This window comes from Chenopodium album, chromosome 8 (assembly GCF_948465745.1).
Source record: "Chenopodium album chromosome 8, dcCheAlbu1.1, whole genome shotgun sequence".
In the NCBI taxonomy this organism is placed as follows: domain Eukaryota; kingdom Viridiplantae; phylum Streptophyta; class Magnoliopsida; order Caryophyllales; family Amaranthaceae; genus Chenopodium; species Chenopodium album.
In genome coordinates, this window is record NC_137841.1 from 33,388,186 (window position 1) to 33,460,274 (window position 72,089).

Below are 72,089 nucleotides of genomic sequence, written 5' to 3' on the forward strand. Positions count from 1 at the left end.
CGTTCAATGGAGCTGGAGTGGGTGGTCGATCCAGATCGCCTGCACCAACCCGTAGCATACTTCCTCTTTCGCTGCAATCGAACGTTTGGTTGCATAATTTCTTTCCAAAGAGACATCTTGCTACCTTTGATTTGGAGAGAAGGGATGATGATAGGGTTCAGCTCATCCAGCCCTCTTCTTTCCCTGATTGATGACTTTCTGGAGTATAAAGATGGATTTGCCCTATTTTTAAAACAGGGAGGGCTTGCGTTTTCCTCTGTTTTTGTCTCTTGGGAATACCTTTGTCAAACTAAACACCACTGATGTCATCTGAAGGGACACTAGCTACTCTTTTCCGTTCTCTATTGCTTGGCCCTGGGTTACCAGAGGAAGGAGGACTACCAGATGAGGACGAGGAAGGGTCTTGTTGGTCTCTGCCCGGGGAGTGGTGGCGACTTCCTGAGATGCCTCCTCTATGGGTAGAGTGGTGGGGGGTATGTTCAGAAGAGGCCGAGGTTCGGGATGGGTGCGGGTACACCCTAAGATTGATTCTCGCTGTCCTGAATCTATCTAGATCCTGCAATCCCATGACATTCTTTGAGTAGAGCGGGGTAAGCGGCCTGGAAAGCAGCAGATCATACTGCATTCCACATAAACCTTTAATTCTGTAAATCACTTCCCTGTGAGCCATATGAGTTGACAATTTGCAGTGGGGTTGTCTATGACCAATTTTCCCACATCCATGGCAGAACAAGAACACTCCTTCGTATCTTAAGAAGACCCACAACACTTTCTTCAGAGTTATCTCATAGTAGAACCCTGGAATGAGAGGCTTTTGGACATTCACCACCACTTTAGCTCGCATTAAGCAATGAGGCCTGTCATCTAACGAAGGTTGATCAAATATGATAATACGGCCCACTCTCTCGAGGATTCTTCTAGCTACCTGACAAGGGAATAAACGCGTCGTCAATTGTCTATCCCTAGATCAAATACAATTTATACAACCTAAACAAACCTAATACGAGTATAAGGCAAGCATAGGGGTCGAACCACAGAGAACGATTAAACACCACCAAATGTTACCGACAATTAAGCTAGTCCGGAATAGGAGATAAATAAACTAAAGTCTAAAAATGCTAAAACAAGAAATAAAACATTAAGGGAAATGGTTTAGGTATAGCATTCACTTGAACATAAACAAAGGCATAGAAATTGAATTAATTATGAACTAAACATGCTCGAATATCGAAATAAAGGATCCAATCTAGCCGCCTTCCGGGGTCAATTGGCTTCTCCTAACATAGCCTCTATGTTTCCACATTAGAACCATATACTAGGAGGTACTATTAAATAACAATCGATAGTAATGAACCTTAACTAAGTCAACTTCCGTTTCTTGTTAGCAAAGATTCACCTTTAATCAACCAACAATGTGCACTTGCAAGAAGATTAAAGAATATCAAGCATATAAAGACTTTAATCACAAATAAATCAATTCTAAACCCTAGAACATGCTCAAGGTCCACTACACCACAACCATCCCCTTAATGGGGAAATTACTCACTAATCATGTTAATAACAAGATTAATTAACAAACAATCAAGGATAAACATGATTAACAAGAAATACCAAAAACTAAAATAATAATCACAATAAAACAAATAAAAATAGAGGAGAGAGAGTAAGAAATTGCTCATTAATAGAAGATGAAGGTCTACAAAGGATTGAACAAGCTCCTTCTTCAAAATCCAAGTTCATTAATGAAGAAAACCTCACTTTCTCTCTCTACCAAAGAAGACTAATCCTAACCTAACCTAAAACTAATTAGAGAGAAGAATAGATAGTTATTCCATGTTCTAATTACCCCAAAAATTGGGTATTTATACTAACTTAATAAAACTAGGGAAAAATAGAAAAAAAGAAAATAAAATAAATTAAAAGGGAAAGTAAAAATAAGAAACTAAAATAAAAATAAAAATAAAAGAAAGAAAATAAGAAAAAGGGAAAAGAAAACAAAGAAATAAAAATAAAAGAAAAAGAAAATAAAAATCGAATAAACCCACAAATCCCCACCAAACCATCAGCTACCCCATTCCCCTTTCTTCTTCGAAATTGGCTGCTTCAATAATGGGAGATGATCCCCTACTTTGAGCCTAACCAAAATCCATCATCAAGCTTCCATATGAAATCGCCACCGTTCATCTTCAACAGCACTCATCGAGCATCAATTCAAGTCGTTCGATCTTCATTAAAAACCATGCGCGAGTCTCGTGAAATGGTTCGATCGAACCGATGTCTGGTTCGACCGAACTACGGGGTTGGTTCGGTCGAACCAAGGGTATGTTCGACCAATCCTCTTCGAATAACAAAACCCCCAAAGTCTCTGACTCAAAGTTCGGTCGAACCACCAACGGTATGCTCGAACTTGATTGATTTTCTATTTGTTCTGATTTGGGGCTGTTGCTGTGCGAATTGGTGACGATGTGGCGCAATTGTTGCTGTAATTGATGCTGGTGGTGGCTGCTCTGTTGCGCGGTGGTGTTGCGCGGTGATTGCGTGGCTGCTCTGATTTGGGGCGCTGCAGTGTCGGCTTTAATTGGTGGTTGCGGTGGTCGGGTGCGTGGTTATTGTTGATGTTGTATTCGTTGCTGTTGCTGTTGTTGGTGGTTGAGAACGGTGGCGCGGCTGGTGGTAATTGGGTTGATTGGAGGTGGTGGTTATTACGGGGATGATTGGTGGTGTATTGGTTGGTTTGGTTGATGTGGCTGCACGGATTGGTACGGGGGTGATTGGTGGTGTTGGTTGGTGGCAGTAGGTGAGTACGACTGTGGTTGGTGCTGGTGTGTGTGGTTGTCACGGTTACTGTGTGGTGGTGGTGGTGGCAGCAGCTGGTGGGCTGTGGTGGTGTTTGATTGGTGGCAGCAGGGGAGAAGCAGAGGAAGTTGGCTGAGGGGCTGCTGTGGTGGAGGATAAGGAAGGGTGCGGTTATGGATAAGGGGCAGCAGGTTTGTTTGGCGTTTGACTCAATTTGGAACCCGAACCCACTTGACATAAAACCCGAACCCCTACACACAAAACCGAGGAGAAATCAAGACAAATAAGAATGAAATAAATAAATTAGGAATAAAATAAAGTAAAATAGGAAAAGAGAAATAACACTAAACTAATAAAAGTTAAATAAAACTATACAAGTAAATAAAATCAAATAAATAACAAAATAAACTTAAAACTAATAAAAAACTAAACAGAAACTATACAAGCGAAGAAAGTGAAATAAAATAGACTCAAAACCAATTAAAATAAATAAAAGTAAATTAGAAAACTTTCAAGGAAAAATAAAGAACGAAATATAACAAATCAAAAACAAATAAAGTAAAATAAAATACGAAAATAAACTAAAGCTAATAAAATAAAGAAAATAAACTAAAACGCTCCAAAATTACCAAATAAACAAGAAACTTTATTAAAGAGAAAACAAGAGAAAGAAAGGGAAAATAAGATAAAATAAACACGAAAAAGACTCTAAAACTACTCCTTAGGAGTGACATAAATGTCACTCATCACTACCTGAGGCTGACATTCTTCGGTGGGTAGGCCTTCAAATTTGATCCAGATAGTTGATTCTGAGAAATCCATACCAAGAATGTTGGAGCCCATCTGCCAAGCCTTGAAAACGACCAATGCACCTTTGTCAGGAGCAAATCTTAAGGACATTAGATTGTCCCTGTCCTCGCATGAAGTGCAAAAGAAGAAGAAAATATCTTTGGAATGACTGGCTTTTTGGACAATGATGGCAGTATTTGTCTTCCAGAACAAGTCTACCCAATTTTGGATTTGAGTTTCGGAAAAGATTCTATCATCCAAAACTTTTCCTATAACCGCAAGACTAAATTTGTCCACATCATCTGGGTAGTCATAGGGTTGTTTTGGGATACCAATTCCCATTCTATTGAGAAATGAAGATCAACATTGGTGATCCATGGTTGATGCTTAGAAGGACTATGAGCTTGGAGTTGATCTCTGTTTTTTTTTTTTTTTAGAAGGGCTTCTGTAGTTCGTTATGGCTAGAGAGGAAAACACTTTCAATTTCTACTGAGAGAAGTTAGGACTATCTATTAACAAAGATTGTTAATACTACCTCCGTTACATGTTAAGTGCAACAAAGGAGGTTGCACATTTCCCAAGAAAAAAAAATGAAAAAGCTAATTAGCAAAAGTATGGGCATGTGATTATGGGGTTAATTAATTAAATAAGATGTTCCACCCACCATCACTTTCACCCCCTGCACCACCACCTACGTACACCACCAGCAACAACAACCACCACACCATACCAACCACCAAAACCACTGAAATCACCCTACCAACCACCGAAACCACCATACGAACCACCAAAACCACCGAAATCACCCTACCAACCATCGACACCACCATACCAACCCACTGAAAACACCAAAATCACCATACCATCCCACTGAAACCACCCATACCAACCCACCAAAACCACCAAGTAGATCAAAAAAACCCACTTCTTTCCTACCCAAATCCTACTATAACCATCCTCTCACCATCACCAAGATTCGAAACCGACTCCACCTAACTCGCGTCCACACCACGAAGCTACCCCACACCCACCCCGTAACCACCACCGCACCTTTCCTTCGGATTTGTCTCATCTTTCACCATTGTTGCTTTAGATCTGAGTTTTTAAGCTCAATCTCAAATTCTACTTTTTTAGGGTTTCAATTTATGGTGACAGCTTAAACATGTGAACAGAAGGTTGCGGCGACAATAACGAGGGGAGGAGAAGTGTCGGCGACTCAGACGAGGAGGGGCGGCGACTAGATCTGGATGGCGGTGGTGGTGCGGTGGTTGTTAGAGAAGAGATAAAAGAGAAGTGAGAGAAAAGTGGTGGTGGCTGAGAGGGAGGATAGAGAAAATGTGGTGGTGTTGGTGCCTTGGTGGTGGATGTGGATGTGAGTAAGGAGAGAGAAGGTGGGTTAGGACTTTAATAATTGATTAATTAATTTTTGTTAATTAGTTGATCACATATAATTTAATGTGTTTATTAAAGTTAAGTAAGGATAGGATGGTAATTTCATACAATAAAATTTACTAAAAGAAGAAAGTTTTTATTTGTTGCACATAATGTGTAGCATCCCTTTTTGGAAAATGTTGCACATAATGTGTAACGGAGGTAGTATGATTTATTAACCGGGGCTGGCTCTAGAATTTGCGACCTAAGCTACCTCGTATTACAAGAGTTATCGATCATTATAACTAGATGAAGCCCGTGCGATGCACGGTTTGTTTGATTTTTTTTAAATAATGTTTTTTTTTTTTTTTTTTTTTTTTTTTTTTTTTTTTTTTGTATTTATGAGCCTAAAATTTGTTATATATTTAGATAAAATTCCTAATATTAAAAGATAATTTATAATATTTAATTAATTTAAACTTAAAAATCTCATTCGCCAATTTTGCTTACATGACATTTAAATTATTTAATTCTAAAAGAAATTAATAATCTCTTATTTAATTGGCTACTACTAAGATTTATAATCTTACATGACGCGCTGAGAAAATTAGATCCTACGTGGCTCTCTAAAAACTCGGGAAAAAACTCCCCTTTATATATATACTAGTTTTGTCCCCGTGCGATGCCCGGGTTGTTCATTGAAGATAAAATTTTAATCTATATGTCAAATTTTTAAATATATCATTGATACAAAATTAGTTAAAAATTGATGTGCTTTTATGACGATTTGTTATATTTTATCAAAAAAAATTTAACAAAATTATAATTTCAATTTGTACCTCTTGGTATTTTATTGAAAATAAAACTCTAAACTAACAATTTTATCCTAAAATTATATCCAAATGAAAATTAAATTAACTTTTTAATTGTCTATTAAAATCCAACCAACTTGGCGCGACACTTGGCGAAAAGTTGAAACGCCAAGTGTCGATACCTCGTGAACTGGTTAAAAGTTTAGCTTTATATTATTATTATTATATGATACTAGATTTATTCACCTTCAAACTCAAACGTAGAAGCTTTGACCCTTGCATCATTTTGCTGTCTCTTCTTCATCTGTAGTTTCTACCTCGCTTCTAGACTGCCTGAGTCTGGAAAGAGGTGGCTGCCTACCCATTCAACCTAATGACTTTTCAAAGTCAAAATTTCTCAGAGGTTATTTGTAATATACTACGTAATTTAGATTTCCCGGACTCAAGAATTTCTCCCTTCTTAACCTAAACCCTCAATCCATCTTTTCCCATTTCTTTGATTTTCTTCTAATTTTTCTGGGGTTCTTTTGATTTTGACCAAAACTATTGATATTTCTGGTTGAAGGGTTTGAATTTATTTTTTGTGGGTATTTAATAATTGAAGTCGTCCGCTATGAGTTCGAACCCTACATCGAGTTCTGGTGCTGGATCAACAGATCCTTCAGCAGCTAGAAGAAATTCCAAGCGACCCAAGTGTAATTTCATGTTCCTTAGGCTTCAATTAATTTATATTTCTTGGGTTTCTTTGTAGATTATGATTTTGATGTCGATTTCGTGTCCTGGGTACATTGTTTATTTCTAAATGTCATTGTGTTGATTTAATTTGATTTATATTTTAGTTTTTTGTAAATTAGCTGATGATTGGATCTGTTCTGGGTTGTTTTAATTGTTGATACATGTTAAGATTCTTGTTTGTTGGGGTGGTTTTGTTAAAATTATTGTTGATTAGTTATTCTTGTTCATAGCATATTTGCAATTATCGTGATTTGTTTGCAAATAGTTAATTTGGTGCATGATTATTGGTATCTTGGACTTGTGTAGTCTGTGGTGTTGGTGCCATCTAGTTTATGTTATATTTTCGGTGTCTTTTGTGTTTTATTATAATTGTAAGTTTATAAAATTTTTGAAGATTTAGGCTGTTTTTAGTGCGGACAAGGATCTTATTCTCCTTGTTTATCTTCTTTGCTTAATTGGTACTCCCTCCGTTCCAAAACTTCGACCCTTTTCGCCTATTTTTAGTCCCAAAATGATCGACCCATTTGCATTAAAATACCCACCAATTTACAACAATATTTGTGCAAAATTAGTTTCCCCATATAAAATTTTATTTTTTCATGTATTTTGAATACTTTATCTCTTTACTTTTGTACAAACCCTAATTTATCTTTCCAATATGTTTTTATTTCTTTTTATTTAAGTTTGTTAATAACCGCGAAATCAACCCAAAAGGGTTCAAGTTTTGGGGACGGAGGGAGTAGTAACTAGTAAAAAAGTTCGGAATTTGCTTTTTATTTTTTATTTTTTTTTGTGAAGTATAATTTTCCATATGAGAGTAGCAATTTGTGCATACCCACAATAGCAAATGAATGTAGTGCTAACTCTACTGTGCATACGTTTTGGCTAGCCACAATACCTGATCTGTGCCAGTGTGCCCAAATACCCACTGTTCTGGCGCTGATCAATCCTCCAAATTATATATAGCTTTAAAATCAGATAAGGTGGATGGAAATTTAGGTTTCGTTCTAGGTCAAAAAAAATGGGTCTCTTAATTAGTTCAAATTCCATGGTTATCCTAATAGCCAAATATATATTTTGATTTCAACTGTACACTATGTGGAGAATCATCCCTTAGCGTGGCTGATGAGCCTAGTTTTATAGGATTGTAGTGTCGGAGTACTGTGCTATACCCACCTATGGCTGACCCTCTATCCTTCACTTCCTATTGTATGTCCTACTTTATTAGCTATAAATTTCTAAAATCGCCCACCCTTTGTTTTAGTTGGTATTATGGGTTTAAACTGAATACAATTCTCTTTTTATTGTCTACACATGGCCAGTGTAGACTAAGTACATGCAAAGGCTGTAGGTATGCTAGATTTCTTTTTCGTCACAAATTCTATGGGGTCAATGATTTTGCAAACTAATGTTGGTACATGTACAGCTGCATAATTAGAACACCAATAAACCATTTGTTTCTAAATTTTTATCAGCATAAACCCACACCTTAGCTTGTGGATTGCAATTTTTCATCCTTGTCTTAAATATCTGTTGGTGGCTGCAAGCTATAAAAAAAATCTGCTTCTCTGTTCATAATCCTATCTTAGTCAGCTGGATCTTGACATGCATGATTCTAAAATGTATTTTCAAACACATCTTTTAAATTCTCACCCCCACCTGGTGTTCATATATGACATATATACTAGGTTAGATCCCGTGCCATGCACGGTAACCTATAATTATATGTAGTTATATATTATTGATTGATAAGAATTATAATCATATATTAGTCGAGAAATAATAAAAGTATCTGATAGGTTGATTTGTATTTGCATGAGTTTCTAATACACAACTAAAACAAAAGTAGGCAAAAAATCCAAGCAATCTTTTTTCTTGTTGAAAAATACCTTATAAATTATTTTAAGAATATATTTTTGGGTTTGTAGTTGCCAAAACTTTTTTAAAAAGATTTTTGAAATCTATTTTTATTCATAATAATAGATACTACATTAATATGGAATATGTATACAAAAATTACTACATTGATATGGAATATGTATACAAAAATAAATTATTTTTATAAATGATTTGTTTCCTTAATAAGTAGTTTTTTTAAATAAAAAAAAAATAACTAAGGACACACCAAGAAATGACACGTGTCATTGATGGTGTGTCTTTTAGTATATAGTATAGATAGATACCGTCTCTCTTGCTACATACATTGTGTACTCTGTTACATTCAGCTCAGATAAAATAAAGAGTTGGGGGAAAGCCAATGAATTAAGATTGTTTATAGCTAATTTATGAGTAGAATTTTATATGGTTAATTTTTTTATTTATCGCCTGATAACTACTCGAGATTATTGTCATACATGGAATGAACACATATCAATCAATCAATCAATCAATCAAAGCCTTAATCCCAAAAGTGGGGTCGGCTAACATGAACCAAATTTGATTTTTCCGTGTAGTCATCAACATAAATCTTTCTCCTCCATCCCTTACGATCCAAAACTTCATCCTCACGTAAATCCATGCACTTCATATCCTTCCTCACTCCTTCCAACCAAGTCATCATGGAATGAACACATGATGAGCTAAATTAAAGCTAGAGCCTATCAAATATATAGTTGACTTGATCTTTGAATACCGGAGGCCAGGATTACCCTAATTTTGACATTCCCTAAATTCATGCATTTTGATATACTCAAATTCATTGAAGCAGATGTTGAATAAAAATGCAGATTTAAGAATTGACTAGAAATGAGATTTGAGATAGCAGAGTTGAGAGCAATGTAAGATACATTCAGATAATTTCACAGATTTAATAGTTATGCTAAAATGGATGTTGAAGTTCAAGAGGACAAGTCCAACTAGCAAAAAAAGCTTATATTGGCTCCTTACTTTTGTGAAGTGTGTAACAAAGACTTTTTTTTTTTTTTTTTTGGGTGATAGACTATGTGCAAGCATTTGTATAGAGAAAGAGATAAAATAAAAGTGAGTGGGTTATGAAGGTGTAAATTTGTGGCGTAAATGGAGTTAGATGGTAAGATGTGTTTGCTTTAAATCGAATAAAGTAGAAGGGTACATTTAAAACACCTCAAAATGATAAGTGGGTACACCGAACAAAATTATAGGGAGTATGTCTAATTAGAGATGTGTGTCATAAGCTCCTGTACATATTCGTGACCATGTTTGTCGTATCTTTCCATGTGCATGATTATGCTTGTTTTGATCACATGATGCAGCATTAGACATGTCGTGTGAAAATCTATTAGTCTGAAATAAGAATGAGAGAGCAGGCATACTTCTATGAGAGCTATTTATACGGGACATTTATGTTGTTGGTCTTCTTTTATTGATTTTTTTAGCTATTCGTAACAAGGCCTTTTCAGTATTTGGAAATAACTGTTCCAAGGATAATATCTCATGTTTAATTTTGTTTTTTTTTAAAGATTCAAGGTTCACCCAACAGGAGCTTCCAGCTTGCAAACCAATCTTAACTCCTCGTTGGGTATGAAAGAACTAATGCTGCTCCCTTGTACTTTGTATCATCAGTTATGGTTTTCAATTATTTTAAGTTATCTCATGCTTTTTAAAATTCTGTGCAGGTGATTTCTGCTTTCATGGTTGTCAGCATTGTGTTTATTCCAATTGGAGTTTCTTCACTATTTGCTTCTCGTGATGTATGTTTTAACTTCAACTCTATCCTCCCCTCCCCTCTCTATGTGCATACTCCTCATACTATGCGCAATCACATATATAATGTAAAACAACTCTATAGAATTCAGTTTGAAAATGGTTGCAAATGTCCAATCCTCTATGAAAGCTTTTAATCATAAAGAACAACGAAAATATATATTCCCTCAACGTGGTCAGCCATGTGTTCACATTCCTATCCCCACCTAACCTGCCAATATCCCTCACGGAAAATTTAGCCTAAAACCAATTCAATGAATACTAGCAATGATTCTGTCGTTAGCCAATTTCGTCTTCCTAACCTCCTCACCTTTTCCCTTCAAATAACCCACCTTGATCCTCTACCAATATTAGGGCTTCCATATGCTTAATGTCCAACCATTGACTCCTCCTATATAATCCTCTATTCCTCATTTTCTCTCCTTATCCTTTGGCCTCTAATGGGTATAACATCATTCCTATAAAACTAAGAATTTCTCCCTGCATGTTTCTGTTCTAGTTAAACATCCATAATTAATTGACAATGAAGGAGGGGGGGGGGGGGGGGGGGGGGGGACTGGTTCTGGGAGTTGGGGTTGGGGGGGTGGGGACTGGTTCTTTTTGGGGATGTGGTGGATTGTCCACCAGCAATGGGGATAAAACGAAGGAAAGAAAAGAGAACCCACTATGTTGGTGTTGGTGTTTTTGTTTTGGTTTTGTACAAAAGAACCTCTCTCTCTTTCTCGGGAGTAAGGGGGTGACTGAGGTTACACTTCACTTCTTCATTAAAGCCTCATAGGGATGTTCTCTTCTTTTTATTTTTATTTTTATTTATTATTGGTGGGGGAGGGAATGTTTGATAGCTTCTGTCCATTAACAGAGTAGAAGTGTACTGCAGCAGTACAGAGCTCTGGTTGATTATGCATGTTATTTCGTTCTACTCTTTAAAGAGACTGTAAATTTGAATTGAGATTGTTAATGAGATAGATATTTAGATTTTGGTGATCTAATTGATAATTTGATAGCTCTCTCTAATAGTTTTAGTTGAACAATGAGACGGGCCTCAAATTTATGGCTTTATGTGCACTTGATTATGACATTTCTATGTATATGCATATAGGTCATATGCCTACAATTTATTTCTGTAAGTAATATCATTTTTCTGCCTAATTATTACGTGTTCATTATTTATTGATATTCTTTTGGCTACAAGGTTGTTGAAATTGTAGACCGTTATGATGATGACTGTATACCTGGGTCTAAAAGTGCAAAGATCAGCTACATCAAAGGACCAAGTGATAAAACCTGCATTAGGACGCTAAATGTAAGTGTTTCTTACACCTGTCTTATGTGCTTTGATTAATGCATATAGCTATTTCAGTCTTTCAGCAAAAATACCTTGTCAATTTATGCCAGCTGCTTTTGCTGCTATTGGTTTTTTTTTTTTTTTCTTCCATCTAATTTGGTGTTATCTGTCTCCCAATTATTTTTATCCATGTAGGTTTCCAAGCATATGAAAGCACCTATTTATATTTACTACCAGCTTGATAACTTTTATCAGAACCATCGCAGGTACACTCCTTTTTTCTTTTTTACAAAATCAACATTGGTGTCTGGAGTTCATTCTACACTTAGTGCTATATCGTTTCAATTAAATGACCTGGTGATTTCTCTGAGTGTATGAATCAATCTGGATGTGTAGGGACTCCATAGCAAATTTTTGTTGGGTTTTAGCTCCATAATGCATTCATTTATTTTATTTTCCCTCAAAAGCAGCTATCATTTGTTGTAATGAAAATGCTTCTAAATTCTCTTAATGATTGTCACATAATATAGTACTTGTGCTTTTTTTATATAGACAGGGGATGGTGGGATGGGTTACTTCCAGTATAGGAGGGGGGAGAATTTCTGAGATATGCTGTTTTTCGAGATTATGCTATGGTTTCCATGAACAGATTAGGCTAGTAGGAATTATAATTACATAGAACAGGATATAAGTGCTCTTGGTAAAATGGGCACTGGATTCTACTGTTATGTTCTGATGTTTCGAGTTTGTTGTCTTGAACTTTCTTTTTGTATACAAGAAACCGTGCACTCCCAAGTACGTTCTTCATACTCAGTAACTCAAAGAAAAATGTTATAACAAAATTATTATTTAACAATATGGTGTAATGCAGGTATGTGAAAAGTCGAAGTGATCAGCAATTGAGGCATAACAGCAGTGCTAATGAAGTAAGCGCTTGCAAACCAGAGGATACTGCAAACGGGAAGCCAATTGTGCCTTGTGGTTTAATAGCTTGGAGTTTGTTCAATGATACTTATAGTTTTTCTATAAGTAACAGGAACCTAACTGTCAACAAGAATGGAATTGCATGGAAAAGTGATAGAGATCACAAATTTGGGAAAGATGTCTTCCCAAGTAATTTTCAGAAGGGAGGACTTATTGGGGGTGCTAGTTTAAATGAATCTGTTCCAGTAAGTAGCTTCTTCTGAACAAATGTCTTACCTTTTCATCATAGAGAACAAGTTTTTATAATTCTATTTTTTGCTGTACAGTGCTCACTTTTCACTGGCAAGAATTATGACTCATATTTTTCAAGTTTTTATAATTCTATTGTTTGCTGTACAGTGCTCACTTTTCACTGGCAAGAATTATGACTCATTTTTCTATTACAGCTTAGTGATCAAGAGGATCTCATAGTATGGATGCGAACTGCGGCTCTTCCTACTTTCCGGAAATTATATGGCAAAATACATCAGGACCTGCAAGCTGGAGACGTCATTAATGTCACTCTCAAGAACAACTACAATACCTATAGCTTCAATGGGAAGAAGATGCTGGTACTTTCCACAACTAGTTGGCTCGGTGGGAAAAATGACTTCCTTGGCATTGCCTATCTTACTGTCGGTGGCTTGTGTTTCTTTTTGGCAATGTTATTCACTCTCATTTATCTTGTGAAGCCAAGGTAAACTTCTGCAATTGCTGATTTGCATATTTCATTTTGCTTTGCATTAATTTACTTGGTAATAAGGTTTGAGGTTCCAACCATTAAGGCATCAATCTTATCAATATTTGTTTTTCCTTTCAAATTCTCTTATACTTCTTTTGTCATGCGTCTGTTGTCTCAACAGTTTTTAGATATCATTGTTCTCATCCTGATATTATCTTTACAGGCGACTTGGGGATCCTTCTTACTTGTCATGGAACAGAAATCCAGGAGGAAGATAATCAGTTGTTGTGCTTGTGTTTGTATCTGGAAGAGATTTTGTAAATTGAAAAAAAAAAAAAAAACTTGATTAGTAGTGTAATTGAATGTTAATGGAAAATGTACACTTCAGAAAAAAAAAATGTTTGGTTCTTGGGATTTGAATGCTACGAGGCAAAAGTGTTAATGTTAATTATATGAATACAAGTTTTTACATCATTCCTTGCCGAATTTATTGCCTACAATACACTTCTTATAGAACTCTTAGCATGATGTTGGAAAGATATGCTCCTTCTGGGTAGGATGGGTCAATAGGGTGATCACATGCTGCTCCTGCTTGCCGGAGTACGGTCACCTTTTTGCCTGCCATTGCTGCTGCACCCTGTAGAATAACATGCAACTTAGAAACAATGCGACTTAGAAACAATCAAAATCACTTTGCATATTGAAATGAATAATGCTACATTTTTTTGTACAAATTTTTACCTAGACTCTAGTCTAGGATGAAATCCCTGCACCCCCTTGCAAACGACGCTGTATCACTATTGTTTTTAATTTCTTTCACCTTCAAACTACAGGACAATCTAACTTGATCTCCATCTTACATCTTTGTTGATCTCTCTGCCATTTCTACTTCTCCGTCGATCACAAAATAACTTTTGGTAGAATCGCTACATTTGCATGCTTTAAATATATTTATGAATTGCAGAGATTATTGTGTATTGATTTGATCAAAAATTGATTGTCGTAACTTACGATCCATTAGTTCAACAAGCAAATAACTAGTTTAATCAAACAGCCAAGCCATATCAAGAAACTAACACAAAAATTATAAAAATAATTTGATCCAATATTTCCTAATTTTTTTGTGGGATGAAGATATGGAATTATATATGCTAGTTTACTGTTGTGGTGGAGGCGATGACGACGCAACTAAAGTTGTCGATTACTTATTGTTCCAATTTTTAATTTACTTTGTAGTTGATGCCAAATATGAAAGTAATAGAGAAGGAGAAGAAAAAGATGAAGAATGAAGCTTAGAGGATTGTAGAGTATTAAGAAAGAGAGAAAATTATGAAGACTAAAGCTCAAGAAAAGATACCAGAAACACCGTACCGTACTGTATAATGAATTTGTTCATGAATGAAAGACAAACATAAATGAACATACAATATTTTGTAATTGAACATTTAATTATGGTTTGATAGAACATTTACTTATTTTCATAGATGATAAAAAATTTATAAAAGTTATCTTTTTTGTATTATTAAAGGAATTTGAGGATAATTATTGAGGCTTATGTGAAAAATAAACATATATTAAAATTTTGTGGAGTATATAAAGTATATAATATTTATTCATATGAAAATGAACATAAAATAATATATAAATGAGCATTTTTTTTTTTTTTATCATTTTCATGTAAAGCTATAGAAAATCAAATTGTTTTTGAAATTCCTTATTAAATATGTAGAAAATATATAAAGATCGAAGATGAAAAAAGTGTGGACATTTATCAGAAATCTAATGATCGTCTATTAATATGCGAATAACGATCATATACTAATATATAAATAAACATTTATCAAAATGAAAATGAACATTCAACAAAAAGAATGTATTGTAGTTCATCAAGTAAACACTATAGGTTGTGCAATATGAGTTTGTTCTCCTGTAGCTATTGATTTAACTATATTGTCAATATATCCATAACTTGATGTACGTGTATAAATATGACAATGAACATGCATCCATTTCTAGATGAGCATATTTCAATACAAGAATGAACATTTATTAAAATATCCTGAATTTAAAAAGAAAATTAACAAATGTCTTAACCGTGCATTTAAATTATGGGATTGAACAATTGCAATACTATATGTATAAACATCTACTAAAAAATCGAAATATACATCTATTAATATCCTGGCTATGCATCTACATGAGAATGAGCAAAAGGCTTTGATAAGAACATCAAATTTATTTATAAGTAGTTTAAATATAATAAATATGAACATTAGACGCTATATATACATAAAAATGAACCTAAAAGAGTATAGAAACTGACGTGATCAACATAATATGTAAATGAGCATCTACTCACATATAAATGAACTTATAATGGAATGATAATGAACATGGCATAAAATTAATGAGCATTAAAAAATATATGTGGTTAAACATATAAAGCTCAACTCAATGTTTTTAGTATCTTACTGCTTGCATAAAATATACTTTTATCTTAGGTGTGACATACAAATGATACATGCAGGCTAAGTAGTAAGTACTACATATACTTAATTACCTACTACTCCATACTGTACATAAAAAAGAGTACGTATTTATAACAATCAATACACATTATTTACAAAACGTGAATGAATGTCTATCAAAATTGAAATAATAAACTTATCAAAATAAAAATGAACATTTATCAATATGAAAATGAACATTTATCAATATGAAAATGAACATTTATTAATACGAAAACAAACATACACCATGTATATATCAATATCGCAATAAATATATATAAAATAAAGTGATCTTGTATCAATATGGAAATGAACATTTATCAATATGAAAATGAACATTAATAAAGTTAAAATAAAAATAAAACTACTTTAATAATTTTTTTTGATTTGGGAAAGAAAAAGAAAGCAACTATGCTTATGATAACTGTCAATTAGAAAGAGAAAGCAGAATTAGAGACTAAAAAATTTAAGAGGGACAAATATTGATGGGAAATTTAATCAATGAAATTTTTGTTGATTGAATTTCCATGAAAATTACTAGTAGAAGAACAAATCACGCACTTCTAAGTCACATAGACGATTAATCGATTATTCATCTCCGCCATCGCCGCCGACGACGACTTTAGTGTTGGAGGTTTTGGAATGCAGAACCATGGAGGTAGTTTGGGGAGTGTTCAATAGTTAGATCATTACTTGCTAGAAATCTCATTGTCGACGAGCGATCTTGATGGTTTTATGAAGCGTGTCATTTTGATGCGTTTAGATACTGGGTTAATAAGGAGGCTAAACACATCGTTTCAGAGGGAGTGTAGGTAGAGCTACATACACTAGAGTCTAGGGATATATAATTAATTTTTTTATAGGGGTGTCCATTCGGTTTTCGGTTTGGATTTAGCCCAAATCCAATCCAATCCAATCCGAAATATAATTCGATTTTCAAATTTTCAATCCGATCCGAATTACTCTCCTAAACCAATCCAATCCAATCCAATCCGAATTAAAATTCGGTTATTTGGATCCGATCCGAAAATCCGAATTAAAACTTTTATTTTTAGCATCTAATGGACTCATACAATAATGAAAATAAATACAAACACAATTATAAAAATCACATTTGTCCAAGCCTTAATATTAATACAAATCTTTAAAATAGACATGATTATATAAAATAAATTGTTCAATAGTAACTAATACTAGTACACCACTACACCTATAAGGAAACACCATTACAATAATAACATCAAGTACCAAATAGGCAAACATCAACTAGCAAGTAAACTTTCACCATGTTAGAGCCACTAACTTTCAACAGTAGGTAGCTAGCAGTAGCAACTCAAGACAGCAAGCAGTCCATATTTGAGTCATATTCATACATGCTTAATTTTATAATTCGGTTTTCGGTTTAGTTTGGATCCGATTAGGGTCAATCCGATCCGATCCGAAAATCCGATTTTTCAAAAAATCTCAATCCGATCCGATTCGATTTAAAGTTCAGATCCAATCCGAATTAATAATTCGGTTTGGATTGAATTGGATTTCGGTTTTAATCCGAATTATGGACACCCCTATTTTTTTGTATTGATAGTTTAGTCTGTGAGAGAAAATGGTTTTTTTTTTTGAAGGAGAAAATGTACTTTACATACTACCTCATGTTTTTTTAGTTGACACCTTTCTATTATTATGTTTGCCACAGCATGGGCTAAGGGGGGGATAGATGTCCCCTCCACTTTACCAAAAACATATTAGGTCAAATACATTATTTTGTGATATATTGAACCCTACAAGGTAAGGTGGAGCAGTGGTGAGTGTGGTAAGCTTTTATGCACGAGGTTTGGAGATTGAAACTTGGTGCATGCTTTACTTTACAATCAAGCTAGTCAAAATGTATTTTGTGAATAATGTAAAAATCAAATGGTATTAACTAAAAAAACGAAGTATAATACTTTCTTTGAATCTTTATAGTTGCAAGTTGCAACACTTTTCTAAAATGGAAATGTTATAATAGTTGTAACACACTATAAAAAAAAGGTTTTTATGATGAAAATTGTATTATTACCTTTATATAAAACACATGACCCACTTGATTTTACTCTTAACATGCTTTAACCCCATTTTTAGTGTATTATATCATGTGCGGTCCACTTTTCTTAAATATCGTGATAAAGCGTGTGTTACAAATATAAAGAAACGAAGGAAGTATCAAACAAATGCAAACCCACTTGAAAAATATACTACCCCCGTTAACGGTTATTTGCAACATATACTATAAATGGATGCTAACTATTATGTGCAACAAATGTTTTTTTTTTTTTTTAGGTAATCATTTCGCTCTATCTCTCTCCTCATCACATGCACTCAACTTTTTCTCTCTCCATTTTACTCTCACAAACAAATTTTGCCTAAGAGTCCGCAAACACCCCTTCTTGCAAATAATAGTTAACGGAGAAAGTACAAGTAAAAGTTATATGACTCACTATCAATCAAAACACAACCCAACTTTCATTGTCACTTATTTAATTTAATTATTTATTTATACATTTGGTATAGTGCAAATAGTTTATTAAATTTCTTAAATATGCAACCCACTTTGTTGATCCACCACAACAAACTTCTGACCCAAAGAAGTTATCCTTTTCTTTTCATACAAGTAGACCAAAAAGAAAAACACAAGATAGCTAGTAAAACAGATAAATTCCTACCGGTGCATTCAGTAACCTAATACTACATACATAGATATATAAACTAAACTTCAGTAGACACATGACATATCATAAATTACCTAGAAAGAATTAATATTTAAATAGAATTGAGACGTCTCATATAAGAATTTGTGAAATGTACCACTGTATTAGTTCATATAGAAAATAAATAATCAAAATTACAGAGGTTGCATCTGTGCAAGGATTGGCACTGTAATATTTCCTCTTTTGTTCATCTTTTGAAACAGCCTCTTTAATCTCTACCATCACAACTCATCATCTTTTAAAATGGTATTAAGTTTGTTTTCCAACAATGTAAAAGAAGCAACTTTTAAAAGTATAAATTCCTCCAAATGCTTATTCTACTCTGTATCCCTATTGTGACAGTAGAACTGAGAAAATGTGCTGAAATGCTTTTAGAGGAAAGAGGTTAGTACTTACCTGAATAACACGCATGAACAACCCACTCTGTGTCATAGCACCAGAACACGAGCAAGTCATTAAGATACCACCCTTTCTTGTCAATCTCATAGCTAAAGCATTTAGATTCCTGTACATTCCAGATGCATTGTGTAGAACCTGTAATATACAACTAACAATATAACCAAAGAGGATGCAGTAATTGACACAGTTTAAGATAAGATACATTCGTTTCAAAGAAAGACCTACTTAAAGGGCAGAAATTCTAATAAGCACCATGACATCTGACAAATTTTGAAATGGGCTAAAGATAATACCATTCCTCACAATATACAGCTCATATGTCAATTGTTTTAGGTCCTCAACCTGACTTTAACATAAGTCATAATGGAAAAGGAAAACTAATTTCAGATACTCAAAGCTCAGCAAATTAGTATCAATCAAATATCTTCTTGATTACAAGTGTTATTCTATAAAATAAATGGAGGTTTCACCATGCAAGTATTCCTCAGTACCATTGACGCAAATATGACAAAGGAGTTAAAACTGGATCCCAAGAATGTCCTGGGAAGGGGACCATTTTTGTCAGTTCTTCCTTAGCTTTATTAATTCTCTGCTCCACAATGCTCTTGTTTAAATTTCTGTTACGAAATCTTAAACTCTAGAAATTTCCAATTCCTAAGTGTTAAGTAGTTTTTATGTGACTCAATTTACCCCTGATTGTCATCTTCTCGCATCTTTATTCCCTTTTCTTGTAGTTTTTGTCTATTTTCCTAATCTCCTTCCTTATCTTGTTCTTTGGCAATAATCACATGATTTTGTACCTCTATCTTACTCCCATCTCTTATATGCTAACTGTCACGGACCCAAGTAGTCCACATCTCAATGCGGGTCAACCTCCGATAAAGGTCTATGCAAGAAGGAGGAAAGTCAAACAAGAACAAGGAAGGGCTGCACCAGAGAACAAAGAACAATCCCAAGCTTTGACAATTCCAAATTAGAAGGAGACAAAAGTAATTAAGGAGCAGGGAAGGGAAAGAAGGCAATTAACTTTAGCTTTGTTATTTAAATGTTTTTCCATATTAGTGTAATATTATCACATGTTCTCCCGACCACTAGTAATCCTTAGTATAAGAATTGTACTAGGAGTAGAAGGAGGATATCCAGAAATTAAGTAAGAACCCCTTTGAGAGTTGCAACCTCAAATTGCTAGAGAGATTGGCAGCCTAAAGTTGTTTGTATCCCCTGTTTACGAATTAATCAATCAAATTGCCAACCTTCCATTAATATTTGCTTCATTAACTTACAGTAGAATTCAGTCTATTACACTAACAATTGCGTATGAGTTCTTGACCTAGGATACTCGAGGATGTCACTTTCATGGCCCCGAAGCTTTTGCTTGGAGCCCGGAATGCGTTAAAGTAGAGGAAGGATTCCAGTTGGAGCAAAACACCACTTCATCAGAGGGAGCGGCCGAGCGCCCGCGTCATTCATGTACTTTTCAAGCAACAAGGATCAGGAGAGAGGAGTGGCCACTCCACCTAGCGACTCCTCAAAAGCGCTCGTTCCACCTTAAAGGAGTGGCCGCTCTCCACCATCGTAGGATTTTGGTAAAACCCTTGGGAGCGTCTCTGTGCATTTCAATTGGCTTTTTAGGCGTAAGTTGGGAGATTAGAGAAGGGGTATATCTATATACCTAATAGTCATGTAATTAGCCTTTTAACTAGATTTTAGACCAAAAATAGAGAGCTAGCTTAGATTTCTACGGAGAGAAAGTGTAGCAAGATTAAAAACTTCATTGTTCAAGCACTTTGTTTAGTAATCTCTTCTTCTCTATTTTCTTTTATTGGTTTTGTTCATCTTATTGTCATACGTTTTGCTTGATTTTCTTTTTTTGATTGCTTTGTTAATACTTGTTTGTGTTTCTCCCTTTTGTTAATCATGTCTAGCTTTGTGTTGATTGTGATTAGTTCTTTCATGTCTTCCATGTATTCTCTCTCCTTTCCAGGCTAAATTTTTAGCTAAGGGAGGGGGAGAAGAGCTCGTGATGATTGATTTCAAATGAGAATGGTTGATTATTCATTATCTACACCTTGTGATGCTTGGGAATGTTTTTTATGTCCTGTCCTTGGGGTTAATTTAGCGCTACTTAATCTCATGAATAGTATTGTTCTAATTTAGTTGCACAAAAGTGAACTATAATAGAACGTGATTGCCCAACTTTTCCTAACTAGTTGCTAGGGAGTGAGCTAGTTAGCTAGGAATTGCAAGTTTCATGTTTCCCTTGGTATTATGATCATAATTATCATTGTTGTTTGAAGGATTGGTTTAATATGCTAGAATCCCCCATTTCCCCTAGCACTTTTATTTGTCTTGAATCCGTATTTTTTTTTTTTTTAGTTTGTTCGTTTTAATTTGTGCTAGTTCGCTTTCAATATCAATCCCAAAATTACAAAAAACATTCACCCTTGTTACTCTTTTATCTTGGGACTTGATTGTTTTTCTTCCTGCCGAGTTTCAACCCTACTTACCATTTACTCATTTAATTCGTAGATACCAGTATCTCTAATCATGTAACAAATGATTTGTCGATTATGAGAACATTAAAACAATTCAAAATTGCCCAGTGGGATTACCGGATGGTCAAACAGTGAACGCGAATCAATTGGGTTCAGTTACACTAGAGGGTGGTCTTGCCATTGATAATGTGTTGTTTGTACCACAATTAAATTGTAATTTAAAATCTGTCACTCAACTCAGTGATGAATCTAGATGTACAATATAATCTACTAACAAAATTTGTGTTATTCAGGACTAGTTGACAAGGACGTTGATTGGCGTGGGTGAACGAGACAATGGACTTTATTTTTTCCGAGGTGTGCCGCAAGTGAAGGTGCTAGCAGTGGAGTGTGTGGTGGATCTTTGGCATCAACGCATGGGTCATCCGTCGAAGAAAGTCTTGAAGTTACTTCCGCCGCCTATAAGTAACAAAATTAGGAAGAATGATAATGTGTGTGATGCATGCCCTCGGCAAAACAATCTAGAGATAGGTTTCCTATTAGCGAAAATAAAGCCAGTAATTTGTTTGATCTAGTTCATATTGACTTGTGGGGGCCTTATAAGGTTGCCTCGTCGTGTGGTGCAAAATATTTTTTTTGACAATAATAGATGATTGAATCTAAGAGTGTTTGGATTTATTTGCTTAGCAATAAAACTGAAGTTGAATTTCATTTTATAAATTTTATTGCTTTGATAAAACGCCAATTTAATAGAGAAATAAAGGTGGTTCGAAGTGATAATGGTACCGAGTTTAATCATCTTAGGGGATATTTTGTCAAAAATGAGATTATTTTTTAGTCTTTTTGTGTTGGTACTCCTCAAAATAGTGGGAGAGTGGAGAGAAAAAACTTCAGGCACGAGCTTTACGATTTCAAGGTCGATTACCTATTATTTTATTTTTTTTATTGGGGGGGGGGGGTTGTGCTTTGACAGATTGTTATTTGATTAATCGTACTCCGAGTCCTTTACTTGAAAATAAAACTCCTTATGAAATGTTGTTTGGCAAAGTTCCTTCTTAGGAGTCAATTCGTGTGTTCGGATGTTTGTGTTATGCACATAATCAGAGAAGTAAAGGAGATAAATTTGAGTCTCGGGGTTGGAAGTGCATTTTTCTTGGTTACCTTTTGGAAAGAAGGGGTGGAAATTGTTTGATTTGGAATCAAGGGAGTACTTTGTGTCTAGGGACATGAAATTTCATGAGCACATTTTTCCTTATGTTGAGCACATGAATGAGACTTTGGTGTTCCAAGTAGAAGTGGAGATGTTGAGTGAAGACAGTGGTGACGAGTTTGAGCAATAGAACATTGGAGGTTTACAATATAATGAAGTTAGGGAGGAAATAAGGGGTGAGTTTGCTGGATTTGAGGAAGCCGAAGGGGATGGAGCATCCATCGGGGGTCCATCGACCGATGGCAGTACTCGGCCCCAGCAGCAGCACCCAACTGGCTAGCCTGTTGGTTTGTCATCGGCAGCTGACCAGAACCAGCAACAGAGCAGTCCATCTGGTGCCGCGAGAGAGCAGAGGCCGGCAGGGCACCCCACCATTGAGTGCTGGGCGTGATCAGAGCCCGTAGCAGCTCGATGGAGGGGCAGAGCATGCTCAAGCAGACTAGTCCGTAACCCAATTGCGGGGAGGTGAGGACAACCGCAACTTAGGTGCGGAGTGCACTGATGTGCATCAAAGTGAGATGTCGAATGAGGAAATGTTGGGTCGAGGAAAGCGGATAAAGTTTCCTTCAACAAAGCTTCGTGACTGTGTTACGCATATTATTCGGAAAAGTTAAGTCCCATCGTTGTCATCCGCAGAATCATCTTCCTCGGGTACTCCTTATCCTATAACCTATTTTTTTAAATTATGATCGGTTTACCGAGAAACATAGAAATTATATTGTTGTGACAGGGGCAAGAATTCCGAGATCCTTTAAAGAGGCAATAAGACATGAAGGGTGGAGAGAAGAAATGGCATCCGAGATAAAGGCCTTAGAAGATCAAGGTATGTGGACCTTGGAAACACTTCCGAAGGGAAGAATGCACTTGGAAGCAAGTGGGTTTACACTAAGAAGAGAGATGAGGAAGGCAAACTGATTCGATTGAAAGCTAGATTGGTGTGTCTTGGACATCATCAAGAGGAAGGCATAGACTATATTGAGACGTTTTCTCCTGTGGCAAAGATGTCTACAGTTCGTACTATAATGAGCCGTTTCTAGCTGTAGCAACAGTGAAGGAATGGGAAGTGCATCAGATGGATGTACACAATTCCTTTCTACATGGAGACTTAGAAGAGGAGATCTACATCAAAGTTCCCCCTAGATCTCAAAAAAAATAATTCAGATAAGGTGTGCAAAATGAAGAAATCGCTTTACGGGCTAAAACAGGCGCTTAGGTGTTGATTTGAGAAATTGTCCACCGTTGTTAAGAAATATACATTCAAGCAGTCATATTCAGATTATTCGTTGTTTACTTTGTCGAAAGGTAAATTGCAATTGAGTGTGTTAGTTTATGTGGAGGACATGATTATTGCGTGCAATAGTAAATTTGCATTGGAGAGTTTTAAAGCATATTTGTGTGAATGTTTTAAAATGAAAGATCTAGGTGCCCTGAAATATTTTTTGGGATTAGAAGTAGCCCGTAGCAAACATGGATTTTATGTTTGTCAGAGAAAGTATGGCTTGGATATTATTTCAGAAACAAGTTGTTTTACCTCGACACCTCCCTTGGGCTTGGGTCCCCTGAAACGGCTTCGGGAAAGTGTAGACTCGGGTATTGGAAAAGTGTCTAAAACAGGTGTCGATTTCAGATAATCAAGCTTTGTAAATTAAAATTTTAGGGTTTAATTCAAAATTTTACCAATTTCGTGAATTAGTACACATACAGACAATAAAAGTATAGGGCTTTTGGTCGCCTGGAAATTTCGATTTCAACGATGTATTTTCCAGCACATTGAACAGATCGCCGGTGAGTTATGGTTGCCATTTGTGGTGGCTGGTTGTTGAATGAAAGAACGAAGAAGTGTTTGCAAAAATAAATGATATGCCGCCTTTGAAATTAGAAAGAAAAGAGAAAGAGGGGTTTAAGGTTGAACTTTGAACTTTTGAAGCATGCATCTATACGAGCAAAATGAATTAATGGAGGAGAGAAGATATAAAGAGAAGAGTAGAAGCTAGAAGACTAAAATCACTATATAAATACTATACGAGCACAAGAAGACTAAAAATAAAAATGTATTGGAGTATGTTTATTGTTTAGGTTCCCAATGTATTGTTATTATTATTTATTTATTTTTTGAGTAAATGTTTATCATTAAGTGTGAAACATTAAAACATTTGTTTTTTTTCTATGTACCTTGTATAATTTTAAATTTGTTAATAAATTCATTTTGAAACATGTCATTTCTGAAATTTGAATCTTATTTTTAAAATTTTAATTAGTTTATTTCCCAGCAACTTAATAAATGTACTCCGTATTCGTAAATTGTTAGTAATATTTTTTTTTTGTATTTTTTGAAAAATATACTCCGTAGCTTATTATTACGTATTTTGGGTATATTAAGCTAAAATTCTTTTATTTTTACAAGAACATATTACAAAAATAATAGATAACTTCATTTTCCCCTCAAAAAAAGATAAGCTTATGTTCTCCAAAAAAATAGTTTACTTTGTTTTTATTTTTTAAAAATAGTTTATAATTCCTTCAAAAAGAATTGTTTATAATGAAAGATCTACAAAATCCAATTCTAATCGCATAACTGACATAAATTGTATTGTACAATTTATTAAAAAAACTTCAAGTGTTGTACAAGTAACAATCAACTATTGAAATTATCTTTAACTTAATAAGAGCTCGAGCTATCTTTCCTTCAAAAAAAAAAAAAAAAAAAAACAAAATTATCTTAATAAAACTATTATGGATTTAATTTCAATATTATCAAATTATTGCGGAGTATTTGTAAATCAAATACTACATATTTAATAATTTTTTTTAAAAAAATTAGTAACATAAGAAACTAAAGTAAGTATTTTTTCAAGGGGTTTATAGCCAAAAAAAAAAAAGGAAAAGAATGTAATGTTAATATTTTAAGAAATTCACAATTTAAAATTAATTTTAAAAAATTATCTTAATGTAACCATTATAGTATTATGGATAAAATTTACAATATTCACTAATTTTTTTAAAAATAAAATCTAATATATAACTAATATATAAAGCTAAACTTTTAGCCAGGTCACGATACAGCGACACTTGGCGTTCCAATTTTTCGCCAAGTGTCGCGCCACGTATGATAGATATTAATAGACTTCATAAGATAAAAAAAAGTAAGTTTACAATTCTATTTGGATAGAATTTTAGGATAAAATCGTTAGTTTAGAGTTTTATTTTCGATAAAATTCCAATATTTCAGATGTATAAATTGATTTATAATTTTATTCGAAAAAATTATTAGATTATAATTCTAAAAAGTTATCACATAAAAAAAAAATTATATCATAATATTTTTTGGAGCGAAGGAAGTAGTTCAAAGCGTAAAACATTTTTAATATATACTAATCGGTTAAAATAATACACTTCACAATCTAATATAATTTTATTACTATGTAAACCTGTCAATTAGGGTCGGGTCATGAGTCATCACGGATTGAGTCACTTTAGGTTATGAGTTAAGAAATGTTCAACTCTTGCCCAAAATTTTGGGTGAACCCAACGGACTTTGAACATTTATTTTTTAATTTATTTTTTGTTAATTTTTTATTTTTTAAAATGTATAAATCGAACATTTCAATCAATAGATAGCAAATAGTCACAAAAGCACATCAATTCCTGATATTTTTTTTAAAGGAATTCCTAACTAATTTTGTATCAATGATATATTTTAATATTTGGTATATAGATTAAAAATTTATCTTAGATTCAATAAACAACCCGGGCATCGCACGGGCTCAAAACTAATATATATATATATATATATATATATATATATATATATATATATATATATATATATATATATATATATATATATATATATATAAAGGAGAGTTTTTTCCCGAGTTTTTAGAGAGCCATGTAGGATTTAATTTTCTTAGCGCGCCACGTAGGATTATAAATTTAAGTTGTAGCCAATTAAATAAGAGATTATTAATTTCTTTTACAATTAAACAATTCAAATGCCACGTAAGCAAAATTGACGAATGGTATTTTAATGTTTAAATTAATTAAATACAAAATATTATCTTTTGAGATTAGGAATTTTATCTAATATTTTAAAACTAATATAATAACAATTTTAATCACATAAATATGAAAAATATTTTTTAAAAAAATACTAACAAACCGTGCATCGCACGGGCTTCATCTAGTATTATGTATTTTTAAAAATTTAGAGTCACATAAGCAACTTAAAGTCCGTATTTTTTTCAAGGAGTTTAAAAAAAAAATAAGAAAAACAAATAAGTTATCACAATTGAACAAATTATATTGACTAATCATGAACCAATAATAATTGACGATTTTTAAAGGCAACCAATATCACTAATCATGAACCAATAATAATTGACGAGATAGATAAGTTATAGACCTAAGATTATTCTAATATCACACGTATTATAAGATCACATACATATTCTATATTATTAAGATCTTTAGAGGCATGTAATATGATTAATCATGTACCACTAATGGATGAATAAATGATAAGCTCGTACCTAGACCTTAGATCACATATTCTATAATACGATCTTTAAAGCCAATTAATATGATTGATCATGTACCAATAATATAATTGATGAAATAGATAATTAATTCGTATCCAGACCTAAGATTACTTAATATCAAACCTATTACAATTAAGATCACATGTGTTATATTGTGATATTTAAAGGCATATAATATGATTGATCATGTACCAATAATTGATGAAATAGATAATTAGTTCATATACAGACCTACCATTACTTAATATCAAACCTATTATAAGATCACATGTTCTATATTGCGGTCTTTATTCAAAGCCGACTAATATGATTGATCATGTACCAATTGATGAAATAGATAATTAGTTCGTATCCACACCTACTATTACTTAATATCAAAGCTATTGTAACTTTATAAGATCACATGTTCTATATCATATGTATTATAAGATCACATGTTCTATGTTACGATATTTTAATGCGGCCAATTGATGAGTGTCATTTATGGCACTCATAGGGTAGTGTTTTAGGATGTTTTCACCTTATTTTTCATGCTTTTCTTTTATCATTTTGGTCATTTCTCCTTTAGTTTCTCTATTTCTTCTTTCTTCGTGTTTTACTTTTCTTTATGTGGTTTTCTTCGTGTTTCTCTTTTTTATTGCTCTTTTTCTCTTCTATTTTCTCTCTTTGGTTTCTTTTGTAGGTGCTTAAGGAGTTAGCTTCGCAAAGGAATCAAGACGAGCAAAAGAGCTAAGCAAAGGAGATTCAAGCCTTTTGGAAAGGGCTTGGAGAGGGCTCGGAGAGGGAGCTCTGCATCTTTTCATTGCTGCGGGCGCAGGTCCTGAGGGCCGCGGGCGCGGGTAAAGTGCATCAAGTTGGTGATTTTTGGCAGGAACTCTCCGCGCTCTAGCCGCGGTCTAGCCGTGGGCGCGGAGAATCCAGAGAGAATGCTCCAGTTAGAGAGACCGCGGCCCCCTGTCTTCACCAGGAACAGGGCATCTGCCGCGCCCTGAGCCGCGAGCGTGGGTGTCTTCGCTACAGGCGCGACCTTCTGTTGCGCACACACACCAGTTGGCAGTCCTTATAACCCCAAAACGCACCCTACTATTTCATTTCTCTCATTTTTCCCTCCTAAAACCCTATACCCTCTCTTGCAAAATCAAACCTATTTCACCTCTTTTGCTATCATTTCAACATTAATTACAATTGCCACATCAAGTTTTCAAATTTCAATCCCAAAAATTTCAGATTTTCTACCCCAATTCAATAAAAAATTGGGACTTTTTCAACTTTTTGAAGTTTTGTGTTGAGGTTTGGAGCTTGTTTTTGGGAGTTCTATTTGTTCTTAAATCTTCATTTTGGGCATTTTACAAGCATTTCAAGGCTTCATTGAGGTATGGTTTCTTATTTTCTAGTCATCTTCTTCCTCTTTGTTCAAGCTTGAAACCCTTGTTTTGCTTTCATGGTGGAACTCTATCGTTAGTTCTTTTCACTTGAAACTTGTGTTGAATGATATCATTGAGTGTTGAATTGAAGCTTCTTCATGATAAATGTGTAAGATTTGATTCTTGAACAACCATTGTTGGCTATTTTCTCTCTCATGGGTATTCTTTATGATGGTTTTGTTGGGGTTTGGTAAGTCCAACTTACCGCGGAAACAACCCTGACCCAAAGAACCACTTGAAATTAATAAAACCATAAAGCATAACAAATAAACATAAAAGGATAAAATCGGAATTTACCTTTGATGCGTGCTTCGCCCTCAAAGTCAGGCTCTTACTTGAAAGCTTTAGCCCCACTCACACGAGAGCTTCCAACGAAAGTCCACCCGCAAAAACTACTAGCGACTTTAAGGTCCGTTACCTCGAGGTTAGCGAGGTCCGACCAAAACCCGAGTATTATGTGAGTTTAAGAGTTTTTGCTAATGCAATGCTCTATTGAACTCATACTCAAGCACTCTTCCCAAAAACCCAAGATGGGTATTTAAAGGCAAGAGGGAGAGTGGGAATTTCTATCCCATCAATGTGGGAGTCATGAAATTCCACAATTTATTTTAAAGCTAAATTAAAATAAATAAGCAAACTAATAATAAATCTACAAGTGGCACTATCATATGTAAAGGGTGGTGAGGACCACATGGAGAGTAGGGGACCATACTTGCTTCACACTCAATGCTCTCCTGTGCCACATGTCCCTCACCCCACTTGCTTTCCGTATACTCCCACTTGCTCCCCTAGTACACGGCCCTATGGCCCAGCCACAGCCCGCCTAGTGCCCAGCCCGTGCGTGCGCTGCTAGTTGCTGCTAGCATGCACAGCTTGCGGCAGCTAGCTGCTGCTAGCATGCGATGCTTGCGGCTGCTAGCACGCTGCTAGTTGTGGTGCGCTAGCACGCACCAGCCGGCCGTGCATGGCTCGGCTTGGTGCGCTTGCTAGCCACCTATGCTAGGACATTTTTGCCCCTAGTACTCGGATGCTCGGGGGACTCCGATGCTAGGGGTATTTTGGGAAATATTGGCGATTTATTATTATTTGCGCGTCTCATCATTTATTATTTCTGACTCGACTTCCGACGATCGGTTTCGATGCTCTAAGTTCGAATTTCCGACGTCTAAATATTTAATACTCGAGCGACGAATTAAATTCTTTCGAATAAATTCGTCGAGTCGATTCGTTTACTGCAAAGGGTGTGACCCGAAGGGTTCAGTCAAGATTAAGCTGTAATATTAATTATGCATTAATATTACTAATCGGAAGCGACCTCCACCTAGACATTCCGATCACTTGACCTTACTGAATATATTAGCTTTCTAATAATTCTAAACCTACTAACGGAATAGTACACTTGTTCGAAGGACACCATTCCTTTCAATCTCCCACTTGTCCTTCCGGACAAGTGCGCATTTAGTGAACAACCTTTTTCCTATGTCACTTAATGTCTCTTCATGAACTATAAGGTAAGATTATTTCGTCATCCTTATTACGTCCAGAAGTGTTTCTCAATTCCGAGTCCGAATGTCAATAAACAGATGATTTCTAAAATCCATCCGAGCACGCCATGCATTTTTACAGTCTCGCTCTACGAGAGGCCTTGTATACAACAAAGACATATTCCCTATTTTAGTAGGGGGACATTCCCAGTCTTGTAATGTAGCTCCTCTTACTGAGAGGACCTAGCCGCTCGAGTGTTGCCGTTATAATCCCCTATTACGGCAGACGTTTGACAACATCAAAGCGGACTAGTACTCAAACAAGAGAACTCACAAGACTCATGGTCGAGGAAATAGGTTCCGATAGCAATAATGAGAAGTATACTTATGATGATTTTTAATCACTTAAAGTATTCTCATAGGTCGATCCAGTATGGTTCTAAACCAATACATGTGCAAATGATTTATGACAATCATGTCCTCATATCACAAGAAACAGTGCTATAAATCAGACTACACACTAATCTCAATTGGTCATTAATCGTCCATCGTTTAAATGACCTCGATTAGGGATAATTTTTGATTATAATACTCAATGTTCACTTAATAGGTGTTTCCTTACAAAGACTGGTCTTGATACCCTATTTTGAATATTCCAAGAATCGAATGGACTCATTATTTAATCCTAAACCACAATTAAATAGCAAACAGAGTGATAAAATATTGCATGAAATTTATATTACCCCAAAACTTGAATGATTTTTCTTAGTGTCTTACATTAAATGTTCAAAATTTAACTAAAACACTAAACAAGGAAATCAAAGCCAGTCTCCTACATGCCTAATTCCCATTGCCTCAAAGCCAAGCTTGAATGATTTTTCTTAGTGCTTCACTTGAGGCAAAGGTTTAGTAAGTGGATCGGCTACATTGTCATCCGTTCCAACTTTGCAAATTCTGATTTCACCTTCTGATTTCCATTCTTGAATCATGTGAAACCGCTGTTTGACATGTTTGACTTTCTGATGTTCCCTTGGCTCTCTGGCCTGAGCAATAGCTCCATTGTTGTCGCAATAGAGGGATTCAAGAACAGACTTGGCATATTCAGTGCACATTCTATCACAGTTTATGCGATCTTCAAAAGAAAAGCATTGAGAGGTAGCTTTGAGAGTAGTTCCTTATGTGAAGAAGTGTTCGGGCCAAGGTATTCTTCTTAGATCTGATAGTGCTCTACAATTTGAAGGTTGGATTCAGATTGGGCAGGTTTCCCATTTACTTGACGATCTTTGACGGGTTGGTTTGTATTACTTGGTTTATCTCCTGTGTCATGGAAGACCGAGAAACAACCAACGGTGGCTACAAGTTCGTCAGAAGTAGAATATCGATCAATGGCTACATGTGAATTGAAGTGGTTGAAGAGAATGCTTTATAATTTAGAAGTTGAACACAAGCAAGGGATGAAAGTTTTCTGTGATAGTCAATCAGCCCTACATATTGCTAATAAAGAGGGTCTCATATTGAAGTTGATTGTCATTATATTCGAGATGCAAATTGAAGTTGTTGTTATAGATATTAATTATATCTGAACACAACCAAGCATATTGAAGTTGATTGTCATTATATTCGAGATGCAAATAAAGAGGGTCTCATATGTCTATTATATGTGTCTAAGAAGATACAGTTAGCAGATATCTTCACAAAGGCATTGGGTAAGGCACAATTTGAGTTTATTCTTAGCAAAATGGGCATTCGAGATCTCCATGCTCCATCTTGAGGGGGGATGTTGAGATAATATTATATATGTAAAGATAATATTTAGGAAATATTGTTAGGAGTCCTTAATTATCTTTATGTTAATATTTGATTCCTAAGATGATTAGGAATATATTTTGTAAACAATATATGTACACGTTTGAGCATAATGAGAAATTGAGGTATTGAGTTAATTTGACATTAATCTTATTACCTAATCTTATATTTTTATCCCTTAATCCTTCTACAGGATCCCACAAAAAAGCTTTTCTCCTCGTAGCAAGCACTATCAGTTTGACAAAATGACATATGACGTCTTAAGTTTGCGGCCTACCTTCAGATATAATTAATATCTATAACAAGTTTGCAAATCCAAAAGACAAATAAATAGGTTTTCCTAATGGCTACCTATGGCTGGTAGGCCCATGCAGGTTGAACGTGCTGGTGACACAAAGTACTTGTATACATCCTATTTTATTGGTGCAAGGAGAGGCCTAGGCAAGGAAACTATGTTCTTTTGGAGTAAGATAAGGAGCAAAATATTCTTTGGGGTAGTGCCTTTATGCTAAAACTTTGACGCATTGTTTGAAAGGATTGATAGCAGATATAAAGTGACTGAAATTTGGAATTATGCAGAAAGGAAATCCCAAAAATTCCACTCTCAGACTTGTAGCATAATTAACATTGTGCTTTTATACATAGTTCTTTAAAGATTTAAATTTGAATTTTGCTGCCCTTAGGTTGCATTTATACTTAGTATAAATTATATTAATTAATCGGACAAACAAAAGCTGGGTTCTTTATCTAAATCAAATTTGCAAGTAACAAATAAAGGGGTTGCTAACTTATTGGTCAAACGGATCAAAAACTGCCTATCGAAACGAAAAAAACTAAACTTATATTAAATCAGGTTCTCATACAAGTGTCTTAAGTAAAACTTATACTCGGTGTTAAATTCTTTTATATAGCAGTTAACATGTGAAAAGTTTTACAAAACATCAACTAAATGTAAACTCCTATCCTAATAGTAGGCTGACCATTAAAATAAGCACCAAGCTAAGAACAGCAAAAGCAGCAAACCTGAGGTAGAAAAAGCTGTAGGGGCTTAATGCTTGATTTACCAAGAAACAGATCAAGGATCAGGACCTAGTACATTTCAATTTTATCCTGCGACGGAAGCACATCAATACTTTATTAAGTGTTGATTCTACGGAGCTTATTTACTTACTTCCCGTGTCTTTATTTAGCTGACACACTTTGACTTTTATCACAATTTGACCATCAATATCTTTGATTATTTATCTATAAAACTTATAACAAGTTAAAATTTCAATAATATACATTAGGAAAAATCTAATATCTTACTTATTAACACCTGCTTATGAATAATAGCCAAAAATGATGGTCAAAGATAAGCTAAAATCAATATATGTCAACTAAATAGAGACAGAGTGAGCAGTACTTGACTAAAAATCTAAAATTGTGCTGGAAATCGAAATCGGGAAGAAGAGAAATTTTTTTATGATTTAACTTCGAATTGCAAGAACCCAAATGACTTATTGCTAGCGAGCTAACTTTGAATCCACATTTCAGATGAGAAGGTCAACATATTAACAATTACGTCATCACCAAAATGCAGTCAAGTTTTAGCCTTTTCTATTAACCAATAAAGTTCATGCAAACTTTAACTGACCTCTTTCTGTGGAGCCAATTTAGGAGGGTCTAAAATGACAATATCCCATGTCTAGTTTCTAGCAGCAGCTTTCTTCATAAAGTCAGATGCATCTTGCTTTAAAAATGTTACCCTCTCAGATTCTAGGCCATTGAGTACAACATTTTTTTCTGCAAGCTCCAGAGTAGGCATCGATGAATCAATACCTTGTAACAGATAACAATTTTTAGTATTCATCCTCATGACAGATGCACACAATATAACTTAGAAACATGGTTTATCATGGTTTGAAACTACAATTTGTCTTACATCCAGTGATAATTATTAATTTAATGATTTGACAGCTAAATAGAACCATAGGAATACATTAATAGCTTTTGAGGTACATAAGAACATAACCTAGTCATTAAGGCTAGGAAAAGTAAATCGGAACTGTTTCTTTTTCCCATTTCCAAAACTCCATTTTTGTTAGAGGATGTTTGTTTGTATTTCCATCTTTCTTCCTCCTCTAGATTGAACAATAAATGACAGCTCAACTTCATGAACGTAAAAATTACATAGTCTTATGAGCCTCCCAATATTCATATCCTTTGTCTTAATAGGTCTAGAAAATATTACAGCTTGTGCACAAGAAGTACCAATTTTAAATTCAGACTTTCCTAATTTTAAAAAAAAATTCTAAAATTAAGTGACCTTTATAGACTTATAGTTATATCCAAAAACAATTGCAAGCCTACAACTCTACCAAAAAAAAAAAAAAAAACCCAATACTATGAAGCGTATGTCATAATTTATGATGTGAAAAGCAAAATTTCACATGTTAATTATGCCTTATAATATACTACCTCCGTTTTTATTTAGTTGACACGTTTTGACTTTAACACTATTCACACACCTCCCTTTGACCCTATTTTGTGCTTTATACGTAATGAAAAATATAGTAATGTGGGATCTTGTTAGATTCTGCACGTTATATCAATCAATCAATCAAAGCCTTAATCCCAAAAGTGGGGTCGGCTAACATGAGATTCTGCACGTTATATACTATTAGAATATCAACTTTTCATAATTTTTGCTTATCAATAATTAAAGATATTAATGATTGAATAAATGTATTGGCAAGCGTGACTAAAAAAACGTATCAACTAAAAGAGGAAGTAAGATTTAAGGCATTGGATAGCTGCCATAATATGCCTACATCATTCTCCACACAAAAGTGTGTCTATGCGTGCGTGTGTGTGTGTGTTGGGGGAATGGGGTAAAAATTTCAAAAATGTAATACATACCGGTTAATGACACAACACCACCACGTGCTGCATTAAGAGAAAATCCGCCACTATAGCAGCATATATCAAGGACCCTCTTGCCTTCTGCAATTGTTGCTATGAAATGACGGTTTTCACGTTGATCAGCATAAAATCCCGTTTTCTGTCCCTCAAGGGAAATAGCATTTATAATTTCATTTTCCTTCACCTGTAAAAGTTTCAGCAATTAGATTGCAAATACTGATTAGGGAATAATGAGTGAATAGGATCATAAAGCCATACTCACATAACTTTTCTCCACGTTAAACACAATATATTTAGAAAAAGCAAGTTATTTCTCTCTGTTTATGCCTTCTTTCAGGTTGTAAATACCTCTACTTGAGGAAGAGGAGCAACAGGTGCATGCTTCAACTACAAAAGGTCTAATCCCACTTCTTTTAACATGTCAACTGAAGGTCTCCAGTTTATATGACGTATTCCATCAACTTTATTGATACAAGCCTCTATTTCTAGTTTGTACTTCTCAACCCATGCAGCAGAAGATGCAACAACAGCTACATCACCAAACACATCAACAATAAGTCCAGACAACCTGAGTCCAGCATATGATATATAATGAGATGAAGAAAACACCAAAGACAATGTTACAAAAATGCATCATAGTCCGTGTAATAAACAATGAACAGAATTTTCTAATAATCATTAACTTGAAGTATGATATTCTTTTAAATGCTTTGTAAATATATAAATACTCCCAAGTTTGATGTACGCACCTGTCTCCTTCACTGTTGATAAGACGGTAGGCATTTGTATTTATAGAAGGGAGCCCCTAATTGTCTTCCTAAATCTGTGGCCGCATTTATTCTATGCTCCAGTAGCTCTCCATGTTCAATGCACTGTAGGCTCTCTACATATGTAGGAGAAAATATATTGAATTCATCCTTTGTGGAAGTAATAAGGAAAAATACATTATTCTCTTAAGACTAAATACCTCGAAGCTTCCTCCGCTAACTGCATTAGACGAACAAAAAACATAGAAACAGAGTTGTATAAGCCCCATCCTATTGGAATTTCTGCTCCATCAGCTACTAAAACAATTTCACCGGTCTTGGGCGGTGGCCTACCAATTATTCTATCCACTGCCCCACTATAGACCATAGGACTTCCATACTTAAAGAGTTGAGTCTTTCCTTTCTTCAGAACAACCTTTGCAACTCCTGCAAAGTATAGATATAATACTAGTGACAATTAGCATACAGTGGAAAAACAATGATGTCAGAGTACAAGGAAATCTATGATATTGATAAAACAAAAAAGCCCTTTCTCCAACCCCTCTTTATTCATTTAATTTTATTCCAAAATTGCAACTACTTATCAGCATCACTTCAAAGTGGTGCCACAAAAAGTCTCACTATTTTCAAAGTGGTGCTGCCCTCTACAGACTTGCAGAAAATATCAGTTTCCCCAACCTTTATTTCCCTGTAGACAGACCATTTGACCAAACCTTTGATGAGGACTTTTGACATTCTTGTTAGCAATATTCACTTCAGAATTTTCTACTCTTTAGAACCACCCACGTAAAATCTTAGACACAAACACAAATACAAAAACCCTAGATCCACGTCCTCAAAAACTTCTATTACTCCTATCCTTAGCTTAAAAATCAAATACAACATGTCTAATGAAAAAGATAAAAACTCCTCTCCTACAATAGTACGAAGAAGGTGATAAAAAACAAGTCCTCCCAGAAGAACAGTAAAATGTATGACTCCTCATTATGCTTTCTAATTCAATCCTGCACTCTTCTTACTATTCAAGGACTAATTTCAATCATAGGAATAAGTAGTATAAGAATAATTAAAGTATAATAAATACTACATTTAGAACCTTAAATGACAAGCTAAAAAAGTTGTTATATGTGAATATGTGATCATATAAAATTTATCATTAATAGTAACATTTCAGAGTGAAATTTGATATTGTATGGCTATTGTAATTAGTTATTTCATAGTTTAAGTTTGGGTCCAATTAAGCCAATTGGGCCTAGTCAGTAAATAATCCAATATTCCAAGGTCAAGGCCCAAGCCTCCATTAAGCCAAGTCAATCAAGTCAACATAAGGTCAAAGTGGCCCAAATTGTCATGATCAGCCCATGACTTAATCCGGCCCAATCATTCTCCTCCCTTTGTCATGCTAAGGTATAAAAGCCTTCAATTACATCATTTGTCATTCATATTCACAAAAAAGCCTCAAGCCTTAAATCTCTTGCATAGCTTTCTCTCTCTAAACACTGTTTGACTTCGGCATCGGAGGGTGTTGGACTTAATGATTTTGATGATGACACAACCTCACTTACTTACAAACTAATAAGTGCTTGATTGTTTAAGTGTGTACTCAGTTATAAAGACCAGGAGAATTAAGTGTCTTGTAAAAATACCATGAGGAACAAGAAGGCCAGAAGCAGAGCTAGCCATATAGAAGAGTTCCCTCACAGGAACTGGCGCTTCAGAAATGAAGACTGGAGAAGAGAAGGTCCCCTCAGGGAACAGAAGCTTCAGAGAAGAAGCCTCATCAGAGAAGAGAAGTTCCTCCCAAGGAACAGAAGCCTCGGAGTAGAAGCTTCATCAGAGAACATGAAGACTAAATATATTTTTATATTTTAGGATTTATGTAAGTATAAGATATTAAATGGCACTCGAAAAATCTGTGTGGAATTGGTCTAAAGAGATAAAATTGTGCATGCTAGTTTTTAGGTAAGTGGTTAAGTCTTTTAACGATTATCTTTTTCTTAACCAAAAAGATTTTATTTCTGATTTTCTAAAAATATCTTTTGCAAATAAAATCTCCCACGTTTTCTAAAAACTTGTGGCCTACTCCTCCATGATTTTCTTCAAGTCATGGTCGTGCACATTAAGGAGTTCATGTTTCCTTAATTTTAGGAACATGATCTTCTTAGTGGGTTGGAGTAGTGGCGTTGTGGATTTGCTGCACAGAGAAGTTTTTCTTAAACGAATTTTGGTCTATAAATAGCTGTTAATTTCAGATGGAAAAACTTACCCTTGCTCACATAATTTTTCAAGCTTTAAACGAGTTAAGAGTCAAATTCCACACAAGTTCATTAGAGTGTTCTTAATGTCCTTATACTAGAGTTTGTTTTTCTTTCGAGTTGTAATTGGGGAATGGGGAAGTTCGAGTGAACGTTTGTGTATGAGAAAGAGAAGAGAGAGAGAAGAGAAAGAGAAGAGAAAGAGAAGAGATAACAGAGAAGTGAGAAGAGAGAAAGAGAAGAGAAGAGTAACAAGTTGGGTGACTTGTTCCTCAGGGTCTTAAGTTCGTTGAGGAACTTGAGTTTGAGTCTTTAGCTTGTAATAGGATCATTTGCCCTATTATAGTGAAGATTCTTTTCCCAAAATCCCAAGTGGTCGTGGTTTTTCTCCTTGTTAGGGCCAAGGAGTTTTCCACGTAAAATCTCTCTTGCATTCTTTAGTTCCTTTAGTTTATCTTTCAGTTCCTTTAGCTAACTTAATTTTAATTCCGCAAAAAGTTAGGCTAAATTCTCATACTACAATTCAACCCCCCCTTCTTGTAGTATTCTTTGGAACAACAGAGGGGTTTTCCTCGGATCCACCCTCGAGGCCAGTTTACGTGTATTTGCTGTGTAGGAAACCTTCGGCCCAGCATCATTTGGACCGGACCAGTCTTCATCCACTTCCTTGGACCTTCGGCAAGGTCCCATTGTTTTCACCCGAAACAATTTGGCGCCGTCTGTGGGAAGACTTTCAAAAAATCTTTAAGCCAATCACAATCATCTTGTAAAAATCTTAGTAGCAATGGCTTTGAACCGCAAGAACAAGAGACTAAGCCAAGGAGCGGGCGAAAGGCCTAAGATTCCTCCACCATCACCTTCGCCAGACCGGAACTCTGCTAAGGGTGCCAGTTCGGGGGGATGATCATACCGGGAGGATTCTCTCTCTCTCGTAATTCACAACTCTCATCATAGACGGAGTCCTCAGAAGTCAGTCCGATCGTAGGACTCAATCAGTGCCCCAAAGCCAACCTTTGACCATCCGCTCTCACTCTCATACTTAGCCGAGGACCTCTTTAACGGGGCCCAGCTCGGAAGAAGTGGCAAGAGCACTGGCGGTGCTCATGGAGGCAATGAGGGCACAAAATATGCCTCCACCTCGTGACCGAACTCCTCCGCATACCAGGCATCAGCGAAGGAAGCTCGACCAAGAGGGGGGGAAGCCTCCTTCTTTCAGGGAGCTGGAAGAATGGGAAGAGGACACTTGGAAGACCGAAAGAGAGAGGAAAAAGAACCCTCACTTTTTTTAAAGGATCCTCCACTTCTCAGCTAGAAACTCATAAGAGCAGTAGCTCAGCCTCTCGGCCGGAAACGACTCACCGAGAGCGACCTAAGACTGTTCGCCGAAGCGTTCTCGACCGACTCGGCGGCAGGGAACCGAGTGTGCATAGCCGCCTCTCATTTCCTGTAGCCGAGGCCCGAACTTCCCAGCCAGGGACGAAAACCACTCCTACCTCTCTAAGAGGGCGGAGCGCGGTCCCTTCGGCCAGGAACAAAGGCAAGGCCGTGATGCTACCTACCAGTTCCCCATTCGAACAATGGATTCTAGTAGAGCATGTGCCTACGGTTAAAATACCGTCGCACATTACATATGATGGGACTTCAGATCCGAAGGACCATATTGCCTCTTACGAGGGGCACATGCATCTTTGCCCAAGGTCAGAAGCGACCTGGTGCAAATATTTTCCCACTAGTCTCAAGGGGGTCGCGCAAGCGTGGATCTCCAAGGGAGTAAAGGAAAGCTCTATAATGGGGTAGGACGACCTGTCCACAAAGTTCAAGAGCAAATTCTCCACGGCAAACCGCCGAGAGAAGACCAGTGCAGAGCTCATGGGCCTGCAGCAAGGGGAGACCGAGAGTCTCCGAGACTACCTGATTCGTTTCAGCAACGAGTCATCCAGCGTTTCTCAGCTGGACCAAGGGCTAGCCGTTTTTGCAATGCAGAATGGCCTTCAGCCTGGAAAGTTCCTAGACTTCATGGTCATGCACACCCCGTAGACCCTGGAGGAGGCTCTGAACGCCTCGGATAAATTCATCCGAGTTGAAGAGTGGAACAACACAAAGTCCCAACCCCAATCTGGGAGCGGGAAACAAAAGCAATCGTCTAAAGGCCAAGGCCAGAAGACGAAAGGAAAGGCGAAAGCCTCGGAGCAATCTTCGGCCAACGAGCCGAAGAAGGAAAAATCTGCCCCTTTCACAGGCAGATATGAATCTTATACACAGCTGGCCCTTCCGCGCGCTAAGATCTATAGCGTGACGAAGGAAGAGCAGAGTTATAGGAAGCCGAGACCACTCCCCGAGTAGTATCAGCGAAAAAATAAGAATTAGTGGTGTGAGTTTCATGAATCACCGGGACACAACACTGAAGAGTGCATCCAGCTGAAGGACCAAATCGAAGATATGGTTCGGAGGGGATACTTGAAAAAATACATCGCGGATCACCGCGAGAAAAAAGAGGCTGAGAAATCCGAAAAGGACTCTCGGCAAGAACTTGACTTCCCCCGAAAGAACAGCAAAAATGCGGAGGGAAAATTTCCTCCAATTAACGTTATCTCGGGAGGAATATGTTCTCGGAGGGAACACAAGCGTCACCTTAGGGCTCTGACCCATCAGGTGAACAATGCCAGCATTCAGCCTCCTCAGTCACCGGTGCTGAATATAACGTTCACAGCCGCCGACTGCCGGGGGGTGACGTACCCTCACGAGGATCCGTTGGTGATTATCGCCACGATGGCCAACCACGACGTCAGCAAGGTTCTTGTTGATGGCGGGAGCGGAGCAAACATTTTGTTCCGAAAGGCCTATAATCAAATTAAGCTGAAGCCTAAGCACCTCACGCCGGTACCCTACCCAGTGTCCTGATTTAACGGGGCTTCAACTTATCCTGACGGGAAGGTAACACTTCCTGTCACCATCGGCTGTGATGAGGCAGCCAGGAACGTCATGACGAATTCTTGGTCATTGATGCTCCTTCCGTGTACAACGTGATCATGGGGAGACCCATTATTCACGAGATCCAAGGGGTAGTCTCGACATACCATCAGCTGATGATCTATGTATCGGATGCCGGCTATCCCGAAAGGATCGAGGGCAGCCAAAAGGAGGCCCGAAGGTGCAACTACCTCAAGCCATCCACCAGTCGTACAAAAGAGGACGACGAGGATGAGGAGGAGAAAGATAGGCAGCCGAACGCGAAGAAGCCGAAAGGCCTAAGTGCTTTGGCTCAAGGAGACCTGGCCAAAGAAAAAGGGCCAGGAAAAAAAAAGGCTAGCTCATCAACTGAGCCGAAAGACTCAGAGAGCCAACCGAAAAAGAAAAAATCTGGAACTCCTGCTGACATAGACAGCAGGCCAGAAAATGAGGAGTCTAGCCCTGCGGCAATGGAGCTGGACCATCAGGCCGAAACGGTCGAGTTGACCGAAGGAGACACCGAAAAATGCGTTACAATCGGATTGGATCTTGATCCAAAAGTCCGCGTTGAACTCATCCAACTCCTTTGGGACAACCCAGATGTGTTTGCTTTCTCGGCATCTGACATGCCCGGGATAAGTCCAGACCTCATCTCCCATAAGCTTAATGTCGACCCAACGTGTCGACTAGTTAAGCAAAAGAAGCGGAATTACTCCGCAAATAAGAACCGAGACATCGCAGCCGAGGTAAAAAATTTGCTGGATGCAGGCTTCATCGAACCCTGTCAGTATCCAGAATGGCTGGCTAATGTTGTGATGGTTCAGAAGGCGAATGGCACCTGGAGAATGTGCGTTGACTTCACGGACCTAAATAAGGCATGTCCGAAGGATTTTTATCCCTTGCCGAGGATCGATCAGCTAGTCGACTCGACAAGTGGCCACGCCTTGCTTAGTTTCATGGACGCATTTTCTGGGTATCATCAGATCTTCATGCACCCCGACGACCGAGCAAAGACGACATTTGTCACGAACGCCAGGGTGTACAACTACAAAATGATGCCCTTCGGATTGAAAAATGCGGGGGCAACATACCAAAGATTGGTGGACCAAGTTTTTGCCGAGCAAAAGGGCCGAAACATGGAAGTCTACGTTGACGATTCAATCGTCAAAAGCAAAAAAGATGAAGACCATGTTAAGGACCTGGCAGAAACTTTCGCCACCCTAAGAAAACACCAAATGAAGCTGAATCCGAAGAAGTATGTCTTCGGCGTGAAGTCAGGGAAATTCCTTGGCTTCATGGTCAACAAAAGAGGGATTGATGCCAATCCCGCCAAGGTGCAGGCAGCGCTCGATCTTCCCGAGCCGAAAATAAAGAGGGACATTCAGCGGCTCACCGGAAGAACGGCGGCCCTCTCGAGGTTCATCTCTAGAGCCTCGGATAAGGGGTTACCTTTCTTCAAGGCCCTGAAACTCCCGAAAACAAAAGAGCTCGTTTAGGAGGACGAGCAAAGAGAAGCCTTCAAGCAGCTTCGGGAGCACCTTGCTCAACTTCCAACATCGGCTAGCCTAGTAGAGGGAGAGTGTCTGTATCTGTACGTGGCTATTAGTCCAGCCACCATTCAGTGCAGTGCTGCTGAGGGAAGAAAATAAAATTCAGCAACCGATCTACTTCGTCAGTCACACTCTGACGGATGCCGAGACCCGCTACCCCTTACTCGAAAAAGTTGCTTATGCAGTGGTGGTAGCTGCTCGGAAGTTAAGGCCCTATTTTGATTGTCATCAGATAGTGGTTCTGACTGATCAGCCGATGGAAAAGGTTCTCGGCAAAGTTGAAAAATCTGGTAGGCTGGCTAAATGGGCTTTCGAGCTCACAGAGTTCAGCATCAGCTACCAGCCGAGAGAAGCCATAAAGGCTCAAGCTCTAGCGGACTTCCTGGCCGAATGCTCGTACTAGGAGGCGTTAGACGATGAAAAGAAAACTTGGACTGTGTTCACGGATGGATCCTCCACCGTGAATGGTTCGGGGGCAGGGGTGGTCATAACCTCTCATGAAGGCAAGTCCTTCGAGTACGCACTAAAATTTTCATTCAAAGCTTCGAATAACAAAGCCGACTACGAGGCGACCATCGCCGGGCTAGAATTGTGTATCTCGTTGGAAGCCGAACATGTTTGTCTAAAGACAGACTCTCACCTAGTTGCACATCAGATTGGTGGCAGTTACGAGGCCAAAGAGCCCTCAATGATATCATACCTCGCCAAGATCAAATCAGTTATTGCAAAGCTGAGAACTTTTGAAGTTCAGCTGATCCCAAGGGGTCAGAATGCTCAAGCCGATGCACTCTCCAAACTTGCTAGTTCAACTCTCAGTGAGCTGAACCGATCTGTTTATGTGGAGGTGCGCCGAGAAAGAAGTGTCGACGAAGCACCTGAAGTGTATTGCGTTGACCAAGAGCCAAGCTGGATGGATCCCATCCTAGCTTTCAAGCTTCGGGGAGAAATTCCCGAAGACAAAATTTTGGCCTCCAAGTTGAAACGGACCAGTTCAAGGTTTATCGTCTTCAATGGGGAGCTGCTGAGAAAATCCTTCTCAGCCCCATTACTGAAATGCGTGGGACCAACGGATGCAGATTATATCCTTCGGGAAATCCACCTCGGCATCTGTGGGAACCACATTGGGGGAAGGACTTTGGCCCACAAAGCATTAAGGGCAGGGTACTATTGGCCCACCATGATCTCAGATGCCAAGGAGCTGGTCAGAAAATGCGAAAAATGCCAAAATTTCGCACCAGTCATCCATCATCCAGCCCAGGAGCTTCAGACTGTCCTGAGTCCGCTTCCATTTGCTCAATGGGGGTTGGATATCCTTGGCCCATTTTCGGATGCCGCATACCAGAAAAAATGGCTGATAGTCGGTGTTGACTATTTCAGTAAATGGATTGAGGCCGAAGCAGCCTCGAATATTACAGAGCAAACTGTCAGGAAGTTTATCTGGCAGAATATCATCACTCGTTTCGGCATCCCAAAAGTATTTGTCTTTGATCATGGAAGGCAATTCGATAATCTCCCGCTGAAGCGGTATACAGATCAGTTCGACATCAAATTGACATATTCAGCGGTATGCCACCCGCAAAGTAACGGACAAGCCGAAGCTGCAAATAAGCAGATCCTGAATGCTCTTAAAAAGAGGGTAGAGGATCAAAAGTCCAAGTGGCTGGAGGAGCTCCCAGGAACCCTCTGGTCCCTTCGGACAACCGATAAAGAGGCAACGGGCCACTCACCCTTTGAATTGGTGTATGGCGCCGAAGCCGTTCTCCCAGTGGAGATCGGTACAGAAAGCCTGCGAGTGCACCACTTCTCGGCCAAGAATGAGGAAGTTATGAAGGAATCCCTCGATTTCCTTGACGAAGTAAGAGACTCGGCCCGAGTCAGAATGGCTGCATACAAGCAAAGAATCAACAAATTTTACAACCGAAGAGTCCAGGCAAGGCCTCTCAAAATTGGAGACCTCATTCATGGGAAGCTCTCAGCTGCTTGGGAGGGACCCTATGAAGTCTATGATGAGCTTCAGCCAGGAACATACCGGCTTCGACAGTTGGATGGAACTGAACTGAAAAATAACTGGAATGCTGATGTACTTAAAAAATATCATGTGTAAACCCTTCGGGGCAGAACAATCTTTGTAAGTACATTTTGAATTATTAATGAAAGGCCTCAGAGCCACTATTTTCTACAAACATTTGCAATCTTTACTCTCCCGCTTTTTCTTTATGCTATCTACTCTTTAAGGGTTTCCTTCGGCCCTGTCCGAAACCTTCGCCCTCAGAGCACCAGGTTTCGGATTGCCGATAAACTCGCCTTTTTAAAGGACTATGGTCTTTCAGCTGGGGTGAAAACCTCAGTAAGACTTGTTCTACAAGGCAATGAGTCCATGGACAAATCTGGGATATTGCCTTAACTGAGCCATGTATCCCATATAGCCATTATCTAAAATACTGCCTTCAGTTGGCCTTGTGTTTGAGATATTCGTTTTTAAGATAGACAGAAAATCAAGAGCAAAAGCATAAACTGGCAGAAAATAGACAAGGAAAACGATAATAATCTCAGAAATCTGAAGAGCAAGTCTTCAAATCTCTGGGAGGGCAAGAAGCACAACAAGTTCAGACTGCCTCAGCTGACACCTCTAAGCTGAAGCTTTGTACTTAGCAAAAAAAAAAAAAAATGCAAGTGCAAAGCAAAGCAGTATAAGGGAAATATCAAACTCATAAATACAAAATCATGCTCGGATTACGAGCTACAAAGCATAAATGTTCAAGCAAACTAAAAGATAATATCGGCAGCCGCCCACAAGCGGAAAATAACAGTTGCCGAAATGCGTACAAGGCAAAAAGATAAATAGTTTGTACACTAAGGCAAGCTGAAGCAAAAATAGAGGCAAAAAACAGTCAAAAGCGGCATCTTTCATTTTAAGAGCACGTTGATCCGCAAGATTCTGAAGACGACTGCCCGAGTCCCTAGGCTTCAGCTGGAGGGTCAGGCACCCCAATGAGGGAGGAGTCCAGCGCGGCATCAGCCCCAGCTGCAGAAGAGGCGGGTTGAACGGAAGCCTGGACTTCAGCTTCCTTCGTCTCAGCTTCTCTCAGCTTAGCCTCTTTCATCTCTGCATCCTCAGCTTGGAGGCGAGCCAGCAAATCAACCTCAACCTGACTGGCTTGCGACATATGAGGGTCCTCGGGGTCCTCAGCCTAGATTTCGCACTGGTACCAGTCCAGATCAGGCGCAACATGAAGAGCCAGTCTCCGAGCTACCCCATAGCCGTTGAGGTAAGCAGTCGAGTACTCCTCCTGGGTGTAAACCCTGAGGGCTAGCTGAGCCTCAGCATCAGCCAGCTTCTTCTGCACCTCTTCCAAGGCTTTCTGGGAAGACTCCCGCTGTTCCTTCAACTGAGCCTCGGCATCAGCAAGCCATTGCTCAGTCTGCTCAGCCTTGGCTTGGGCCTGGGAAAGACACTCTTCCTGGTTCTTCAGCTAGACCTCCAGGCTGGTGATGCTTTGTCGCTGAGACTCTAGCAGGACCCCGGCCTCGACCAGCTCATTCTCCCTTCTCTCGCAGGCTTAGCGGTGTTGCTGGGCGTCAGCCTCCAAGATCTTGATCTTCTGCCGAGATATTTCTTCTCGGGCCAGCACGTGAGTTTGAACCTCAGTGTCGATTTTGTGTTGGATCTTGGCTTTGAGGCTAGGGACGTCCATCGCGCCGAAAGCATTAAGTAGGGCCTCACCTTCATCTATTTGAGGCAGGACGTCCTTGATATGTCTTGTTTATATAGTGTTTTATCCCCGTCCCTTGGTCGTTATTAGTAGTGTTTTTGGCTCTTTCGGGCCACTTTTATTACTAATTTGTGTGTTCTAGTGTTTTCGTAGTTTTAGTTGTATTTTACAGGAAATTGCGCTCTTGGAGCATTTTCCCGGGCTTTATTGGATCGACTACGGAAGCTAGAAGGACACGACCACTTTTGGAGCCCAGGATCGGTGAGAGCCGGTGATTAAGGGCTCGGTAATTGGGATCACGAGGCATTTGGACAAAGTATTCGAGACCCGAGAGTAAATCCGGATTGGGCCGAGAAATGTAGCCCAATCGAAGTTCAAACCTCGAAGAAGAAGACCGGGCCCGATCGGGCAAGCATACGCCCGATCGGGCGGCTGCGCGCATAAGGACCCTCAAGGAAGAGGCGCGCCCGATCGGGTGAGCTAAGCTCGATCGGGCGCGGCACATCAGTAAAGGGCATTGTAAAAAAGGCGGGCCCGATCGGGCGGCCCTTCGCCCGATCGGCGCGTGTTTTCTTAGAAGCTGATTAGTTTAGTTTTAATTCTTGTTTTAGGAGAGGTTTAAATATGTTTTGTACGAAATTATTAGTCACCTTCTTTCTTAGACTTTCTCTCTCTACTTAGTATTTTTCTCTCTCTTAAATTCTCTCTAAACTTTTGTCCTTAATTCTTCCATTAATTCCTTATTACTTTTTGGTAACAATTTCTTCCCCTTTAATTTTAGTTATTTTATTTACTCCCTTGATTATGCTTTTATTTATTTATTTGATTAGTTTGGTCATGATGATTTGTGAGTAGTTTAATTTCTAGGGTTTATGGGGATCTAATAAATAATATGAAGGGGTAAATTATTGTTGTTGATTTTCAATGCTAGATTAATTTCCTATTGATTGATTTAATGCTCTGTGACTAGATTAGGCCTATCTTTTATGCATGAGTTTGACAATATTGATTCAAGAATCGAGAGATGAGAATTAATGTTTAGGTCTAGTTTCAATAGGCAAGTTAATTTATAAATGGTTAAGTCAAGATTCGAGAGATGAGATTTAATACCGGTAAATTAATTGTGTGATTGTAATACGTAGCGAGAGCCCTTTACAATCTGGTTAATTGATGCATTGATGATTGATTATTGGTATTGCATGATAATTTCTTATTGGATTGTTTTAATGTTTTACAATTGCGGCTTGTAAAAGTATAGCAATATTAAATTGATGAATCGAGCAGATGTTAATTTGATATTAAAGGCTATTTTCAATAAGAACTTAGATCTAGTAAATTGCGAGAGCCTGTTAGATCTATGTTGATTAATAAATTGCGAGAGCCTGTTAATCATGTTATTTATGCAATGTCAATGATTGATTACTATATTTTACCCTGGAGTATTATTTATTGGTGAACCTATGCCCTAGATCCTTTCATATATTGTTATCTTCCTATTCTCAACCTTAGTAGTTTAGTTTCTTACTTAATTATAAATATTGGTTACTTAAATAATTTAGATTATAATAACTAATTAGGATTAAAAAGACATGTTTCCCTGTGGAGATCGACCCTACTTCCCTATCTACTTTAGTTAGAGGACTTAGGAATTATTTTTGATTAGGGGATACGAATTTACCCTGTCAAAATTTGGCGCCGTTGCCGGGGACACGGTTTTATTTTTATTTCTAATTATTATTAGAGTCTAGATTATTTTTAATTAATTTTTTTTTTATTATTATTATTTTAATTTTTAATTTTATTTTTTTTATGAGTTGAAAATATCCATGCTTATGTCACTACAAGAATTATATAATTTTTATGCAGCACCTAACTACTGTAGTTGTCAACGTCTTTGTCATGAAAATCCTGAATGCCCTTATACTGAGTTTTTTGTGCGTGCTCCGGATGATTTTAGAGTCTTTCCATATACATATGATCATATTCGGAAACGATTAGTTGCTAATGAAAGTTATTGGAAGGCTCTTGATGAAAAAGTCTATGGACACTATAATAATATGAATGTTATTGAGGATGAAGAACCATCGGTTATAGAATTTGTGGTTGAAAACTCATTGGTTGACGAATCGGTGATTGAAAAATCATTAGTTGTAGAAGCGGTGGTCGATAATTCCTTTGTTGATGATGAGGTTATTTGTGAGGGTAAAATTTTAAAGTCATTATTGGATGATAAAGACAATGACTACCTCCATGTTCGTTCTATTAATTCTAAATTTTTAGCGGAGGAAGTAGAAGGTTGTGGTGTATTTTCATCTCCCTCTTTTGATTTTTCTTTCTACCTTGAGTTCTCTTTATGTGCTCCTAACTTTTTCTTTGTAGGGATAAATGTGCTTGCTATTAAGCCCTATATAGTGCTTAATGAAATGTTTGCAGGAGCGTTTGATAAGTTACTCAAGGCATTGAATTTTTCCGAATGAGAGAAGGAGTATGGTCGAGCGGGACCTTGATAAACTAGCGCTTTGCGGGAGGCAACCCGTATTTTGTTGCTTTTTATTTATTTATTTGTTTGTGTGTTTTCTTTTTGTTTTCTTTTAGAGAGGTAGAGGAGAGTATATCTTATATTTGTGGGAGTGTGATTTTGTGCAGAGATACTAGAAAAGTTGAGAAAAGATCGAAGGGCTAAAGGAATCCCGGGGCAATTAGCAGCAGCAAGCTGCCCCGTCAAATCAGTAGCACGGGCCCGATCGGGCAGAGCTCGCCCGATCGGGCGCGCGTACGCGTCAGCAAACTTTGTCAACTTCGACAAGCCATAACTTTTGCGTTTCTTATTCGATATTTGCGTGTGACCTGTCGTTGGAAAGATCTTCAAGTCTAGTTTCCAATGCAATTAGAATTACTGTATTATCATTTATATATCAAAAGTTATGATCATAATAGTGTACCTGACTCAAATTTGAAATTTTTCCCACTCACACTTTGTTTCTTTCTTGCCCAATTTTGTTCCAAAGAGATGCATTGCAATCCTCGAGGCTTTGGTGACATTGATGTGGTTATGATGAAGAGTAGTCACCTTGACTACTAGCTTCCCTTTAAGACAATGAGGACATTGTCTGATTTAGCTTGGGGGGAGGTTCTCGTGTTCATATGGTACATCTTTCACTCTCTCTCTTCTGTACATCTTTCACTCTCTCTCTTCTCTTTTTATTTTTATTTTTCTTAGAATAGATTTTATTGCTTTCTTAGGTTAGTTTTATTCCAATGAATTATGAATCATGCTTCCCTGTGCCCCGTACTTGAGAAAAATTGTTTTGATTCTTGGTATTTGATGATGAATATTGTGGATTAGTTGATTATGATTTGAAGTTTGATTGCCCTGAAACCTAAACATGCGTCAATTTTGTCCAACTACTTGTGAATATAGTGCTTGACTAGTTGATTTGGTTAGGAAATGTGTGATAGTTCCATAATTCTTAGTATGTCAATGAATTTGAGTATTGATTTGCAACTATGAGTAGTGTTTCATGACTTATTATTATGCACATGAGGAGGACGAAGGCGTTCATTCTTTTAGGTAGCCTTTAGAGTATTAGATACATTTGTTCCCTTCTTGTTACCCATGTTGTTGCTTGTGCCCTTTTATTTTTTATTTAGCAACATTACAAGCCTACATGAGCCCCATTGGTTACTAGTCCCAAGCTTGGCTTGGGGGAGCTATTAGTGAGTGAGGTGAGGGAGTTTGTAGTGTGCACATTATTTGCACAATTTGGGTGGGTTTTGAGAAGTAATTTGTTCTTGATCATAGTTTTGTTTTGATGAGTTTAAAAGTTGTATATATTTGAGAAAAATAAAAGTGTGATGAAAAAAAGAAGTTCAAAAAAAAAAGTGAGAAATTTGAAGAAAAAAAGAAAGTGAACTTCTAAGAAAAAAAAAAAAAAAGTGTTTGATGTTCAAATGTTCTAAGTGAAGGTTAATCAAAAGAAAAGAAGGAAAAAAAAGTTGAGTTTCAATGTAAATATTTCAAGTTATGAGTTCAAAGTTTGTTATTCACTCTTATTCCATATTATCATATTTTTATGAGTGAAATTGTAAGTGTTGGGATTGTTTATATTGTTTGGAGTATATTTGGTGGATTGTTGTTGGAGTTGGTTATGGTGGAGATTTGTATGATCATTATTTTTTATCATGGGTTTATTAGGATTTGGCTCCCTTTTAGCATAGCCTTTCTCTTACATAATCCCAAATTTATCCTACCTTTACCCTAGCCTTACATTACAAGCTTAAAAGATCTTCCGACCTTGTGCATAGAAGTTATGTAAATGTGAAAGTGTTGTTTATCAATGCAAGTTATGACTTGGCATATTTCGAGTCCGCTAGTAGGATGAGCGTTCAATGTTTTTATACACACGAGAGTGTGAGTTGGGAGGGCATTGTTCACATTAAAGGGGTTGGTTGGAGAGCGATCGAGTACATTCTTTACTCGCCACGTAAATGAGAGTTGAGTGTGTGAGCACTAGTCTTGAATTCTATATGCTCTTGTGGTTTGCTCTACTTGACAATTGTTGTGGAGGAAGGGTGATTAGATGAATAAGATTGATTGATGTTGAAGCGTAATCACTAGATTTGCCTTGAATCGTTGGTTTTTGATTTGATTATTGGGGTGAAGTATGTTTTATATGTTCATTGATGAGCTCTTCGCTTAGGGACAAGCAAAGGTTTGGCTTGGGGGAGTTTGATATGTCTAGTTTATATAGTGTTTTATCCCCGTCCCTTGGTCGTTATTAGTAGTGTTTTTGGCTCTTTCGGGCCACTTTTATTACTAATTTGTGTGTTCTAGTGTTTTCGTAGTTTTAGTTGTATTTTACAGGAAATTGCGCTCTTGGAGCATTTTCCCGGGCTTTATTGGATCGACTACGGAAGCTAGAAGGACACGACCACTTTTGGAGCCCAGGATCGGTGAGAGCCGGTGATTAAGGGCTCGGTAATTGGGATCACGAGGCATTTGGACCAAGTATTCGAGACCCGAGAGGAAATCCGGATTGGGCCGAGAAATGTAGCCCAATCGAAGTTCAAGCCTCGAAGAAGAAGACCGGGCCCGATCGGGCAAGCATACGCCCGATCGGGCGGCTGCGCGCATAAGGACCCTCAAGGAAGAGGCGCGCCCGATCGGGTGAGCTAAGCTCGATCGGGCACGGCACATCAGTAAAGGGCATTGTAAAAAAGGCGGGCCCGATCGGGCGGCCCTTCGCCCGATCGGGCGCGTGTTTTCTTAGAAGCTGATTAGTTTAGTTTTAATTCTTGTTTTAGGAGAGGTTTAAATATGTTTTGTACGGAATTATTAGTCACCTTCTTTCTTAGACTTTCTCTCTCTACTTAATATTTTTCTCTCTCTTAAATTCTCTCTAAACTTTTGTCCTTAATTCTTCCATTAATTCCTTATTACTTTTTGGTAACAATTTCTTCCCCTTTAATTTTAGTTATTTTATTTACTCCCTTGATTATGCTTTTATTTATTTATTTGATTAGTTTGGTCATGATGATTTGTGAGTAGTTTAATTTCTAGGGTTTATGGGGATCTAATAAATAATATGAAGGGGTAAATTATTGTTGTTGATTTTCAATGCTAGATTAATTTCCTATTGATTGATTTAATGCTCTGTGACTAGATTAGGCCTATCTTTTATGCATGAGTTTGACAATATTGATTCAAGAATCGAGAGATGAGAATTAATGTTTAGGTCTAGTTTCAATAGGCAAGTTAATTTATAAATGGTTAAGTCAAGATTCGAGAGATGAGATTTAATACCGGTAAATTAATTGTGTGATTGTAATACGTAGCGAGAGCCCTTTACAATCTGGTTAATTGATGCATTGATGATTGATTATTGGTATTGCATGATAATTTCTTATTGGATTGTTTTAATGTTTTACAATTTGGATTGTTTTAATGTTTTACAATTGCGGCTTGTAAAAGTATAGCAATATTAAATTGATGAATCGAGCAGATGTTAATTTGATATTAAAGGCTATTTTCAATAAGAACTTAGATCTAGTAAATTGCGAGAGCCTGTTAGATCTATGTTGATTAATAAATTGCGAGAGCCTGTTAATCATGTTATTTATGCAATGTCAATGATTGATTACTATGTTTTACCCTGGAGTATTATTTATTGGTGAACCTATGCCCTAGATCCTTTCATACATTGTTATCTTCCTATTCTCAACCTTAGTAGTTTAGTTTCTTACTTAATTATAAATATTGGTTACTTAAATAATTTAGATTATAATAACTAATTAGGATTAAAAAGACATGTTTCCCTGTGGAGATCGACCCTACTTCCCTATCTACTTTAGTTAGAGGAATTAGGAATTATTTTTGATTAGTGATAAGTGACTTTTATGTCACTTTTAGGGTGTTTATTGAGTCGTATTCCGGCTTATTTTCCAATAATTTCACCTTTTATATCCTTTATTTCTATTATTTTATTATTCTCGTCTTTTATCTTTATTTTGAGTATTTTTGTAATTTTCTATAGTTTTTAGTTTATTTTCGTGTTTTATTTTATTTTTCTTTATTATTTTATTTTATCTTTATTTTATTTTTATTTTGTTATCGATCCTACCCTCGTGTTGTTTTTGGTTGTAGGTGTTTTCGGGTCCTTGGTCGATCGAGTTCAAGGTCCGAGAATTGAGTCAAACAACATGCTCTAGCTGCTGCCCTCTTGCTAGCAGCTTAACATACACCACACCTCCCCTTACCCTACACCACAACACAACCCAAAACACATCTCCCCTGCTCCCTGCTTTTCCTCATCACCAACAGCAACATCAATTACAACCAGCAGCTCCCCTACTCCCAGCTCCTCAACACCACCAGCTCAAACACCAAACCACTCACCCATACACTCTCCGCAACCACCACACATCACAACACCAACAGCAACAGCAGCGATAACAACCATCAACAACACCAACATCGCACCTCCCCTGCTCCCTCAGCTCACAATCAATCCCACCACGCAACCCCACATCGCACCACCACAATCACACCCACAAACCAAACTCCCAATCGCACCGAAACCACCCAACATCACCAAACCGCAACAATTCGCAGCACCAGCCTCCAACCAAACCACCTCCAATTCTTCTCCATCAGCCACCGCCACCAATTTCAACCACCAGCCTTCGCAACCCACTCAATTTCAGCCACCTTCAATCACACCAATTTCCAGCCACCGCAACTAATTCACCCAAGCAAACCCCAACACCTCCAATCACCACAACGTCAACCACCAATTCACAGAATCACCAGCAGCAACCCGCAACAATTGCAGCAACACTTACCTCCGCGGCCGCGCACCCCTGTCAGAAAGCGCACACGATTGGAGTCCAAATTCAGAGTCGAGGCAGAAGCTATGCGCGACCTCTGCGCGGTGTCTTCGCGGGCGCGTAGATCGGGGTTCAATTTGAACCACATCACGAGCTTTGCACGTGATTTTAATGAAATCCAACGGCCGTGTTTTAATGATGCTTGATGAAGATGATGATGATGAACGGTGAAGATGAGGGGATGCGTGGTGATGGTGATGAAGGTGATGCAAATCAGAGCAGCCAAATGAAAGAGAAGTGGAAATCGTGGGAGGGAATTTGGGGGATTTGTGGGTTTATTTTAATTTCTTTTTCTTTTATTTTATTTTATTTTCTTAATTCTTTTTATATTTTCCTTTTCCTTTTCTTATTTCCTTTCTATTTTATTTTTTCTTTTGTTTTTCCTTAATTTTCTCATTCTTTTATTTCTTTTATTTTTCTTAGTTTTATGAGCTTTGTATAAATACCCATTTTTGGGGGTAATTAGAGGGGAGGCCATTATGCTATTTTCTTAGTTAGTTTAGGAGAGATTCTCTCTCTTAGGGTTAGATTAGATAGTTTTTAGAGAGAAAAAAGTAGATTATTGCTCAATTTTCTTCCAAGTAATCAATTTTGGTCAAGTTTAATTTCCAATCAAGCAATTCCTTCAAGTTTTCATCTTTCATTAATCCTCTCTCTAGTAATCTCTAATCCTTTCCTTTAGCTTTATTTATTTGCTTTATTGTTGCTTATTTTTGTTAGTCTTTTTAGTTCATCTAGTTATTATTGTTTTCATTGTTTTTAATCATGTTTTGTTTTGTGTTTCTTGAATATATTTTTGGTTTTGCTATTATGTTTAATCTCCTTTCTCTAGGCTAATCTTTTAGCTAGGGGAAGGGGGTGGAAAATATGTGTTGAATGTTGGATGAATGATGATAGTGGATTGATTACATGCCTTAAATTGATGAAAGATATGATTTTTATTGACTTGAGACTATTGTAGCACTTTATTTGATTGCCTTCTAGTTTAAATGCATGAAAATGATTTGAACTAGATTTAGATCACCTCTATTTTAATGATTGCATGAGAATGAGTTGTTAAAAAATGGAGTTCCATGTATTGTGCCCCTTTATTCCTTGGTTAGCTTGTGCCTAATGGGATGCATGAGAATGATCCTAATTAGCATAGACCTCTTTCATTGATTTGCCTAGACTATTGCATGAGAATGAATTGTTTAGGTAGGATCTTGTGTTCTTTGGCATGTTCTTCATGATAACTATGATTATTCCCCTTTTTTCTAATCATGTTTGACACCCCCGTATCCCTAGCGTTGTTCTCTCTTGATTTTATTCGTCTTTATCTTTGCTTATTCGTAGTTTTAGTGCTTTTTATCCAATATATCAACAAAAACATTTCCCCTCTTGACTCTTGCATTAGTGATATTGATGTTGGACGAGTGAGCTTCCTTAGTGGTTCGACCCTTTACTTGCCACTAACTAGTTTAGTGTAAGTTTAGGCATTATAAATTGTTAATTTGATTAGGGTTAGTAGAACCAACGACCTATTAATCCCGACCAAATTCTGGCGCCGTTGCCGGGGAAGCGGCTTGTTTAGCATTTATTTTTGCTATTGTTAAAGTCATTTTATTTGCTTTCTTTTTATTATTTTGCCTTTTTTTAATCCTACTTGTCATTGCTAATTGTGTGCTTAGCTTTGTTGTATTCAAAGAGAGATATGGCAAGACAAGAGGATGACCTTCTTTTTAGGGAGTTTGGAAATCCGGAAGTCTATGAGCTCACGAGTGGTATACTTCTCCCAACCACCGAGTCTAATTTCACAATCCATCCACAATATGCTAGGATGGTACAAGTTGAGCAATTTTCCGGAAGTGCAAGTGAAGACCCCATTGAGCATTTGGACCGATTCCTTGAGTTGTGTGCAATGATGCAAACAAATGAAGTGAGCCAAGATTACATTCGTATGCATCTCTTTCGGCAATCTCTCACCAGAAGAGCAAAGAAATGGCTCAAGCTTTTGAAGCCCAACTCTCTCACCACATGGAAAGATGTTGCGAAGGCCTTTCTCAAGAGGTTCATTTCCGATGAGCAAACCGCAAAAATGAGGAGGAAGATAGCTTCTTTTGAGCAAGAACCGGATGAAACTCTTGGGGAAGCATGGGAAAGGTTTAAGGATATGATTAGAGCATGTCCTAACCATGGATTCAACCATAATTTGCTCATGAGATTCTTTTATGATGGCGTAGAGCCAATTTCAAGAACCAATCTAGATGCGGGTGCCGGTGGCCAATTGATTAAGATCCCTCAAAGCCAAGTTGAAGCTATAATTGAAGAGGTGGCTACTAGCTATTCTTGGGGAGGTCAAAGAAGGTCCCAAGGAAAGCAAGGTGATCTTTATGAGTTGGAGAAAGTCGGTCAACTTAAGCACATAGTTGAACTCTTGAATGAAGGTCTTTCCAAGTTGAACTCAAGTGTTGGTTTGGGTTCAAAACTGTCACAAATCATTGATTTCTCATGTGCTTGTTGTGGTGGGACGGATCATGATGCATCGTATTGTAGAGAGTTCAATCCCAAGCAAGGTGAGGCTTTGACTTTGAGGGAAGGAGAGTTTGTAACCCAAGCTCATTCTCAACAACTTCAACAACCTCCAAGATGAACCTCTTTTCAATCCTCTAACCGAAAATTTTTCTTACCCTTCCATCCAAATGGGGAACTTTCAAGGTCAACATCATGACCAAAATCCTCAAGCGTATGAAGAACAATCCCCACTCGACCACACACAAACCCAAATTCTTCAACAACGTCAAATTCTCACTCAACAATTCCAAGAGATCAAATCTCACAATGAAGTTGTTGACTCCCAACTAGCCAACATTTCTTCTCTCCATTTAACCGCAAAACTCCCCTTACAATCATCTACTAACCCTTCATATGCTTATCATCTCGAAACTTGCAAGGAGGATGAAAGTAAGGAAGACAAGGTTGTGGAGGATGTGGTTGAGAAGAAGGTTCAAGAACAAAATGAGGAGCCATTAGATTTTAGTGAACCAAACAAGTTTGAAGGCCCGGTTCCCTTCCCTTGTAGGCTAGTTGAGAATGTTGTTTTGAAGAGCCCTATGGCGGTGAGCATATGTAGAGTTGATGTGGTCGATGGTGTGATGGATAATGAGAGCTTACCTCCATGTGATGGTAAGGTGACAATGAGGTATGATAACTTTCTTGAAGTTCCTACTTGGTTTGAAGGCTCTCTTGAGGAAGGTGAGGTTTCCCTTCCTAATATCGAGGATTCCAAGCTTCATCGCCCTTTTAGAAGAAACGACAAGAAGAAGAGAAAAATAAAAGATGAGCCACCATTGGCTCTTGATTCATTCCCTCCTTTCCCTTGTGGTGATTTGAGACCTCAAGGAGTGCTAGTTCTCAAGCTTGGGGGCATCTATGATTCAATCCTCAAGTTGATGAGGGTGATGTTTTTTATTCCACCTTGAAGGAGGTGAAGGGTCAAGCTAGAGACCATAAACAAGCGCTTCCCGGGAGGCAACCCGGAGGATTTCTACCCCTTTCTCTCCCCCTCCTTTCTTTTTCTTTTTTGTTTTCTTTCTTTGTTTTCTTTTAATGTTTTCTTTTATGTCTTGTCTTGCCTTGTAGGTTGCATTTTGGAAGCTTGGAGCGGAGTGACATTTGGTGAACTCGATTTTATGCTCCATTATTCTTTTAAGCCAACCTCTCGGTGAGACCTTTCTTGTTTTCACTCTTTTAATTTTTCTTTGAGTGCTTAGTTTAAGGTTAGTTTAGGAAGAAGTTGAATGGTTCGAGGGTGTTTGCATTGGTTCTAAGGAACCTGGGATCGTTGATGTTGTTATCAACGGTCATTTGTATGACGATTGGGATTTACTTGAATTACATGCCTCATTTGTGAACCTTTTTATTTCTTCCTCTTGTTTTTGTGTTGTTTTTCCCTTTTATGTGACAAACATGGCTATGACGAGTTGAAATTATTTTGATTTGGAATTGCTCATTCATTTGGATTTGTGTGCCTTTCATGATGATGTGTCTTTGAATGCTTATCTTCCTAGTTGATGAGGGTTTGCACGGTTTGAGAATGCTTTGGGTTGAGTTAGACACATTGTAAGCTAAGGTAGCCCGGTTTAGAACTTTTGAGGACGTTTGAACCCCTAGTTCACGGGAAAGTGGTAAGATGGTGTTGCTCTCTATGGTGAATAGGATTCCCTTGGTTGGTATTTGCTTATTTCTTATCCCGTGTGAGCGTCATTTGTTCTAGCCTTCATCATTCTTGTGAGCGGCATTTAGGATCCTTAACTATGCATAACTTAATCCTTGTGTTGTTCTCTAGCTCCCAAGATCGTGACCAAGCAACTCTAGGGGAGGAAAAGGGCACCATTTTTCTTTTTTTTTTTTTTCTTTATCTTCTTTTTGTTTTGTTACTTATTTTGTTTTTATTTCGCATTTGCTCCTCTTGCCAACCCTTTTAGCCTATTCCCTTTCTTGATTATGAGCCACATTACAAGCCTTATGACCTTTCGTTTCCCTAACCCTTAGTTTGTGAAGCATTTCGGTTTAAGAGTTTGTTTTGTGTTGTAATAAAATGAGAAAGTATTATGCTTTTTGTACCAAGCAAGAAAAGTAAATTGTATATATTGTGTGAAATAAAGCAAATGTTAAGAAAAAGCCGTCTAAAGTTAAAAAAGGCAAGGACAACAAATAAAATATATATAAAAAAAAAAAAAAAAAAAAAATTTAAATTAGTTTGGTTTCGTTTTCTTCCCTACTTTAAGCATTGAGGACAATGCTTTGTTCAAGCTTGGGGGGGAGCGTTACTTCGTTTTTGTTTTTATTGAGTGTCGGTGTCGAATAAGCTTGGGGGAGATGGAATTATTGGTATTTTTGTTTGATGTTTGGTGATTTCTTGAGTTTGTTTTTGAGGTTTGATCACCCTTTTGCTTCACTTAGGAAATATCACCAAAATTTTCAAATTTTTGCCCCGCCTTGACCCTTAGCCTTACGTTACAACCCTAGTAAAGACCCTTTGACTTTAGAGGGGTGAGGTCAATGACCGGTGGAGGGAGATAGATTTCAACCCTATGGAGAGAGTATGCATAGTTGAGATGTCGGGATGACCTTATGATTCCACATAAAAAATTCTTTTTCCGATTCCCTCGAGGAATCATGAGGAGCTAACTAAGGGATGATTTGAAGCTAGTGGAGAGAGCGTGGACCGTCTTGGATGGGGCTAGGGCGGAGAGTGAAATCATTAGTTCTCTATGCTTAGCTTAGGTTTGTCTTTTTCAACCATGAGCATCTTGGAATGTTTATTCCCTCATTTAATTAAGAAAGGTGAGCATTCTTTGGTGCATGTCTCTATGTTTTGAGTCCGAATGGAGCATTTTCTATCTAAAAGCTTGTTTGGTTTTCTTAAGCCTTGTCATGTCATGTTGGTCGTGGTTGTGCTTGCTTTTTGTTTTTGCTTTTCTTTTTCTTTTTGTTTTGCCTTGGTTTTGTTTAGAGTTGTGGGTTAAACTCTTAGGACACCCTCACGAGAGCACACTCGTCCTCTAGGGCGATCTAGGGGTTTAAAGGGCTTGTCATTAGTTGCTAAAAGTGACCGTGATTCCTACGAAAGTGAGTTAGTGTACATTCTTGTCTCCTTTAGTGTCTTAGTTTTGCTTGAATAAATCATTCTCCTTCTCCAGTGTTTCATGTTAATTTGCTCGAGGACGAGCAAAAGGTAAGCTTTGGGGAGTTTGATAAGTGACTTTTATGTCACTTTCAGGGTGTTTATTGAGTCGTATTCCGGCTTATTTTCCAATAATTTCACCTTTTATATCCTTTATTTCTATTATTTTATTATTCTCGTCTTTTATCTTTATTTTGAGTATTTTTGTAATTTTCTATAGTTTTTAGTTTATTTTCGTGTTTTATTTTATTTTTCTTTATTATTTTATTTTATCTTTATTTTATTTTTATTTTGTTATCGATCCTACCCTCGTGTTGTTTTTGGTTGTAGGTGTTTTCGGGTCCTTGGTCGATCGAGTTCAAGGTCCGAGAATTGAGTCAAACAACATGCTCTAGCTGCTGCCCTCTTGCTAGCAGCTTAACATACACCACACCTCCCCTTACCCTACACCACAACACAACCCAAAACACATCTCCCCTGCTCCCTGCTTTTCCTCATCACCAACAGCAACATCAATTACAACCAGCAGCTCCCCTACTCCCAGCTCCTCAACACCACCAGCTCAAACACCAAACCACTCACCCATACACTCTCCGCAACCACCACACATCACAACACCAACAGCAACAGCAGCGATAACAACCATCAACAACACCAACATCGCACCTCCCCTGCTCCCTCAGCTCACAATCAATCCCACCACGCAACCCCACATCGCACCACCACAATCACACCCACAAACCAAACTCCCAATCGCACCGAAACCACCCAACATCACCAAACCGCAACAATTCGCAGCACCAGCCTCCAACCAAACCACCTCCAATTCTTCTCCATCAGCCACCGCCACCAATTTCAACCACCAGCCTTCGCAACCCACTCAATTTCAGCCACCTTCAATCACACCAATTTCCAGCCACCGCAACCAATTCACCCAAGCAAACCCCAACACCTCCAATCACCACAACGTCAACCACCAATTCACAGAATCACCAGCAGCAACCCGCAACAATTGCAGCAACACTTACCTCCGCGGCCGCGCACCCCTGTCAGAAAGCGCACACGATTGGAGTCCAAATTCAGAGTCGAGGTAGAAGCTATGCGCGACCTCTGCGCGGTGTCTTCGCGGGCGCGTAGATCGGGGTTCAATTTGAACCACATCACGAGCTTTGCACGTGATTTTAATGAAATCCAACGGCCGTGTTTTAATGATGCTTGATGAAGATGATGATGATGAACGGTGAAGATGAGGGGATGCGTGGTGATGGTGATGAAGGTGATGCAAATCAGAGCAGCCAAATGAAAGAGAAGTGGAAATCGTGGCTGAGGGAATTTAGGGGATTTGTGGGTTTATTTTAATTTCTTTTTCTTTTATTTTATTTTATTTTCTTAATTCTTTTTATATTTTCCTTTTCCTTTTCTTATTTCCTTTCTATTTTATTTTTTCTTTTGTTTTTCCTTAATTTTCTCATTCTTTTATTTCTTTTATTTTTCTTAGTTTTATGAGCTTTGTATAAATACCCATTTTTGGGGGTAATTAGAGGGGAGGCCATTATGCTATTTTCTTAGTTAGTTTAGGAGAGATTCTCTCTCTTAGGGTTAGATTAGATAGTTTTTAGAGAGAAAAAAGTAGATTATTGCTCAATTTTCTTCCAAGTAATCAATTTTGGTCAAGTTTAATTTCCAATCAAGCAATTCCTTCAAGTTTTCATCTTTCATTAATCCTCTCTCTAGTAATCTCTAATCCTTTCCTTTAGCTTTATTTATTTGCTTTATTGTTGCTTATTTTTGTTAGTCTTTTTAGTTCATCTAGTTATTATTGTTTTCATTGTTTTTAATCATGTTTTGTTTTGTGTTTCTTGAATATATTTTTGGTTTTGCTATTATGTTTAATCTCCTTTCTCTAGGCTAATCTTTTAGCTAGGGGAAGGGGGTGGAAAATATGTGTTGAATGTTGGATGAATGATGATAGTGGATTGATTACATGCCTTAAATTGATGAAAGATATGATTTTTATTGACTTGAGACTATTGTAGCACTTTATTTGATTGCCTTCTAGTTTAAATGCATGAAAATGATTTGAACTAGATTTAGATCACCTCTATTTTAATGATTGCATGAGAATGAGTTGTTAAAAAATGGAGTTCCATGTATTGTGCCCCTTTATTCCTTGGTTAGCTTGTGCCTAATGGGATGCATGAGAATGATCCTAATTAGCATAGACCTCTTTCATTGATTTGCCTAGACTATTGCATGAGAATGAATTGTTTAGGTAGGATCTTGTGTTCTTTGGCATGTTCTTCATGATAACTATGATTATTCCCCTTTTTTCTAATCATGTTTGACACCCCCGTATCCCTAGCGTTGTTCTCTCTTGATTTTATTCGTCTTTATCTTTGCTTATTCGTAGTTTTAGTGCTTTTTATCCAATATATCAACAAAAACATTTCCCCTCTTGACTCTTGCATTAGTGATATTGATGTTGGACGAGTGAGCTTCCTTAGTGGTTCGACCCTTTACTTGCCACTAACTAGTTTAGTGTAAGTTTAGGCATTATAAATTGTTAATTTGATTAGGGTTAGTAGAACCAACGACCTATTAATCCCGACCAATTAGGGGATACGAATTTACCCTGCAACTTCTCCATTTCAGCGCAGAAGGTATTGAAGGAGTCAATCACAACTCGGACCCTATGCTCGGCTTTCTCCTGCTTCAGCTGGGCAAGCTTTGCCTCCGTTTCAACAATGTCCACCCTTTCCTGGAGTGTATCAATCATCTCACAGGTCATGGTGTGGTTGTAGACAACCTGCAGAACCAAAATTAAATTTAAGTTAAATAAAATTACAAGTGTACGGAGTAAACTGGAAACGCTGAAAGTGCAGAATTTTATTGCATACCTGCATCAGCAGCCTCTGGTTGTCTCGGGCAGGATCTGGTACTGAGGGACCAGGTTCGGCGATTCCAGCGATTGCCCGAACAGACCATTCTCGGACCTGCTCCATTTCAGATAAGTCGGAGCATCCGCCGAAATAAGCCTCAACGCTTTCCTTGTGCTTCCCCCAGATCTCGGCCCTAACGCCACAAGGATAGAGCACTTCTTGGCTGAGAACCCCATGTCCCCAGATTGGAAGGACTTGAAAGAGGGGAACGAAGTTGATGGAACTTCGTCCGCTTTCTCGGGCTCAGTCGTTGCCCCTCCTTCGATTCGGTCCCCTCCAGCCTGGACCCCTTCAACCTCGCCGAGAGGTTGACTTGTTAAGGCGTCAACCTCCCGTTGAATCTCAGCAGTGAAGCCCCTAGGGGCCCCGTCATCAGCGGTAGCCGCCTCCTCGGCTACTTAAACAAATTCAACCTCAGGGAGCTCAGCAGCACTCCCCTTGTTGGAAACCGCTTCAAGAACCCCCTCCTTCGGATCAGGAGTTCGCCGGTCCACCTCCATGTCAGCAGTTGGAGGTGGTGGTGGAGTCCTCGGCGGTGATGGGATTAGCGGTGGTGGCTGAGTCGGGGGCGGAGGACCCCCTGTACTTCTTGGAATCCTGCCTCGGCCAGCATCAGGTTCCCTTATTATTACGCCAGGCATTGGCCTCAGCGTGAACTCTCCCGGACCCATGACAACTGGGCCCGTCCTCCTTCACTTCCTCTTCTCCAGAGGCTGATCATCCATATCATCAGAATCTGAAGATTCAAGTTCTGAGAGGTCGTCTGACGATACTGGAGCCTTCCCTTCTCTCCTGCCCTCTTCCTCAGACTGCAGAAGCGGGGGGAGCAAGGAGGGATCAGCCAAAAAAAAAAAGAAAGAAAGAAGAAAGAAGAAAAAGAAAAGGCAAGTGCTGGAAGACTTACCAAAGTCTTCGGTCAGGCTTCGGCAGCACCAGAAGTCCCTTCACCCCTTTCTAGGGAGTTGATGGCTCTGGTCACTTCTACAGCGGCCTGAGCAGCGAGTACCTCTTCAGCTAGCAGGGGCCTCAAAGGATCCTGCTTCTCCCACAAAGGCTTCTACTTCAGATAATCTGCATCAGCCTTGATCTGAAGGCCCGTTGAGTGTAGATGCAACGGACGATTCTTCGGAGCAGTAATCGCTGGAGCTCGGTCCAAGATGACCCTTTCGGCTTTTACTCCTAGCCGATCGTAATCGATTTTAGAGGTAGCCTCGCTCAACTCTGAAAGGAGAAGTTGAAGGTTAGCCTTAAGATATAGACAAAACAAATAAAGCAATAACAAAATAAAGTCCTCGGCCCCAGCCGAAGGTACTTACCGTCTCTATGCTTTCGGCTGAGGCCGACAACTGCAAGCATCTTCTCTTGGAAGACGTAATGGTTATCAAGAAGCCATCGGGATGGGATGGACTTCATTCGGCCAGTCCCCCCAGGATTTTTCTGCTTTCCGAAGAAGTTCATCTGTTCATAACTTGGATGGCTGGCGGCGTCAGGGTCTTCTGGACCCAAATCTTGCATGTTCAGATCGGGCCTGGAGAGATAGCGAGGGGCCCCGAAAAAGTAGGGATGCTCCGGATCAGCAGGAGCCCTCACCCAGATCCACTGGCCTCTCCAGTCCTTATCCGAAGAGTCGTTCGGCCACATGGTCAAATATTGTGGATGGCTCTCAATTCGCCACCAGCCGCCGGCCCCATGGTGACCATATGTACTTTGGGTGTTTTGCACCAGCTGATGCATCCTTCAGAAGCAGTGCAAGTTCGCCTCAACAGCAAAGAACTTGCATACCCAGAGATAGGTCATCACCCGTCGAATACTGATGGGTGTCAACTGGCACAGGGAGATCCTGTATTTTATCAGAATGTCCCTAACGAAGGGATCTAAGGGGAACCGAAGCCCGTACTGCAATTGTCGAGTATATACCCCAACATACCTAGGAGGAGGGCGGTGAATTCTGCCAGTGGGCGAGGGCATTCGGCACCAATACCCATCTTCCTCAAGGATGCCATAGTGTAACTCGATCTGTTCGGCAAACCGATAAGCTTCGGCGTGCCTAACCCACCAGTAGTAAGGGGCGTTGTCACTCATGGCTCTATGGGCTTCGGCGTCTTGCCATTCAGCATGCCCAGGTAGCAAATCCCAAAGCACAGGAGGCAAATCCTCCTGTTCAGCAACCCCAGCCTCGGCACCTTGCTGAGGAGCTGCGGCGTTCAAAGGGACGGTCGGAATCCCCCTTTCCGGGTCTTCCTGAACTCGTTCCCCATTCCAAACGTCAGCGCGATGCCTAGGGTCCCTGACTTGACCTCGCCTACCAGTCCGGCGACCTCTTAAACGAGTCATTTATGAATTCGCAAGAAAGGAAGTCGGGAAACGAGGAGTTCTTTGGAAAAACTAAGAAAATCAAGGGAAATTCGAAGAAAATTACCTTTATGAGAATCGGAACTCGCCGATTTAGTGGGTCGGAGCAACGGGTTTGAGCGTCAACTTTGATTTCGGGTGTGGAGTGGAATTTCGAAGTGGAAGAAACGGTTTCGTAGAGAATTCGAGAGTGAATTGGTGAAGAAATGAGGAGAGAAACGGCGAATCTGGTTTTATATTTCCATAAAATAGGAATTTCGAAAGTCAGAGTACTTAATTCCTCTTAAAAGCCTCCTTAAGTAACCGTTAAACACTCTCTCTCTTGATTAACCGCCCATTATCCACTCAAATTCCCATTAATTGTCCTAATTACAGTTATTTAGTTAATGACTGTTTAAAATTTAAATCTTTTGATTTAATTAAATCATTTACTTCCCTCCATTTTTATTGGATTCAAATCCGACCCGTCATCCTTCCAAATCGGGTCTTGGGGGCAAGTTGTTTGGGTCCAATTAAGCCAACTGGGCCTAGTCAGTAAATAATCCAATATTCCAAGGTCAGGGCCCAAGCCTCCATTAAGCCAAGTCAATCAAGTCAACATAAGGTCAAAGTGGCCCAAATTGTCATGATCAACTCATGACTTAATCCGGCCCAATCATTCTCCTCCCTTTGTCATGCTAAGGTATAAAAGCCTTCAATTACATCATTTGTCATTCATATTCACAAAAAAGCCTCAAGCATTAAATCTCTTGCATAACTTTCTCTCTCTAAACACTGTTTGACTTCGGCATCGGAGGGGTCTTCCTCGGATCCACCCCCGAGGCCAGTTTACGTGTATTTGCTGTGCAGGAAACCTTCGGCCCAGCATCATTTGGACCGGACGAGTCTTCATCCACTTCCTTGAACCTTCGGCAAGGTCCCATTGTTTTCACCCGAAACAGTTTATATAAACTACCATATGCTTGCAAAAAAACTATGGTAGACTTCTCATAATTGTACTAATTGCACCTTTGCCCTCAATGCCTCAAACCTATTATTTATGGTGTTATCCAACTTATTCCCTTGGTACTCTTGAGGAAAAAGCTGAAATTATGTGTTTGTTTTAACTTTCCTTTTTTATTAGTCCTATGCAATTTCCTAAAACTCATTTGTAGTTTCCTCTAACATTTGATCCTTAGAAACCAATTTTCCAAATCATTTTATCATACTCCCTCTAATTTTTTCAGTGACACAATAGCACTTTTCACGTATGATGAGGCATATGTTTAACAATTAATACCACCCATTGTGTATTGGTAGTAGATTTAAACAATTGATATTTTGAAAATTGTTATAAAATTAAAGAGAAAGAGGAGAAATTAGGGAGAATAGATATGTTCATATTATTCCATATGATAGGGGTATATATATACATAGAATATCATAAGTAGGGTTTGCTTAGATAAGAATAAACCCTAGATCTAGAATATTCTAGAAACATACAAAGAGGATAATGGATATCCACACAATATTTTCATAACACTCCCCCTTGGATGTCCATTATCGAAGATTGTGCCTCGTTAAAACCTTATTAGGAAAAACCCCGTGGGATAAAAACCTAATGAAGGAAAAAGAGTACAACATTCTTCGTAATACGCTCGAAATGGTGTCTCGTTAAAAACCTTACCAGGAAAACCCAATATAGGACAAAAACCATGGTTAAGGGAAAAAGAGTGCAGCGCGTAATTTCTCCCCCCGATGAATGTATAGCTTGAGGTCTTCTAATGCAATGAATCCAATATAGTTGAGTGTCTTCACATATGACGCAGAATAATATCATTCCTTGATTTTAATTTCGAGTCTTTCAAATCTTCAAATTTTTACTCAAACAAGTGAGTCTTCATATCACCAAACCTATAACAATAAAACATGTGTTTGTCCACATTTCATTCAAAATCTCTGTTCAAAGTTGCCTTAACTATTATACTTAAGCCTTCTTCTGGAGGTCATGAATAATCGAAATTGATGATCATTATAATTTGATTAAACATTCCTTAATAATAATATGGCAACCCATGATATTATTAATGTTGATTTTTCAATCTTGTATGAAATAATAATATAGCACATGTAATTATATACATTGATCATGGTTCTTCTAGACCATGATAAAACAGTCTCACGCATAAGTATCTTGTTGATTCTTTAGAATATTTATAATTAACACGATAGTTCTCTTTCATATACAAATAGTAATTCTCATCACTAACACTTATATGCTCAAACTTCAGGTTGAGATGTCAATGATTTAGTCACAGAGACTTTTCAAGAATTTGATAGTAATTGCATTATTCAAGAGATAAACTTTGTAGGGCTGGATATTTAAATACGTCGTATATAAGTTCTTCAGGAACTCTTTTTACATGATTCATAACGTGCAATTAAATAAGTGTCATCGATAATTTCATTACAATTATAAGCCCATTGGAATATTAATCTCTTTCTAATTTTTCAATCAAAGTTGTAAACATACCTTACTATACTTTGAATGAACATTTACATACACCACAGTTATTGTATGAAATTAATGCATGCAATATGAGATATAGAAAATGTGATAACATATTAACAAATATACAATAAAGTAATGCATCTAACAACTTCCTATATATGCAATAAACCATTAACCTATGACTCACATGCACGTGAATATAAGACTCAAAATGATGCAAGACACTGTACAGTGTGGATTTAAAAATCCATATTTCTTGGACTTCGGGTCCATGATAAACTTATGATCATTATCATTAATTCAGATATCTATACCACTTTTAGGGTATTTCATACACTATGGTATTTATATGCTATTACACTATTAGTGTCAACTGCACTATCTTGCCAAATATCATGTCTATTAAACATATCTTTATTTTGGAACCGATCATATACAACCTACACTTCAGGTGTAGTGATTCAAGTACAATTGGCAAGATTTTACCTCAATGTATACACATAATTAATATGATCAAAATGTATCTTCAACGCTATGCAACATGAGTCATAACTGAATACAAATAAAATCATAAATGTACAACATATCTTGATAATGTATATACAAAAGTTGGCATATATATAACTTTTCAAACTACCATTATAGGGATCATATTTATTATTTATTTATTTATTTCAATTTTCCCAACTTTTGCTATTTCTTCTCCCCCTAAGTTGGTAATATATCTCTTTTATAGGGGCGTCTAATTCTATACCAACTTAGTATATAAATTTGCATTAAAATTCATTTCATTGGGAGGATCACAATCAAAATTTATCTTTTCTAGAGAACAATTTCGATGAACATTTATTCATTAACTTTATATTTCATGTGTATTTATTATTAAATTTTCAATAATATTTTCTCTTCTTGAGATCAATGTCAATGGGGAGACATATGTTGTGCAGTTGTACGTTTTTCTTTCTTCTCCAATTAAATATGTGCTGACATATAATAGCCCCAATTAAAAGAATTGTTATACAAGCATAAATCACTTGCTCGTAATTCTAGTAGATGATGATCTTCTGGATCGTTAAAGACTTAAATAGTGTATTTGGTGAGCTTCTGATCACTTGATAGTTTACAATAATATATAAGTTATTTTGGTGAACTTCTGGTCAGCCATTACTCCTTTATAAGCCATTACTCCTTTATATAAAAAAAAAAAAAAAAAATCAAAACATATTAAATCTTGAAATTTTCATCAATATAAATTATTATAACTCACAATTCAAATATAACTCAATCTCAATATTACGTCTTGCCATTCAATTCATTTTATATATTTAACATTGAGAAAGCGTCAGCTCATTATCAAATGAAACTTCGGGTTTCCATTACGAGTAATTATTATTAAACCCGGATGGCCTAATTTAATTATCACATCCAATCACTTCTCTAAATTTGAACTCTGGTCAGTTTTCAACACTAGTGATCACTTTATTAAACTTACTATATGCATGACCATGAATGTGATGTGATTTTAGAACACCAACATGTGTTTCTTTATACAATTGGCAAGACAATCAATTAATATTTTATCCAATAATTACTCATTCTCTACTGGAGTTTCAACTATAAACTTGATACATGTTAATCTTGTTGGATATTTCATACTCTTTTGGAGTCTTTTATATAATCATGAAACATATGAACTTTACTAAAAGATATTTCTTCTAGAAATGTAATGATATTTACCACTTTCTCAAATTTGTCATTGTCAATAGTGACTCCTTTCCTTTTCAAAGATACTTAATTATCTTTAGAACATATTGATTTATCACGCTTCAGGCATGCTATAGGTTCATCAACAATTGATGTTGTACTCTTAGGACATCAATTTAAATTAGAGCATTTACAACTATTATATGATAAATGTCATTTGTTTATATCCATCTTCAGGATAGTATCATTTCAAAATATTTAATGAACATGTGCTCACTTTTATTAAATAAATCGTTGATATTTAAGTTATTGTATGTATCAAACTGACCATCAATATATTTTATTATTTATATGCAAGAATTACATACAATGTCCCTCTATTCCTTGCATTTGGGGGTATGGAATGAATCAATCCAACAACCTTTAAAATCCTTGCAACTTATAAGCCATAAATTCTTTTGGCAATGTCATGTATCAAGTAACGTGTTCCTTTTAGCAAAAACATGCTTATATAAAATTATACTTATAGAGCACTTATCATGTTCCTCATGCCCAATTACATTCATCTTAAAAAAAACAAAACCTCTTATATTTATGGGCATAATAAAACGTTGATTATGTATAGTTTCTCATAATGTCATGTTTAATTACTTTTGCTATATATTTAATTAGTTAAGTAACTTCAAGTCCATATGTACGAGAATATATACCAATCCATCTACATTTTTCAGAAAGAGAAGGTAAAAATAAGACATGAATACTCTTTATAAATATAAGGAACTTCAGGTCCGCACATCATATTCAATTTACATTCATTCCAATAATCTAACTTCAAGTAGGTACATAATATTATAATTGAATTTAATCACACATCAATCAATATAATGTATATAGTATGCTTCATAATTTTATCAACTTATAAGGATAATAATAATAGGTACATAATTGAATGAGAAGCTAAGGTAAAAATAATATGAGAACCTACTACTTCACGCTTTAATAAAAACATACCTGAATCGATTGAATCAACTATACTGTCGTTTCGATCAATTATATCAATATATTGCATGATATAGCTTATTTAGAAGATAGAAACAAGCACATAAGCAACCAACATTAACACGTTCACGTTAGTGGAAAACCACATGGTTCATATCATACTTGAAATATAAAAACATAATTCAATACATAAATTATAAATAGTTTCACATGTGCCTTAGGCTTACTTCGTACAATTTACAAACATTCAAGGCATTAGACATGGGTAAATAATTGCTAAATTAAACCATTCATATTTTCTATCAAGCATAGAGAAATAACCAAACTCATTTACGGATAGGAAAAGTAATACCAAAATGTAGCAAATATATGTACTACAAGTTCATGACAACCATACGTTCATAAAATTAACCCCAATAATAATTTTAAATACCCTTTTAGATTCAAACTAAACAAAACTACTAATTAGTTATTCTGCACCAAATCCAACTATTCCCAAATTGCTCATTGAACTCCGATCCAGGAATAATAAAAATAAGAAAATTTGGGAAACAATGTAAACATATTATGTAAAGGTTTAAAATTAACAATAACAGGATAGTTGAGAATGAACGTTCCTGATATAAAAACCTTTCCCAATATAAAAACTAGCCTTATCGTCAACTTCATGTTGTCTACGTCATCTGCTAGCCTGTAACTCATGAAAACGACAATGAAAGAAAATAGAGTATAGCCCTTGATTAAGGCTAATCTATTATAAAGTAGTTCTTTGTAACCAAATTATTAATACCGTGAGACTCCTTGTACTAGTCCCAAATTAATTAATGAGGATTGAGAATGATATGACATTCTTAAAACGTGTGATTTCATTATTAGAATATCAAAACCCATGATCAAGATTAATCATCTTCTAATTTCTTCCCAAGATGCGACACAACAAGATAATAATGCGTATAATTTAGCACATTCAGTATACAACGAATTAATCATTAACCTTAGAAATCAACAATAAAATTTACATATTGATTAGAGCTTTGGTGCTAATAACGTGTTATAAAATTAAAGAGAAAGAGGAGAAATTAGGGAGAATAGATATGTTCATATTATTCCATATGATAGGGGTATATATATACATAGAATATCATAAGTAGGGTTTGCTTAGATAAGAATAAACCCTAGATCTAGAATATTCTAAAAACATACAAAGAGGATAATGGATATCCACACAATATTTTCATAACAAAAATATCATTTTGACTAATCAAATAATATATTATTATACAACAACATTAAGTTATTATATATAGTTTTTTTTTAAAAAAAAAAAAAAGAAAAAAATCAAAGTCAATACGTTAAAAGTGCAAAATGTCAGTGTTCACTTGAAAACATGAAAGGAGTTTCTATCATATTCCAGAATACCAGCAAGAGTAGGCAGGGATAACTCCACGCCCATAGTGGGGTGGTGGTGGAGGGGAGGGGGGTTAACTTGTGACCTTTACATACACCCAAGTAACCTTAACCTTCTTTAAGTGACAATTATGAGGTACAAGGGTATTATAGATGTTGTTGTTGCCTTTCAACGAACACATCAGTTTAATATGTAACTTAATGGACATGGAATTCTTGAAAAGCCAATCGGGGAACATATCTACTTAAGATGACTTAAGTTAAAATCTTCATCCATCCTAAATAGTTTCAAAAAATCTTTGTGATGAGTTGTTAAGTTGAATCAATTATTTTCTAACAGAAACTTCGATAGTGGGGTTTCTCCCAAGCCCGAATAGAGGAGGAGGGTTAAGGTAGGTAAAATTTTGTCACATCGCTTGACATGAACCACAATGATTGAGAGTAGTACTAGGATGGATGACCTCTTGGAAAGTCCTCATGTTCGTTCATTTGGCCAACCCTACTTATGGTATTAAGTCATTCAAGCAGAAGAAGAATGTGGATGTGCTAGAAGATGACAAAAGTATTACTTCCTATGTTCCCCATATATTACAACATGCAGGTGGGACACGGATTTTAAGAAGATAAGAGAGATAGAGAGGAATAAATATTAGGACATATATGATGAGGAGAGAGGAAGAGTGACATGTGCAAATAGGAAAATGTTGCAATATTTGTGAAACTTCCTAAAATGGTAATTGTTGTAATATTTGTAGAATGGCGGAAGCATTTCATTGAAAATGTAGATATGATAGAAGATATTGAAGTGATTTTTTATTTATTTTTTTAATTGTGAATGATAGTGATAGCAAGGTTCTTAATTTTTTTATAGTAGAAAGAGAGATGCATCACATAAAAGTGGGGTTTTTCTCAGTTATAAAGTTTTTAAACTAATCGGAAAAATGCTTGAACTATTTAGGATGGATGGAGAATTACACTATGTGTTCAAGCAAAGTTTAAGGCCTTTAAGCTCAATTTCATCCAACCCTCAAATATTTTTAACATCATTCCAGTATATACTTTTCTCTCTGAACTAGATAATAAGTTATGAGTAATATAAATTCCCTCCAATAAAATCAACATATGACTATATGAGCCTCAATTCCTTAGGTGAATGTCCCCTTTGATATAGTCCCCTGCATCGACTGCATTAACACCTTTAAGGTTCCGATATTGTTTGAGTCACTCGATTACTAATATAATAGAAGAAACGTGATTCCAATACGTCCTGCAAATTAAAAA

At 37.2% G+C, this 72,089-nt stretch overlaps 1 protein-coding gene, 1 non-coding gene and 1 pseudogene across 2 annotated transcripts; 1 reads left to right on the top strand and 2 right to left on the bottom strand.

The window, feature by feature from the left end:
• The first annotated feature begins 6,022 nt into the window (after positions 1-6,022).
• Positions 6,023-13,588, top strand: LOC145641813 (ALA-interacting subunit 3-like). The gene is made up of 8 exons (XM_081692781.1): positions 6,023-6,463; positions 9,941-9,999; positions 10,097-10,171; positions 11,377-11,487; positions 11,665-11,735; positions 12,341-12,638; positions 12,840-13,129; positions 13,338-13,588. Exons 1-8 carry the CDS (start codon positions 6,382-6,384, stop codon positions 13,390-13,392), a joined length of 1,041 nt encoding a protein of 346 aa, XP_081548907.1. The 5' UTR covers positions 6,023-6,381; the 3' UTR covers positions 13,393-13,588.
• A 34-nt stretch (positions 13,589-13,622) lies between these two features.
• On the bottom strand, positions 13,623-38,340 carry LOC145642919 (uncharacterized; annotated as a pseudogene).
• Positions 38,341-55,322: 16,982 nt separating this feature from the next.
• LOC145556876 (small nucleolar RNA R71) lies at positions 55,323-55,429 on the bottom strand. The gene has a single exon (XR_014091968.1). It is a non-coding gene; the product is annotated as a small nucleolar RNA R71 (small nucleolar RNA).
• Between the last annotated feature and the right edge of the window lie 16,660 nt (positions 55,430-72,089).

Bases quoted from the DNA above. Each gene is read 5' to 3' on its own strand.
- LOC145641813 (XM_081692781.1), top strand. From the start codon at position 6,382: ATGAGTTCGAACCCTACATCGAGTTCTGGTGCTGGATCAACAGATCCT. The intron at 10,000-10,096 runs GTATGAAAGAAC...AATTCTGTGCAG, and splicing joins CAATCTTAACTCCTCGTTGG to GTGATTTCTGCTTTCATGGT. The intron at 11,488-11,664 runs GTAAGTGTTTCT...TTATCCATGTAG, and splicing joins CCTGCATTAGGACGCTAAAT to GTTTCCAAGCATATGAAAGC.